Below are 71,685 nucleotides of genomic sequence, written 5' to 3' on the forward strand. Positions count from 1 at the left end.
ACGCTTCATTTATATCTCTAAATAAAAGTTTTATATAATACTGAAAATATTTCCGATTATTTAAAATTCCATAATCTCTTAAATAATATCTGAGTCGGATAATAATTAATTTAAAAATTAAAAATTAAATAATAAAGTTTAAGAGTTAATAACTTTTAACTTAACTAAATCCATTTTAAATGATTTATTTTTTAACTTTAAGTTAACTTTAGTAATTTTTAAAACACATAAACTTTAATTTATTAATTTTTTTGCTAAGTTAAAATTTTATCTATGTAAAAAAATTATAAAAGAAAAAAATATATTTTTACATAAAAAATAATACTTCTTTGTCACTTCATATAAACTTAATTTACAAATAGAATATTAAATTTGTTTGATGATTCACATTATAATTGTTTGAGTAATCTAACATATTATACAAATTTCTAATTTAATATGAATAATGTTTTTAAAATTAACTTTTAATTTAAGTTAATTTAATTCTAGCGTAACTTTTAACTAATTAGTTTTTATTCATGCAACTTTTAACGTAAAAAATAAATTTTATAAACCATTATTTTTAATTTAATATTTTTTTAAATATCTTGGCTTATCCAATTCTAAATAACAGTAATAACGCTCTTGCACTAATAACCGTGATCAACATATTTTATTTAAATTTGCCTAAAAGTAATTTGCTTGTACAGATGTGTGCCCGGCCCACAGAATAAACTCAATTATATCTATCTTATTTCTTACACTTTTATAGATAGAAATATAATATCGTCGTTAGAAACATATGACTTATCACGCAACATACATTAGCCATATGTCAAAACGCCCTTTTGTCCACCCCAAAACAACATCCATTGACATCAATATCTGTCCCTAACTATTGTCCGTATTTTGCAATCGCCGGATAATTTATTAGTATCTTCCGACTCGCTGGAAAGTCCCTCTTGATCGCGACGACGCCGGAAAGGTGCGAGTGGTAATCCACTTCATTCGTCACACCTCGAGAGCTAAGCCGGGCATTGATTTCGCATTAGCACGGCCGACACATCGCGCCCATTCCGTTTCCTCGGTCTTCTTCACATCGCTGTCGATTGCCGTCGATGTGTACACAACGCGCGCGTGTATTGTATGCGCTCACGTGCCCTCGCCGCGACTCCATTCGTTCCGAGGGAGCGAAGCTTGACGCGACCGCGCTGTAGCACGCAACGTCGAGGGCGGCGGCGACCGCAATATTAGATTAATGGCGGATGTACTTCACTTTCGGAGGGCGTCCATCTCTCTGCCCGCTCCCCATAAAACCTCCATGGAAATTAGGCTTCTTAGAATGGCGTTGACTAGTAAACCTTGCGGATTATCCGCTACTCTCAAATTAGATATCTTATTTTAACGATTTCATCGAAAGCTCTCTCAAGCGTTCTGTTTGAGAGAGAACTTTAGCGTTGCACCGTTGAACGTCGGTGATACAGGGAATCGATAGCGCGAGCCCTTGACATGAATTGCAGTTGTGCACACAGCGATGAGAAAAACGATGCACGGTAGAAAAGATGAATTAACCGATTTCCATGGATAGTCAAGATGAACCAGCTTATTTTGTAATAATAAAAATCTATTGAGGAAAATTAACGACGTGTTTATCGGCTATGAGAACGTAACAAAAAATGAAAAATATCATTCATTATCCATTATATCGCCAGTGGAAAGACTGTAATTTCTCCTATCAAATTAAACATAAATCAGCGATGTTCGCAGGTAGTTCGAATCCATAAATATTAACCGATTTATTGCCGCTGCCGAATACAATTAACCGTTCGAAAAATATCGAAAGTCATAAATCAGACTTGCGCCTCTATCCACGCGTATCGTATCCTCGTATGTAAATCTGAACAGCGGGGTTATATCTGAACCAGTTTCCATCTCTGATCGATGCGGGATCGCAACCGCGATACCGCGGCGAGAGGCGATCGGCGGGCCAGATCGCGGCGTGACAACGACGACAAAGTCGCGGCGACGTAAACCAACGTCGTAAAAAACGACGCGGAGAGTTATAACCGTCGATGTAACGGGAGAGAGAGAGAGAGGAAGGAGCCCCGCGTCTCTCCGCTTGAACAAGCTTGGCAGCGACAGCGATGGCCTCGAGGGCCGAGCGTGGCGGAATGGGGAGATCCCCGACTACGATCGCGCGATAAGATGCAGCGGCGTTGTCGGTTGACAAAGGGTCGTAGGAACGCCTACTCAGATCGGACGCACAACCGCTTGCGGGGGCGTCCATATTAAAATCGGCCACCCGCCTCCTCCCTTCAACCCTGTTGCCCTTACCGACGTCGTTGCCCCGCCGTCGGGACCCCCGGTCCCGTGATCTTGTTTATTACTCGTAACGTACACGCCGGTTACCAGAAAACGCGGCGAACCCTTTCTAATGCGTGTTGCAACTACTTTGAAGTATGACGTTTAAACGACTGCTCTCTTTTGGATTCGCGTTCTTTGTTATTAGCTTCCCACACAGCGCAGAATATTACAGCAATATTTTTAACGTTTATTACTGAAATATTGAAATGTTGCTGCAATGTTATGTGTTGTATGGGTTTTAATAACTGTGGTTAATATTTACAATTGTTTTTAATATTACTAAGAAATTACGACTTTTATTGCAGTTTTTACTGCAAATTTAATTTCTTTGTATTCAATAAAATAACTATAGAATTATATGTATTAACGCGAATATATATATATATATATATATATATATATATATATATATATATATTAAATATATTTTGAATACATCTATTTTCCTATTTTCAAAGACTGCGTAAATATTCATGATTACTTAATTGTCATCTTGATATGTAATAAATTCTAGATCTAAAACATAGATCCAAAATACAAAATAATAAAAAGCAAAGTTATGTAAGCTAATATATTTTTCTATCTAAATTAAAGTTATTAAAATTATTTTAGTTATGTTAAAAATTACATAAACAAAAATTTAAGCCAATTAAAAATTAAATTAAGATTAAATTGTCTTAAATTAAAAATTAATTTTGGAAAGCATTATTCATATTAAATTAGAAATTTGTATAATACGTTAGATTACTCAAAACAATTATAATATAAATCATCAAACAACTTTTTAATATTTTATTTGCAAATAAACTTTATGCAAAACAATAAAAAAATATTATTTTTTATTTAGAAATGTATTTTCCTTCTATAATGTTTTTCTTTTACATAGATAAAATTTTAACTTAGAAAAAACGTTAATAAATTAAAATGTGTTTAAAAATAATTAGATAAAAATAACTAGTTTAAATTAAAAATTATATTATTAAAAATTAACTAAGTTAAGTTATTAACTTTTAACTTTTAACTAGTTACTACCCAACCTTCATAAAAAATAAATTGAGATCTATTATGTATTTTTATCTAGTTTTCCATATCTTCTGTAATTTTAATTATAAATAGTTGAATGCGAAATATTGCACACGAGCAATACTTTTCGCTCAAGAATTTTTTTTATCATAAAATGGAAAGATTTATTCTTAGATAACTATATGAATATATCGTTATTTGTTACGTAGTTTTAAATTATATTCTAATTCTTTGTTTGTAGTTCTCCTAAATATCGATCAGAAGCTTGAATACGTGACTCATGCTGCACTCTAGAACAGATCTCTTCAACTCGCTTCCGTTAGAAAGTAATACCCGTTGAGCAAATAATAATGTATACCGAATAATGATTTATTCATAAAACTTTTGTTATATTTAATCGAGATATTATCTCTGTTAATAAAGAATACGCATTAATAAAAAAAATAAGTATATAACTTAAGTATATAACTTAAAGTTATAGTTTTATAAAAAACAGTCATATCAGAGAGAAACCTGAAAGCGGCCATCCTGGCTTTTTTCGTGAAACAAAATCTTCATACATTATTAATATATTCATTTTCGAAATTGATAATACCTATAGCACATCTATTTTGCAACATTGCGATAAAAATGCTTCAAGTCTAGGCTAAACTGCGTTTGCTTCTCCTCGTTGATATTTACCTCGAGGGATATTTATAATATACGATTCAAATATACATTGATTCAGCTAGATATATTATAAGCACATGTTATAAGCTCTGTACATGTTAAAAATACTTTTACTCACTCCAAGGTTGCCTCCTAGGCCTCCTCCTCTTCCTGTCAGATCATCAGAAATCATTGCACTCACACATGAAAATGGGTACGCTCGTGCGATAATGATAGTTTACACGGCACTCCCGAACAAATAGCGCGATGGGGTACTTGGTTTCCCCTTTAAAAAATTGTTGGGTCCACTGAAAAAAAGTTCAGTAATAGCTACCAAATGTTAGGTAAAATAATGATAATTAAACATTTGATTAATATTACCAAAAATATTTCTACTTTTCTAAATATTTAGCAAGTATTATCAAATTAAGCAATGTTTATAAAAATATTTAAGAAAGTAAAATTATTTTTTATTGTATTAATCAAATGTATAATTATTTAAATTTATTTCACCCAACATTTGGCAGTTATTATCAAACTCTTTCTTTCAGTGTCCTTTTCTTCGATCCTCCGCAAGGAGAACGTTTGCACAACAATGATACAAGAAAAAAAAAAAATATGTTCTTTGACTCACCGATCCGATGCGCAACGAGCGGAGTTATTGAGCTACGAAGCTACGTTGATTACTGTAACACACAAATATAAAATTTAAAAATTAAAACTGCGCTCAAAATAAGAAATGTTTTAAAAATCAATTCTTATACACTTAGAAAAATATTTCTTTGAGTCAAAAATTATTTGTTTGATTCAAAGAAATTTGTGTATTGCTATACGGTTAAAAAAAATTTCTAACTTAAAAAAATTTTTTGTTTGACCTTTTTATTAGAACTGAAGAAATGGTTCGATCATATATACAACGCAAATATTTTTTTAAATGAAAAAAATATATTTTTAAAAATCAGAACAATTAAATTATCTCTTACACTTCTACCAGTACATTTTTTAAATTAAACAATTAATTGTTTAAAATAAACGAATAATTTGAACAAATAATTTATTTACTTTAAAAAAGATTGATATTGTGTTATTTCTAGAAATTAAATAATTTTTTTTTCTTCAAAGGTATTTTTACTTCAACTTAAAAAAATCAAGTTGAAGAAACGATTTCATCAACTTAAACATAACTTTTCTTTAGGTGTGTATAAAATTTTATATAAATTTTCTTTCTTTGAGTAGCTTTTTTGTAATTTATTGCGATAAGATCGTATAAAAGGAACAAAGATTATTTTTATATAAATGAGGAATTATATTTACCACAATGTTGCTCCGCTGGGGCCCGATACCTCTCCCAGGCCTCCTCCTCCTCTCAGGTCCAAGTTGTCAGGTCCCTTTCTTCCGTTGCACTCGCGAAACACTCGCGAATAATATATTAAAATCACGCACGTGGACTAGTTAAATCCATTAGTCCAGTTACTTTGAACGACACTCCCGGAACAAACGCGACGCGACGAACCGGTTGCGGTTCGTTTATTTAAATCATCGACGAGTGTATATATGATAGCTTAATACATGGAATAAGTTCACTGAAGCAAATAAAAAAATAAATGAGAGTATGTAATTGAAAATAGATCATCCGGCCAGATTGGTCTTACTTTTCATTAAACCCGATCGAATTAATTCATTTAACCGTATGTCAGAGCCAAATAATTTGAGTAACGACGAATCGATTACGACTGAATTAAAAAAATAAAAAATTTTTCATATGTTTTCTTATCGAAGAGATGTATGTATTCTACAGAAAGAAAGTTGCAAAAAATTATGTTTAATAATATAATTAGAACTTTACATATAATTTTTAAAGACAATTACTTGCTTTCTTAAAATTTCATGTTATATAGTCAATAGAGGAGTCTGCTCTCCTGAATTTTATCTACTTGATCTCGAATAATAACTGAAAATGTAATTAGGACAGCTTATTCGTATTTGTAGCCCACAAAAATAAGATATATTAAAAATATAAATAAGCAAAAAGTATTCACAAAATTTTATATTCTTGCTTACAATGAGAAAAATAATTTAATTATATTAAAAAAAATTGAAGAATTGAGCATTCCTGATAAAACCAGAAGCAGAATTTTTGATAATTATAAGACGACATTGGTTATAATAATCTGACTGTTTGACAGATTTAACTATAATTTGGCAATTCCTACAAGATTTCTGATTTGTTCGTTCTTGAATAGATGTATTCGTTGAATCTAATTAAGATTTCTAATTAATGCAACACGAACCTTTCCCAGTGATAAAGTTTAACTTTAAAAAAATCATTTTATATCTATGCAAGTATCTAAATTCCTGTCACGTGCAAGAGACATTGTTTGTTACGCAATTAAAAAATACCGAAATACCGAATTATCATTTTGGACCCGATAGATACGGGATCGATAGTGAGGTCGTTGCGAATGCGTTCTGCCTTTTGTATCACGTTTAACGCACGTCTAACGTCGACTAAGCTTTTTTAACCACGATTCGTACGACACTTGTATCTTACAAGCCATAGTCGCAGGCAGCAAGTCACTTAAAGGAGACGCACTTTCTGGGGTGCTTTGTCAACCCGCGACATGCTCACAAATCGTGGTTAATCCAGCTGATCGGCCGGTTAGACGCTAAGTTCAATGAGACATGGTCTCATAGAACCGATAACGTAACGAAAAGTCAGAGTGCACATTGCCTCGATCTCCGATACCGAATCGTACCCCATAATTTCAGATGTGTTCAACCAAAAGCGAAAATTATTTTCTGGACGAATTACAATGTCTAGTGCATTTATTACGAAAACTTGAAGTAGAAATAAAAATTGTACATAAAAATAAAAAAATTTCTGTATTAAAAAAATCATTCTATAGCGTTGCAAGTATCTTCTCGTGGCACCTGCAAGAGACATTGCTTATTAGGCGATTAACGAAATACCGAATTATCATTTTGGACCCGATAGATACGGGATCGATAGTGAGGTCATTGCGAATGCATTCTGCCTTTTGTATCACGTTTAACGCACGTCTAACGTCGACTAAGCTTTTTTAACCACGATTCGTACGACACTTGTATCTTACAAGCCATAGTCGCAGGCAGCAAGTCACTTAAAGGAGACGCACTTTCTGGGGTGCTTTGTCAACCCGCGACATGCTCACAAATCGTGGTTAATCCAGCTGATCGGCCGGTTAGACGCCAAGTTCAATGAGACATGGTCTCATAGAACCGATAACGTAACGAGAAGTCAGAGTGCACATTGCCTCGATCTCCGATACCGAATCGTACCCCATAATTTCAGATGTGTTCAACCAAAAGCGAAAATTATTTTCTGGACGAATCACAATGTCTAGTGCATTTATTACGAAAACTTGAAGTAGAAATAAAAATTACACTTAAAGATAAAAATAATTTTTGCATTAAAAAATCATTTTGTAGCGCTGCAAGCATCTTTTCGAAGCATCTGCAAGAGACATTGCTTATTAGGCGATTAACGAAATACCGAATTATCATTTTGGACCCGATAGATACGGGATCGATAGTGAGGTCATTGCGAATGCGTTCTGCCTTTTGTATTACGTTTAACGCACGTCTAACGTCGACTAAGCTTTTTTAACCACGATTCGTACGACACTTGTATCTTACAAGCCATAGTCGCAGGCAGCAAGTCACTTAAAGGAGACGCACTTTCTGGGGTGCTTTGTCAACCCGCGACATGCTCACAAATCGTGGTTAATCCAGCTGATCGGCCGGTTAGACGCCAAGTTCAATGAGACATGGTCTCATAGAACCGATAACGTAACGAGAAGTCAGAGTGCACATTGCCTCGATCTCCGATACCGAATCGTACCCCATAATTTCAGATGTGTTCAACCAAAAGCGAAAATTATTTTCTGGACGAATCACAATGTCTAGTGCATTTATTACGAAAACTTGAAGTAGAAATAAAAATTACACTTAAAGATAAAAATAATTTTTGCATTAAAAAATCATTTTGTAGCGCTGCAAGCATCTTTTCGAAGCATCTGCAAGAGACATTGCTTATTAGGCGATTAACGAAATACCGAATTATCATTTTGGACCCGATAGATACGGGATCGATAGTGAGGTCATTGCGAATGCGTTCTGCCTTTTGTATTACGTTTAACGCACGTCTAACGTCGACTAAGCTTTTTTAACCACGATTCGTACGACACTTGTATCTTACAAGCCATAGTCGCAGGCAGCAAGTCACTTAAAGGAGACGCACTTTCTGGGGTGCTTTGTCAACCCGCGACATGCTCACAAATCGTGGTTAATCCAGCTGATCGGCCGGTTAGACGCCAAGTTCAATGAGACATGGTCTCATAGAACCGATAACGTAACGAGAAGTCAGAGTGCACATTGCCTCGATCTCCGATACCGAATCGTACCCCATAATTTCAGATGTGTTCAACCAAAAGCGAAAATTATTTTCTGGACGAATCACAATGTCTAGTGCATTTATTACGAAAACTTGAAGTAGAAATAAAAATTACACTTAAAGATAAAAATAATTTTTGCATTAAAAAATCATTTTGTAGCGCTGCAAGCATCTTTTCGAAGCATCTGCAAGAGACATTGCTTATTAGGCGATTAACGAAATACCGAATTATCATTTTGGACCCGATAGATACGGGATCGATAGTGAGGTCGTTGCGAATGCGTTCTGCCTTTTGTATCACGTTTAACGCACGTCTAACGTCGACTAAGCTTTTTTAACCACGATTCGTACGACACTTGTATCTTACAAGCCATAGTCGCAGGCAGCAAGTCACTTAAAGGAGACGCACTTTCTGGGGTGCTTTGTCAACCCGCGACATGCTCACAAATCGTGGTTAATCCAGCTGATCGGCCGGTTAGACGCTAAGTTTAATGAGACATGTTCTCATTGAACCGATAACGTAACGATAAATCAGAGTGCACATTGCATCGATCTCCAATACTGAATCGTATCCGTAATTGCACATGTACCCAATTGAACGTGAAAATTATTTTTGTTTGATCGTAGTGCCTTGTACGTATACCACGAAGAAGATTAAATAGAAGTATAAATGCACAAAAAAATAAGGTCTTATTGCGTTGGTTAATATTTTACAAAGTCAACCAGTATGTCTGTTTAAAAACAGATGAATCAGATATTTTGTAGGAATAACAAAATTAAAATAAAGTCTATAGATCTTTCTAAGTATAAGATATCGAGTTCTATTATAATTATCAGAAAATTCTAATTTCATCAAAACGCACTCATACAAAACACAAGTAGTGTCATATCAATAATTTATTATTTCATATATAAGTGAGAATATAAAGTCTTTTTGAAGAATTTACAAACTGACATAATTTGCTTACATGAAAAAAAAACTATCTTCTTAATTAATGCAAATTGTGTCTGTTTACGGTTATAAAATCTTCCAAAAAAATTTTATATTTTGTCTTCCACTAAAAAAATGATCTAATTGTATTAACAAAACTTATAGAATTGAAAGTTCCTAGTGAATCCAAAAGCAGTTTCTGTTTTTATTTTGTTAATTTTGATTATGGGATTATATCTAAATATTAGATTTTTATTTACTACCTGTATCAAATTAATACAATTTACCACTTTGTTTATTAAAGTGAACACAAATATCTTACAATTAGTATGTATATTCAAATTTATTATGTTTCTTTAGAAAATTTAATACTAATTGCTATATCTATTTGAATTCTAATGTGTTCTAATGAGAAATATGAATAACCTCTCTGGTTAGAATTTATATATTTTATAGTATGAATCATTTATGGGCAATTCATTTATTCTCTAACATAAGGTCCGGATGAAACAGGCAAACAAATTTTTAATATTATGGTTATTTAAAATGAGCTTAACAAATTGTATTTTTGCTTTAATTTTTTTATCTCTATTTAAAATACCTATACTGTGTGTACTAAAGTTTTATATTTTTTCAATTCAATATTATTCAATTCGTCATTAATCATTTTGGTATAAACACAATTTTTATTCATTAAATTATTATTATGTATGAAACACAATAAAAATTTGCATTTATTATTATGTCTTGAAATAATTATAATTTACGGAATTATTTTTATGTCACGACATAGTTTTAATAAATGGAATTATTTTTATGTCATAACATAATTTTAATTTATCTATTTAAAATTATGTCTTGACAGAATTATTTTTATGGCCATAATAAAAGTTACAAATGTTTATTGTGTCTGAACATAATAATAATTCCATTCATTAAAATAATAGACGCGACATAATTTTATTTATTGAAACTCAATTTTTTTGAGACAATTTATTTTAAACATTTTTGTTAGAAAACGTTTTTTTTGTATTATTAAAAAGTAAAATGTATTGCTATAGTTCATAGTTTTGTTACCTCTTTTATAAATTTTTTTATCACTCACCAATCAATGCGCAACAGTGGCGTTAACAGACACATCGCTACGATAAATCTGTAATAGATATAAGATCCTTATTAATGTAGCTCTCAAAACAATCAACGATTCAAAAGACAATTTTTACAGACAGAATTTTTTAACTGCTTTGAAATTAATATATTATATTTATGCATTTTCAAAAAAAATAACTTCATAAAAATAAATTTAAAAAATTTTAAATTAAAATATCTTTTAATTATTATTATTTTTAAAAAAATGATACAAACAATTAATTTTACGTATGTAAGCAATAATGCTTACCGCAAAGTTTGTCTTCCGAAACCCGATACCTCCTTTAAGTCTAATTTATTTCCGAGTTATCAGATCTCCTCTTCAGATTATATTCCCACAATGTGCAATAATGAAATTGTAGTACATATGATACTATACAATCTGTAACACAGAAAAGTATTCAAATACAAAAAAATGTTCAAATAGAAATAATATTGAAAATAAATATATGGAAAAATTGTTCTTGCATGCAAGTTTTTTTTTCATAATTTCAATAAATATGTAATAAAAGTATAAAGTTTTAATGAAAATAAATTACTAAAATACCAGAATCGCGCGCTATGTTGTAAACGAATATCAAATTTATGTTTTATGCGATAATTAGGTGTTGTTAAAAATAAATGCATGGTTAATGTAAACTTTGCTTACTAATTAAATGAATCATAACGCCATTCGTCCCTGAGTTGATCCTTTCTGCGTACGCCGCGCGTTCTGCAAATAAAAAGTAAATACAATTAAGAAGACGAAATGATTTCATTTCCCGCGCGGACAACTTCATAGCGACGCCGCACTTGTGACGTAATAATGCTACACATCCCGCTCTCAACTTCACATTTATGCACTGGTCCGCGTCTCAAGCAATAAATGTACGTTGTCTTTTATGACAATTATTATTTTGTATTATATGTTAGAAGCATATTAATACTATAAGCTCGACATCCGCGCGCGTTACTTGCAATCAGATAATATATGTATCGCCGTTGTCAACAGGTAACACGATATACCTTCGATCAACTAATTATTGCAAAATACGCATTTGTACGAATCACCGGTATGAGTAGAATTTGTATATTACGCGACGGCTAAGCTGATAATGTTGACGCGATCGAGATTGAAATTGATTTCGTTCATTTGTTAAACGAGTCGCGACGCCGCTCGCTCCAGTTCCGATCTATCCTGCATCCGCCGCGTACTACAATCACATATGTAAATGTGAATCAAGATGGCGAGCCAGCTTCGTTTTCGCGCAGTGAATTTTACACGCCAAGCTCGACGCTACGCTCGCGCCGCGGCCGCGCAACGTACGACTATTGAATCTACGTTACGTGATGATTAAGTTTTGGCAATAATTATTAACGCGAGGTTTTGCTCACCTGTTAAACGAGCCGCGATGACGCCTCCGTTCTGGAGCACGTCCATCCGCGACCGTTGCGTTCTGTAAAAGAAACGTGAATGCAACTGAAGGTGGCGAGAAGCGGCTTCGTCTCCGCGCGGTTAACTTCACGCGACAAGACTGACGCCGCGTCCGCGTCACCGCAGCGACTCGGCGACGCTATCATGTCTCGCACTCAATTTAGCGATTAGGCATTTTCCGCAACATATTGTCGAGCAGCAAACTTGTCTTTTATGATTATTTCGCATTCGCTAGAGTAAGCGTACTAATATTATGAGGAAGTATCCGCGCGCGTCATTCGCAACATAATATGCTCGTCGTTTTGTCAATCATTTGCGATATATTTTTTCGACACTAATTATTACGGAATGCGCATTATCGATCGACTCATTAATATGCCAGCACCGAATCTTTAGGAGGATTAACTTAATTGGCGGTAAATGTTATCGCGAGATTACGACAGATTTACCTATCAACGAGTTTGCTACGTCACTCGCTCCCGCTTCGATCTGCATCGCGTTCACCGTCTTTTGTAATCAGACGTAAATGCAAATTAAAATGGTGAGCCGGCTTCGTTTTCGCGTGGTCAACTTTACATGCATCGAACTCGAAGCCGCGCTTGCGCCGCGATCGCATAACGTATGAGCATCGAATCTACACGTTACGCGATAATTAAATTGACAATAACTATTGATGCGAGGTTTCATTCACCTATTAAATGAGCTGCAATGACTCCTCCGTTCCGGAGCCCATCCGTCCCGCGGCCCTTGCGTTCTGAGAAAGAAACGTGAACGTAGCTGAAGACGGCGGGAAGCGGCTTCGTCTCCGCGCGATCAACTTACGCGTCAAGATCGATACTGTGTATCTCGATCTTAACTTTGCATTTATTTTTCGCATCACGATATAAATTATCATTACGTTTATGACATGTCTCAGATTATGATTATATCTAAATAACAATTAAAAGATACGAATAAACTAAAATATGAGGCAAATTGTCTCTCTACACATCAATCGATATCGAGTCGATTAATCGTTTTTGGGCTTGCAAACTGTAGTTTGAAGATGGCCGTGTGATGGTGCTACCTGTCCAATTTTTCAGTTTGCATTTGCAATTTCAGTTGAAGTGTGTTGGTCCTCGTTAAGTGACTTTGACAATTGATCACGATTCGGTTTTGTTCTTTCCTTTTTTATCACCTGTCTCGTCAAAATGTTTCCATGTAGCTCGCAAAAGAAATACTGGATATTTAGCGATGAGAACGATTTGACTGTATTGAGAGAAAAAACCAATGCTGATTTTATTGCAAAACATGGTGTCAACATGACTGTGAGTCTACATTTTCATAACTGTTTATTTAGAATTATCGCTTTTTCAAACGACGTATTTATTTCTTTGTGTGCTTGTGATTTCCAAGCTCAAATATTATCGATGGAAACCTTTGTAGGTTATGTATGCACAAACATATATGTATACAAAACATTGGCAATGTGCTATATTTTTCCTGTATTTATTTCCAATAACAAATCAATTAAATTAACAAATAGTATAATTACAAATGTTTTATTGTTTGTAGCCAGAGGAAAGGGAGGAATATTTTCTCTCACATGCAGAGGAGCGAACATTACTCCGTTTCTACGAGTTGCAATTGAGGGACTTCTGTCGTCGCTTCAATCCACCAATGCCTCGTGCTACTGTGGCCACTGCTTTGCATTACTTCAAAAGATTTTACCTTAGAAACAGTGTGATGGACTATCATCCAAAAGAGATTTTGGTCACCTGTGTATACCTAGCGTGCAAGGTAATTATTCTTCTTGATTTTATGATTTTTTATAGAATTTATAAATTGAATCTTTTCATATAAAAAATAATGTTATTTTAGGTTGAAGAATTCAATGTGTCTATATCTCAGTTTGTAGCAAATATTAAGGGAGATAGAGAAAAGGCATCCGACATAATTCTTAATAATGAATTACTTCTCATGCAACAGCTAAATTATAATCTGACTGTTCATAATCCATTTAGGCCTGTGGAAGGATTGATGATTGATATAAAGGTACATAATTTTTGAACATTTAATGTTTTTTTATGTATGACACAAGTAAATATGTTATACATACTTTCACAGACAAGGTATGCATCTTTGGAGAATCCTGAAAAATTACGACCACACATAGATGAGTTCTTAGAAAGGGTTTTCTTGACAGACAGCGTTCTTCTTTATGCTCCAAGCCAAGTTGCATTGGCCGCAACCTTGCATGCAGCATCCAGAGCCTCTGCAAACTTAGATAATTATGTTACTGATATACTCTTCTCGAGAGAACAATTGAATGGGATTATAGAAGCTGTGCGAAGTAATTAAGTTTTATATATTCCATATATTTCCCATATACTCTTCACAGCATAAGCTCTCTCTATTCATATTTACGAATTAATTTTTACAGAAATACGTTCAATGGCTAAATGTGTGGAACCACCCTCACGAGAAATAGTAAAGGCCTTAGAGAAGAAACTAGATAAATGCAGAAATCAGGAAAATAATCCTGATAGTGAAATGTAAGTATATTTTTAGGTAAGTTTGACATGTTTTACAAAGATCGTTCGTATAATTTTAAAGAATTTATAGATACAAACAAAGAATGCAGGAAATGTTGGATGAAGAAGATTTACAGGATAATGAAAAATATGCAAAAATTATTCAAGATCAGGCAGCTCACGACGACAAAGTTTTGGGAGTTAGAAGAATTTTATCTCCTGCTCAGTGATATTAAATATAAATTAATAATAAAAACATTATGTATGGTAACAATTTTGCATATAATTGCACACATTCTAGAAAAACTTTGGAACTCTATTTTTTTCACTTTCATGATTACATAGGATTTTACAGCGACATTTTCTGCATTTATCACTAATTTAAATATATAAATACTTTCATTTTGTTCATTCTTTTTTAAAAAAAGTCAAAATAAATTTATAATTTGTATTTATTTATATATAATATTAAAAAATTATTTACTTTGTACATTATATATTCTTATTATAAATGCATATGTAGATACATAAAATTATTAAAAATTTTTATTTTATTAAAATTTTATCGTATACAAATTTTGTAAAATTTTTCATAGCAAATATATCTGCTATATTAAAAAATATTTTGCGCTGAAAGTCGTTTATTTATATAGGCGTACATTATATTTTCCTGTACAAGTAATATATTTAAATTAAAATAATGTAATATCTTTGATGTTATTCATTTCAAGTATACCGTGAAATGATTCAATTTTTTAAGAATGAATCCATATGTTTTATGTGATAATCATCTTCGCCAATAGAATACGTGTACTGTAATATTATATATCACGTTTAGCAAAGATAACCGACGCGGAGGTGACTAATAGAACTATAACAATGTTGGCAAATATCTTCATTTTTGCTCTTGACACAAGCACCAAATTATTATCAGTTTACAATGTATACATATACATATTTCTTAGAGTTTGCATAGAAACAATAATAAACGACATCATTTATTTCAACAAGTAGCTTGATTACTCAGAACGTTATCTCTTTCATCTATTTCTCAAATATACATTTATTAATTTTAATTTATTTAAGTCATATAAAGTTAAGCCAAAAAAATATTCATAGATAAATGATATGTGTTTTATGAAAATACAAATATTTTGTACTTTAAATAAAAAATTAAATAGTAACAATTATACATAGCGTAGTCGAGTGGTATGATACGCAAAACGTAAAAATGTACACCAATTATAACGATCGTTATCCCTGGCAAATAAGTCCGGATTTATGTAGTTTATAGTCTCGTATTGCCTTGTATCCAAATTATTAATAAATTCTGGTCTAGTACTAGTCACCAATAATTTACCAGAAACTAAGGATCATGATGCCTGAAGTCTAATCTCTGAGTTAGATGATGCGTGAGATGACTGGTTGGTACGTTTTGAAAGATGGATGTTTGTTGTCTCATTGATAGATTACTAGGCAATGGTTGAACAATAGGCAATGCCGGGGGTAACGGCAACGGTGTTAAATGCTGTGGGAGCAATGGTACTCCTGGTTGCGGTTGTCCTGGATAATTAAAAAACCTGCAAAAAGACACACATGTTAATATACCACAAAACATAATCCGTATTTAACAGATTCACAACGAGAAATGATAATAAAATTGAAATTAAAATCATCATTTCAAAATCACATAATAAAATGCACCTACTGTAATTTGCACGATAATTATAAATTCAACTTTTTTCTTTACATACACTTAAACATATCTAAAAATCATTTTATATTGCTCAAAATCTGCAAAATAATCTGTTTTTTTTTAATAAAAGAAAAATTTATATTTTAATATTTTGATCATTTTTAAATGTCTCCAAGAGATGGAATAGGATTTATGTAGAATATTAACAAGAAAGTTTCGCAAGACAGACAGCATATTCTTTACAAAAAAACAAGAAAATTTCGTTGGAAATGATTGTAATTTCTGTAGATCTGTACCATAAGCGATCACCGACAAAAATGGGTCGTGGCGCTGGAATTCCTAAGCTCGAGTAGTATTGCTGGGCTAATAACTCGACGTCATTAGTGTACTTCCTTTTCCATTTAGTCCGTCTATTTTGGAACCATATCTTTATCTGTAAAAGAGATAAAATTATAAAAGAAGTTTAGACGTGATGCATGAAACATAGAAATGTCAGTTAATTAAAGTATTTAAGCTAATTGAGATAATTTATTAATTATGGATTTGTTTTAAAAAAATTGCTACTAGATTGCGATTGTAAAAGTTCTAATTTTTTTTTACAATAAAATACATGTTTTCCAATAATTAAACATGAATCAAAGAAAGTAACATTTATAATGATATATTGTTTGTAAATGAATACAATTATAAATGGATAAATATATATTTTAAATCTGTTTTATATATTAAATCTAAATTTACATAAATAAAGTTTTATATATTACATAATAAAATTGCTAAAACATCGTCATTTATATATCTGAATTTACTAAAGAGTAACATACACTATAAAAAAATAATGTCGTCTTTTATACAGAACGAAATTTTTCAAAGAGTCTCTTAGTAGTCAGTTGCGAACATAAGGGGCCGACGACGTATTCTAATTAAAAAATCGACGCCTCTCCGGTTCGTCGCCTCGACGGCGCGCAGCAGCCGTCGCTCGGTACATTTCATTCCGCGGCGGATGCGAGTCTCGCGACGACGAAACGTACGAGATGGCTTACGAGAAGGGGAAAATAGGGCCTCTCCCGAACTGGCTCGTTAACTCGGAGAAATATTGTGACAGTTATGTCTGCGGCACGACGCGTCTCTTTCTTGCCTCTGATCCGTCGTCCGATCGTTCTTCCTTTCGACCGCGATTGCGGAGATAATTATCCGGCTCGTTCGCAATATTTCGACCGGCGCTGGCAATTATTGCCGGCAAACAACTGGTCGGCGATGACGGCGCAATCTTCGCGATGGCGAATATTCTGGGGGTGCGGGCCGTAAATTAATTAGTTTAAAGCACGAGCGAGTATCAAGCGTGCGCTACAAAGTGCATTGCCGAGACTTACGCAACCATTGCACTCTGCCGGCTTTGTAGCGAAATCGTCATGTCGACAAATTATAGTGTGCTCTCTCGAGGACCGGTTAATATTAGAAAATAAATATCCGCGGAAAGTCCGTAGCGTGATTACGAACGGTGCAGAAATAAGAGAGAGATTTTAGTGTGTAAAGGACGCAGAAAGAAAATTGTCAAATGCGTTTCAGACTAACGTTGTAAAACTATTAGACTATTAATCGTATTTATATAAATATGATGTCTAATGCAATAATATGGAATTTAGTCTCTCTCCATTCTGTGAAATATTTTTCCTTCAAACTTTCTTCATATTTTATTTTAAAAACTGTATTTTAATAACCGAGTTCCGGTTACGTAGGATAAAAAAAACTTCTGAAAAGGTTAAATGCATGGTAAAAAGTTTCCTTCCATAACAGTTCGCGAGAAAGAAGGGTAGAAGTGCTAATTGGTTTTAAAGGACGATCCTCCCTCATGGCGCCACGACCTGGCGCCTGCACATATGGTGCCTCTACAAGCTCATAATTTAGAGCCAGTTGATTTTAAAGAACTCGAAGTACAAGAGGCTTAAACTCCTTCAGGTGCTAAGAAAGATCTACGGAAATCGAAGGCATTATCGCGATTTATTGAGTACAATATCCTGTTTTAGGATATAACCACTCCGCATTCTGTTCCAATTAAATTTGTTTGTTGACACGAACTCAATAGAGAATTATACTAGAATGATTGAATTGTTACTAGTATTTGTAAAGACATTAGGATAATGCGCAAATGGTACTTAGCCTTGAATTTTAAAATTATGATACACATTATGGTATACTAATTAATCCCCGATAAGCAAACGTCGCACAATCGCATCGCGAATTGAAAATTTTGCAATAATTGCACTAAGTTGATACGTCATTACGCAAGAGTTTTATTAAAATAAAATTTCTAAATAATATTTGTTAAATTCAGACAAATCTAAGATCTCTTTGAGGTATAAATATTTTATAATTATTCAAAACTAATTTGATACTTTATTTAAAATGTTACCATGTTGAATGTATATTTTTATGAACATACATATAAATTAATTATATTTTTTAAATATTTTATATCTAATACAGCTAAAATATTTTTTCAGTTATTAAACAGTTCCTTTTTAAATTTAATTTTGCAAATATACCATTAAGACGAATCGGCACAGCGTCATAGTTTTGACAAAATGCCAGCATTTTAAAATTAATTGCGCAAACAGTTATTAATATTTTATAAAAGATTAATGCATCTACATCTATGCTTCTACATCTACTTTTATATAAATATATTTATCATTGGAAATTATAATTTTGATGCAAGATTTCGTCATGTAGATTAATAAATATTTTCTTATCGGGAATTAAGAAGAAATGATCGAAAGTAAGATGTTTACTTGTGTTTCGGTAAGCTTTAAATTTTTGCTCAGCTGCAGCCGTTTTGCCACGCTCAAGTACTTGTTCCTCTCAAATTCCGCTTCCAAGGATTTAATTTGCGTGGCGGTGAACGCCGTGCGTGGTCTCTTCTTCCTTTCATCGTCGCTAATAGCAGCGACGGTCTTCTCCTGGACGTCCTCCCTGTCCGCGCTCGTGGTTGAATTCGCGCCACTACTGCTGGTACATGCTTCTGTAAAAATATTCCGCCCCTTGTACATCGAAAAATAAGTAACACGAATAAAACAGCTGTTGAGATATATCTCTTTATCATTCAAGCTATTATCCGCAAGCAATTATCATGTGTCAACGATACGATGACATTTATGATATGAGAAAGATGCGATCAGGCATTTAATACCCGCATCATGTAAATGCCTCTTTAATGATCGTTCGGAAGTAAGCCATATCTCCAATACGGTGCGATTAAGTAACTGCAAATTACAAAGCGCAAGTTCCTCGATGTGAAAAGGAGAAAGTATCACGGCGAGGTACGAATAAATTGATGTGGGCATCGAAATCGCGTCATTATTCACTCGCAACTCGTTGTAAACATCGTAAACATCGTATCTTTATCCTTTTAATCGCTTTTGAATGAAGCACATAACACGCGTGAATTTCATGCCGTTGAGCGCGAGCGGACTCCAATTACCCTCGTGGAATCCTCTTTCTCATCAATCTCGGGACTTTTTGTACGTCGAAGTTGTTTATATTTATATTTATCCCGAGCTTACAAGACTTGCCGTACACGACGTCGCGCAGCGTGTCGTGAAGAATGTCTTCGGGCTCACTTTTAGGCGGTTGGTAACAAGACCGCGGTCTCTTAAGCGTCGGAGGATCATCTTCTAATTATCTGCCCATTCGTCATCCGACGAAAAAATGTGGCATCGCAACGACTGAGCTTTCACGCTAGCGCTGAGAATGCTATGTTACTCTCTCTTTCTCTCTAATACTGATCTTCATTGAGATAATCTCGATATTTCTTCAACAGCTTTTCAAGTGATTTTTTTCTAAATATTAAACTTTTTCTAATTTCTAAACTTATGAAATATTAATTATGAAAAATGTAATTTATTCAAATTATTTAGTAATTTACGAACATACAGTCACGAAACTAATTATTCAGATATAGAAGAATATAGTAAGAGTTTATTTTATATTCTATTTTATGCTAAAAATTTACCAAATATATTTTTTCAACGAATACGCGATTAGAAATGAAAATTTGCCATTTCTATCAAAATAAATGTGTGTTATTAACAAAATTAGATTAAAAGATATATTTAAATAGAATTGCAACAAAATGCCGATTCTATTTTATCTCCATCTGCTTTTACTGTTGAAAGCGTTTGTATAAAATGGTAAAAAAAAATCATGACGGAATAATATTAAATTAATAATAAATAGACCGCGCGCAATATATTAGGCCTTCTCATCTTTATGTTTGACATTTCCATTGATTCTAATCTTATTATTGTTAATATTAAATAAAGAAAGTAATCTTATATATAGTCATTAAAACTAATTGTCTGGACAAACAAAATATTGCAGGTTTATTTTATACTACAAATTAAGAGTTTGATTTTAATAAAAATATAGAAATGCATCATTGGCAAGGGTTTTTACTTTGAATTTTTTCTACAATATTATAATATTTGGTGAATTTGAAGCATGAAATAAACTTCTATATTTTGATTCTATATTCCGGACAATTAGTTTCATGACTATATAAATGAAACTCATAAGTTGGAAATTGAAAAGTTGTAATTAATTATATCTTAATTTTAAATTAAAATTAGAGAATAAAATTAAGTATAGAACTGACAATAATAAAGAATTTTAAATAAAAACACCAATATCCCATAACCATTTAAACCTATTAGTATCAGATATTTGAATAAAATCGAAAACTATTCGGGAAAGAGAACGAGAAGGAGGTCGTTCAAGCTTACGGTTCAGGTGGTTTCTCGTGTGCTACGACAATAAATATTCCGAAAAAGCTATTCGCGGCGACATTATGCCAAGAAGCGCCGTTTACTGGCTACTAATTGTCAGATGGCGACGTAATTGTCGCGTTTCTCGCGCCTTTTTCGTGCCTTCCTCGCCTTTAGCTGTACTGCAGAATTGTCGGCTAAAACTGTACCGCCTCTAATTCACTACGCGCGAAATGCACTACCGACGTGCACGCTCGATGCAGTTATCCACGTCTCAAAAGAGAATCATGTCAACTGCTGTTGCAGCAGTGGTAATATTTCGTTTCTGGATCACCATATATCTTTCAAGTGCATTTGCAGAATACGATATTGAAACTCCGTAAAAACATTTAAGCTTTTTTGTTCTAACAAATATCAACATTACTTTTTTCTTATTGTACATCAATATACAATAATGTAATAACATTAAAATTAATCATTCTAGATCAGATAATTCGAAAGTATTAGGTTGCGACGCATCTGTAAGTCGCGAGCCGATTTTTGGACTGCGAAAAATTTTTTTAACTATGATACAAATCGAAAACAAATTTCGAAATAAAGTACAATTATTAAACTCTTTGCACATGAAAATAATTCTATGCGACGTCAAATATATTATCAAAATAGAAATAGAAAATAAGCACATTCCTTAAATCTTCATATGTCTTATATTTTGAAAAAAGGGTTTAACATTATAACAATAATTGAAATAATATCGCAATTTGTATAACACTAAAATCGAGTAAAAGCCAACGACAGTCATAACAAGGTCTTAATGCTCAAATAACATTTCTTATATGATTTCATATATATTTTCTTCGAACTGTAACGAACGCTTTTTTGTAATCTCTAAAGCTTAATGGTCGCGGATGTTTGCCATTCTAAAAAATGGTTCGTGATCCACACAAGTTTACAAAAAGGGTTATTCTAGATAATTTTTCTGGTTATTTAAAATATATAAGATCTAATATATAAATATATAAATATTAACGTCAAGTTCAATGAATTATGCCCTTGACAATATGTGATGCACATGGAATTATCACAACCTGCTCGCAACCGGAAATACGTGGAAAGAAGAGCGAAGAAGAAAAGAGATCTGCAAGGAGGCAAGTCTCTCACGGCTCATTTGTCGTCGAGTTTCTGACTTGGTTGCATTGACGAACGAGCTCTGGAAAGCAGTAGGAAAGGATTGATGCAGAGGAAGCGGCTGCAAAAAGGAGTCGACGACACGGGGGGAACGAAGAGGAGCGAAGCTCGAGGAACAGGGACACGTTGGACGTCGCGGAAATAGAATACCACGCCTTCTAGTTTACCTAATTGCTGCGAGGCACAGCGAACTTGTCCCCTAATTATTCGGTGACGAATGGCACGAGAGCACGCAGAGGTCCGCAATAAAGCGCGGCCAGATCTCATTCGTCTGACGTTGCTGGCCGTTTCATGCTCGTAATCAACCCCGAGTATAATTAATTTGCACGCGAGTCGCGACGATTGACAAATCTGTCTCAGAGATGACTTTACGACTGGGTCCTTTGTTGCCATCAAGATCTTAATATCCGAACAGTAAAATTACTTAAATTATTAACGATCTTATTAATAACTTGCTCAAGAAAATATATTTGAAAATTCGGTTTGACATTTAAAGATGTCAGATATTTAATACTCCAATTTCTACGACACGCATTTCTATCATTGATATTTTGATAGACATAACATCCGAGAATAGAAGATTAAAAATTTACTGACAAAGCTGTCATATATAAATGTAAAATTGTCGCTCGATATCATAGTGTTATAATGGACTCGTTCAAGAAGTGTTTCTCCGGTATCATCTCTTGCACTTTATGCTGTTCTTTCATGAAGATTTACGTGTCGCGTTGACGGCTTTGTAGTTAGACCCGACGTCCCACATATCTCAGGCCTAACACACGCAAACGAGAATTGTCCTTTCCTTAGATCTCGAATTTATCGCGTCGACCATTACGGCGTGTAAATCACGACGCGGTTACGTGCCCTCGGATGGAAATTAGTCGTTGAAACCCTTGAAGGCTTGTGAGATGCTGCAAAATTGAATCGCTTAACTCTCGTATTAATTGTCCGTAAAACATAATAAGCTAGTTCTCCATTATGTAGCGTCGGATAAAGATTGAGATATGTTAAATGCGGTGCTACTTCTAGTGACTGTATTATGGCAATAATTATTCTCAGAATTAATTTTATACACGGAAAGAACAATTTTGCTACTATATAAAGTATATCTAAAAATTTAGCTGAGTACAAAGATCTGAAGATAATTTTGTTAAATTATAAAAATAATTATATAGAATACATACTCGAACTGATTACTAGAATATCAAAACTTTTGTAGCATTACTCATTATGCTTCAATGTGCTTAATAATTATTATAATATGGTGCAACAAAATTATTGTAAAATCTGAATCCACATGGAAAAAATAATTTTACTGCAACATCTACAAATTTAGCTAGATAGAGAAAAAAAATAATTTTATGTTGAGCTATTAAAATAATTATGTAAGACGCCCAAATGATAATGTTGCTGCAAACAGTTTTAACATTCTAGCGATCGAGTTAAACATCCGATACAATTTTATAATAATTCAATATAATTATTTTCAGATCAATATTTCAGCAAAATTATTCTTTTTGTGTAGCTAAATTTTCAGATACAAAAAGAACTTCAGCAAAAAAGACCAATTTTTCCGTGTATGAAAAATTTGCTGTGCAAATGTATCATATAACTTCGTAAAATAATAACAAATTAATCATTACGTTTTAAAGGAAGCTTTCGTTTCTCGGGATTTCCAAATTATAAAGTCGCAATTGGAAATTTTTAAAGAAAATTCCAATGATTTACTCACATTTTGTAAATACTCGGAAAAATTTTGGAGAAATCTTACCAGCACCGTTTTTTACATTTTACTGCAAGTAAGAGAGTTGCTGCATTTCCATGGCAGAATTAGCAGGGGAGACAGATAAATAGTGGACGAAGAGCAGAAACATTGAGTAGGCGTGGAGCCTGCAGGAAGTAATGGATCAAACTCACAGGCGACGGTCCTCTCCGCGCGATCTTACAGATTCGTTACCGCAAGAGAAGTCTCATGTGGATTTTATAACAATTAGTTCCACTAGTATCCGTGATAATGTTACCAGCTAACCGACGCAAAATCGTCCCCAGCAGATGACGATATAACTCTCGGCAAGCTCAAAGAGTCACAGTAATCTTTGAAGATTTTACTATATACACGCACTTACGCTATTTAATCATTATTTAAAATAACTACTTTTTATTAACACCATCAAGATTTTTCAAATAATATATTGTGAACGTGAAAATTCAGAAACTTTCTTCACTGAAGATACATTAAGCAATAGTTAATATTAAACAATTAACAAATTTTATTTTTTAAAGACAATCTATTAACTATTTGTATTTTGTTAAAAATGAAATAACACTTTATTGTAACTTTAAAAAAACATTACTCAATTGTATCATTTATACAGTTAACGTAAAAATATTAGGTTTACAAGCTTGATTATCTTTAATAAAATTGCTAAAATATCCAGATTCTTTTCAAGTTGAATTTACGTAATTACGATAATACGCATATAATTAACGTTTAATGAAATGACCTTAACATATTATACGTATTAGTAATATTTAACAGCTAAAAAAATGGTATTGTCATCGGCAAATGTCTTTATTTGATTTGGATTCTGAGAGAACAAACACGTTATTAAGTACTTCTCAACGATTATATATGTGCAGTAACGTCATTATTGGCTATAATAATTTCAATAACTCTTATCGGCGAATTCAAACATTTCTTTAATTTCTTTATTATGTCTGTTTTTGCACAAAATGTCTTTATTAATTAAGTGATTTAACAAAATAAATACAAGTGTTTTACACCTGTGCGAATTTTAACATTGCCACACCACACATACAAGCGAATTTATTTTCGCATATATTATAAAATTGCTGTTAAATATTTAAGAAATTATTTAATATATTTAAAAAATAAAACGTTTTCATTATTTATTTAGAAACCTAAAAAGATAAGTAAAGTATTGTTATAATTAAAGGGTTTTTTTTACAAAACAGTCTACTTTTTATAAAATCTAATTTGTCACCAAATCATTTTTCATCAATATTGTCATATCGTGAACAAATTTTGTTCCGGCAAAAATTTAACAGAAATCTAAATATATAAACATGGTAAATATAAAATTCCCGCAAAAACAAGATAATCGGGAGATTTTTTCTTTTAAAAAAGTTAAATATTGCAGCTTATAACTTTGTTCTTATACTTATACGTCAAGAGAAAATTACCACATTTATACAATAAAGGCTACAAAAGTGAGAAGCTTCATCGTTTCTTTAAAATTTACATTTTGGACTTGTTCTTATAGAAATTTTTCAATTATTTTTCTTATTAATGTTAATTTTTAAGTCTTCTTTTATTTGATTGGAACAGAAGTTCGTAGCGACACATAAATGATTGATTTAATCTACGCACAAATACAAACATTTTTTAATTTCAATCTTAAAAACGCTACAAACTTTTGTTCCAACCTAATATAATATTTATATCTTGGGAAAATATTCTTTCCTGTTGTTTTTTAATAAAAGCAACAAGGGAGAGAATGTTCTTTGAAGTAGAACATTACATTGTAGATATTTATGCGATTGTCTGAAAATGTAATAGAGCGTAATGATACTAATGAAACTCACCATAATACATCTCTGGCTCAGGTGATGTCGAGCATACCATGTCAGTATCGTCGAGCTCAATTTCCTCCGCCATTGACATGGATGAATCGGGTGCAACAAGCATTCTCGTCTCCAATTCATTATCTGACAAATGTGATTATTTCGTTCAATCTTCATTATTGTGTTACATTGAGATTGCTTACAAAATCTATTATAGCTCCATATAAAAAAGTACGTATTGCTAAAAAAATGATCTTCATATTATGTAACAATTAAATATTGTAGCCGAATTTTCTGGAATTAATGGATCTCATCACGCTGACGCTGAGGCAGTTTATAAACAGCTGATATTTATCCTGCTTTCAAACAATTATAGAGGAACGTCGAAGCGTGATTGAGCTGCGCAAGATTACTTGTTACATTCCAGATTTTGGCTACAATATATTATTAATTTCAAAATAATTTTTAAGAAAGTGCTTTATATAATATATAAAGTATAAAGATATCATATTATGTGTATAATTTACAATATTTAATTGAGAGTATCATTAATCACATTATGGAAAAATAGATAATTTTTTTAGAAATAGATAATAAAATAATTGAAGAATTTGTTGACAGTTAAAGAAAAGCGCAGAAAAAAACTATAATCCATTATCTTTCTCCAAACATGATTAACAATAGATTTTAGAAGCGATTAAAATACATTTTCGATTTTCGTTATCACTCACTTTCTTGACAAAGCAAAGATAAATCGGTCTGTTGTGCAAACTTATTTTCTTCCTCCGCTATCTTGCTAGGTGCTAGTAGTCTCTCGATGCTGAAAGAGCATAATCTTGGATTTTCCGCAGAATCGCTCGTTCCTTTTGACGAATCTGATTTCTTCATCTCTTCATCAGACATCTTGAACACGTTTTGTCAAGCTCAAAATATTCTGCTAATAACATCTATAAAATAGTCTTTTTGCGAATGAATATCCTGCGTCTATTGAGATTAATTCTTCAACTGATAAATCAATTCTTGAAGAATTATATTTTTAAATTCTTTTCATCAATCTTCAATATCACTCACTTTTTCTTTAAAAACTTGACTCACACTACTTAATTAAAATCTCAAGAATCAGTTAATTGATTAAAAGTCGCGATAGAACTTCACCAAAACATGATTGAATGATTTTAATATTTCACTACAACACTTTTTAATGAATAACTTTTACATTTTAATTAAAGAAAAATTGAGGAAACGATACTGGCAGTGTAACCAAAAGAATCAATAAGACTCGTTGGTTACAACATTGATACCTCTTGATCTGTCGGAAGATTAGAGTCGAAACCAGTGACTGTTTTGTCGGGGTTACTCACGGTGTCCAACAATATTTTTTTGGCAGTCAAGTTAAATTCTTCGTTCTTCGAGGCGGTATCCTAAAGCCACGTGCTCAAACGTCATCGCGAGATCTACCAATCGCACAAACCTCTGGGCGGGTCTTGGCAAACACTTGCGTTTCTGGAAGGAGCTTTTAATGATCTCGTATCGCGAGACGGTAGCGATCACTAAACGGTGGTAATGAGGTGACTATAAATTTCTGTCACTGCCACGGAACGCCGTTTAATAATCATGATAGGTAGCAGATGCGATGCGAAATTAATTCAGTTATAAAGCCTAATAATTCAATAGAAGAAAAGAGGAAGAGCGAGTTGTTACAGATTTCGTCTGACTACACAAAAATATAGAAATAGTACGTTTAAATAATAACGGCTAGATTAAATTTAAATTTTAAAAATACTTTTATACATGTATCATATCAAAAATATTTAGTTGACTGTTTAGTTGAGACAGAAGTAATGCACACAAAAATAAATTAAGAATTTCAGACAACATATAATATTCATACAATATTTTTAAAATACATACAAAAAGAATTAAATATTTTCATTTAAATTAAAAAAAATATGGAAAATTGCTTTTTAGAACCGATACAAGATTTTGGCTGTGCAAGTGATATACAAGATCCTCTGGTTAGTTTTATTTAATTAAAGAAAGGTATTTTTTAACGCTAAAACGCATGTTACAATTTTCTAAAATCTTCATGAAAAATTTTATAAATTTTTTATTACATATTTCAAACAGCACAAAATTTTACATAAATATTTCTAAATATTTATGTAAAATTTTGTGCTGTTTGAGATATCATATCAAGAATGTGCAACATTTAATTTAATAATATTACATTGTTATTGGATAATTAATTCGATAACGTGACACTGTTTAAGCAAGTTCGATAAATGCATTCATGTCATTAAAATCGCTATTTCGATGACTATTTGATGGCAGCTATTACATCGTTCTTGTGATGCATGTTTTTACAAATTATCATATATATTAATGAAATCATTTTGAGCGCGTTGCCTAAAACACGAAAAACTGGGCCTTTGGTTTATTATTAGACACCGCCAAGAAGCAGCGCCCTGCGAATATCCGCCATTTCGGCGTACTTGCTTCTTCATTTGATATAAATTATAATTGTAATAAGATTATATTACCAATCGTATTTTAATGGTAACGTATACGATAAATTGATATAAAGATAATAAAATATATTATTAGAAGCAAACTTCTTAACAATCTACTTATAATTCTAGTGCAAATAATCGTTTCTTAAATAATTTTTGAACTAATAAAATATGATTTAAAATCTTTAATTATGATAATAAATAATTTTTTTAATGGAATTATTCCTTAAAATATTTGCTTTAATCAGAGAGCCGTTTTAATTGATTTATTGCAAGGATTTTGGGAAGCGCAGACAGTGTTCTCTAGAAACAGTCAGTGGGTGTGACTGGCGAGATCATGTTACCAATGTATAGTGCACCGCTTTGATAGACTTCTGCCCTCTCACATTCAGAAAATTGAAACCTTTGCGATGGCTGGTAAGCCAAAATGTTTGTTAATTTCACGCTTAATTGGCGAGTGGCGAGTGCAACAGTTAAGATATATCTTCGTTTCTCTTAAACACGTTCGCCGCGTGATATGTAACACGGAACAAGTTTCTGACGCGTTTGTTTTCTCTTGCCTTGAACATATTTTTGGAGTCGCATTTCGACATGTGAAAAGGGTTCACATTGTAACTTTATATTCGTACTATAATTATAAATTTTATATAAATATAATATATGCATGTTTCACGTTAAGTATATGGAAAAGGATTGAATTCAATAAAAACGAAATAATATCATGAACCTGTGTATTTATTTAGGCATTAAGACAGGCCTGCAGCATTGATATTCTGTGTTCACTTGCTAACTCCAGAAAATAATCAACCCTAATTACATCATTAATTTTGCCTAAAGATATTTACATATACGAATTCCGATATTTAGTTACATATTTTGACTGTGTAATTATATCTTAATTCATAATTACATTCTCATTATATCACTAAATATAATGAAAAACATAATAAATATTCTTAATATATTTTTAATAAAGTATATTATATAATTTTAATATAACCACTTAGCGTCACCTTTCATTGCGTTAAACGGTAATCTATTGTTATCCAAAATTAAACAAATCTGTTAAAAAAGGAAAGAAATTTACATTATCGTCAAACTTATAAACCTATATAGATGTATTATAATTTCAAGTATCTAAAATCAAGATATTCGCGAAACTTTTGCAGTTTGCATATCAGTTTTTACGAACCTTTCATCTTTTACGAACCTTTTCATCTTTTGGTCCATATATCACTTGTGGCACGTTACTTCCACGATCTTTTTCTCGGAATAAAGCATTTATTATAATGCATTTGTTACATATTTCATAGCATTATAATAAACGTTATATTATAATAACGATCCAGATAATGCATTATTGCTAAATTGTGAAACATCCATTAACAAACACTCATTCTCATAATGCTACTGACGAACATGTGAACATTATGACAACTCGCTCATTAAAAATGCTTGTGCATTAATAAGGAGTATGTTGCAAATAGGTTTTAGCATTGTACAACAAATAGTAAAGTGTCATGTATTAATTATACCATAATAATTTACATAATGGGGATAGTAATTGATTGAATAGAGACTCCTTGCAATGTGAATGGAGCGAGATTTGCATTTATTTTACATTTGCTGTGTAGAGTTACCGTTCCAAGTATTATTCTCATCATTATCATCCCCACCTGAATGTAGTCTGTGTATATTCCCTTGTGCTCTGATTGTTGTCCCTCCTTGATTACCCAAGTATCTTCTAAACAAACTGCATCACGAATAAAAATATTTATTTAATATATTTAATATTATATATTTCACACAATGATGAAATTTAAATTTGTTAAATCTATTAAAATACCATGTGATTATACGTAGGTTTATAATCGCACTTTTTGTGTGTGTATGTGTGTGTGTGTGTGTGTGTGTGTGTATGAGAGAGAAAGAGAGAGAAAAATTGTTTAACATGTTTATTGCGAAACCTACCCCGAAGATTGAACTACATTTCGTCGATTCGGTGAACTAGCTCTGTCGGGGTTATTTGTAGGTTCTACGGGATCACTATTGGAGTTGCCACGTTGTTGATTCGTGTCTCCGTTAGTGCCGGAAAAGTAACCTACTATATAATTGTAAATACGAATAACGGGCGTGAAAAAAGACCATATGAAGCGAGAAAAGAATCCAACGTCTTGTGTCGAAGTTACCACTGTTGTCACATTAGACTGGAAACATATAAGATTATAAAATAAATGTAATTAAAAATACGATATTTTATATAGAAGAAAAACTTACATTTACATTTTTCAAAGGAAGAATTAAAATAACGGCGGTTGGAACCAATTCAAGTTCCAGAAGGGTTTTGTCGTTTTCCTCATTAGTCAATTCTCTTCTGGGAAACGATGTTGACATGGCGAATTGTCGAAAAGGTAATTCAATGTTTTCGGTCACGTAGGTGCGTAAAGTGCGCAAAGTGTTGGATGGTTCAAATTGTCCTGTATGGGAATTGCCGGATGGTAATCTAAATTGAATTCTGGTCGTAGTCGCATTATTCGATGCCGAATTATACTTGGGTTGCTCTTGAATCTGCGATTGCTGCATTTGTTGCTGTTAAAGAAAACGAGACCATCTCACAAGTTAATTTCAATTGAATGTCAAATAAAAATCAATAATTAAAATAATGCTAACCTGCAGAGCGAGCTCCTTCTGTTTTCGTTCTAGTTTATCTTGAGCGATTTGTTGTCTAACTTTTTCGCGGGCTGCAGCTTCTGCAGCCTTTTCTCGCATTCTTTCCTCATGAGCCTGTTTTATCTCTAGCTCTTGCTGCATCTGCCGCATTTTTTGCACATCGCGCCCCATCTTGCGACGTTCAATCTCGCGTTCCCGTTCCTTTTTCTGCTCCTCCTCTAGTCGTTGTTTTCGTTGGAGTTCGATTAACTGTCGCGCTCTTTCAACCTTTTCCTAAAAATGTATGGTAAATGTATTTTTTTTATTCAAATATTATGTTAATGTCTTTATCTACATACATCAGGCGTCAATGTTTTATTTTGATTATCTTGGTTAGTTTCAGCACTTGTTTTCGCTGATGCTTCATTATTGTCTTGAGTCTCTGTTACAGCCTTTGCTGTATCTTCCGTGATATTATTTTCATTATGTGAGACATTTACTGGTGTAACAGACTCTGTTATACCAGAAATTAAATTTGCATTTGGATTGGAGTTATTATCATTTATATTAGATGTAGTAGTATCAGCAGTATTATTATTACTGCTACTACTAGTAGCTGCAGATTTCTGTTCTGCATCAATCAAGTTTGATGAAGATTGTTTGTTACTCTTCCCTGCTTTTATCAGCACATTATCAATTTTGGACGCTAACTCAGCTGCAGTTGTACTGCCAGCAACAATTTCCAATGGTGTACCATTTTCTCCAATAAAAAATAATGATGGTACTGGTACCAATTGATCTAATTGTTAAATTTAAGGAAAAAATTTCTCAAGATAAGAATAAGACAAAGTTATTAAATACAAGACTCTGTGGCACAATGGTAATGCGTCTGATTCCAGACAAAGCTATTAAAAGCAGAAAGAAAAATTATATAAAAGGATACAGATCTGGGCAAAGAATCTGTAAGACTCGGAGCCACTCTCTAATCTTATAGCTACAAAATGTTCTTGCTCCAGGCGAGAAGAGACTTCTGTAGCATCGATTGTCTGAGCAAATTGCACTGATGTATCATCTTTTCCTAAAAGAAAAAGAAAAACACATCTGTATGACTGTCTGAATTTACATAACTAATCTGTTAAAGTATCTACTTTGTATGTTTCACATATTGTGATGCACCCGTACATCGACACATTAGATTAAAAACACATGGTTTGAAGTTAGATGAGTCAGACTAAACTGTAAATGTATCAGAGCTAACCTAAAACTGTGACTACACACCTTCAATGAATACGACAAAAACTGCCTTTCTCGATTTAGACGTCGCAACCGCCTCGTTAATACTTCCCTCAAACCACTTCATTGTACTAGAATATTTGTACACTTCCTTTCCTTATGTTCTTTAGCACAATATTGATGATGTAATAAAGAAGTGAAACACTAGAAATTTTGCGATAGATTTGACGTTTCATGCAGAGTAAGGTTCAGCTAGGTCATATGATGAGTCGTCACTCTCTACCATCAGTACCATCTGATGATAGTGATAATGGAAATAAATCCTACTCATGATTTTCATGATTCATCTCTATCTCCAAACTAAAGCTTGAGTTTTTCATTCATCGTACACATAAATATTATAGAATATCAATTTGCCAATTAGCATTTTAATATTTTAGATTTTAGAGGATTAAAATGTGTCAATATTGAAAACAAAGTGCTTTATTTTGTTCAACCGGATTTGCAATGTTTGCATTGGTGACAAATCTGGACTATTCTCCAGAGGAAGCTCATAAAAACTTTGTTATGAGCAGTTATGAGCCAAATTTAATACAAAGATGTATACAAAAATTTTTATATCGTAATTAAATTTTTTGTTTCCTATTTTTTGTACACAGTTATTGAAAATTATAAATTAAATAAAATTTAAAATGTAAAAAATAAAAGCCATTACCATAAAAAATTTTAGTATTAGTAGCATTTTAAAACGTAAAACCACATTATTGATCGGTATGCTTATGGTCCTAAAAATAATTACAACTAAAATTTTTTTTACACGTGATAACTTTACGTATTTTGAAATTATTTAATACAATTAATATAAAACTTGCAAATCACATTTAAACATTCGGCCGATTGACCAATTCTCTTCGTTTGAGATTTTAATTGTAATTTTTCAAAATTTTTATATGAAATATAATTGAAATAATGTTGAGAAAACCTTTTTTTAAATATTTCAGAATGCATGTATATAATTTTAGAAGTGTTCCTATATTAAAAAATCTGAGAAGTTTCCTAAATTACGGTTATATAAAAAATTAAACAAAAATTTTTAAAAATTCTGAAATTTTTACAAAAATTATGAAAAAATGTCTAAAAAATTCTGAGAAAAATTTTTATCAGAATCGGAAGCAATTTCCATCACGGGACTTGTGATTCATTTGCTGTCGCTACGTAGATACGTCCCTTTATTAATATGGACAAAATCGGAGCACCTGCCGTTGTAAACGCGTCCATGCTTAAACATAACCTGAACAAGAAACGGCGGACTAGAACCATTTCTCCGTAGTCTGTGCTATGTAAATGATGTTGCGATAACTTGCGGGAAACGAATTTCTTATTGTTTTTATTATCACGATACGACTGAGTGAACATATTCCTCAGGAATGGCGCAGTTTCTGAAAAAAGGTATGCATAACTTGTATTAATCCTCAGCATGCACGATCACGTGTCGTTCGAAAATCGAGGTGTCGTTCGGTACGTAGAGGTTTCCGAGGTTGGTGGTGGTAGTGGTGTGGCAGTCTGCTGCGTGCGCCGCCATATTACCCGATTCCGCCGTTTCAGATTCCGCCGTTTCAGACGTGCAACCACGAAAACGGAACGACGGAATAAAATGTCGTAATGGCGAGTGCGTCTATTCCACATATTTGATGTCGCGATAAAGTTAGGGCGTACGCGTCCACCTTATCGGTTATCTTGCCGCGACTCCAACGCTCGCGGGCTTCTCGGCGAGCCGTCGTGTCCCTCCAGGCTCGGCCCTCGAACGCGAAACGCGACCGTATCATTGCCAAAGGTCGCGACGTGCCGACGCGCCGCGTACGTGAATCATATCCCCGAGATATGGAGAGGTGCGACTCCAATAACACGCGATAATCGCGTCGCCCACGTCGATCCCACGACACACGCTACATTCCGAAGCACGTGCGACGGCATATCGCACGCCTCGCCGACGAACGGGCGAACAAGAAAGTTTGGCGTGATCTCGCCATTGACGCGTAAATCCTTGATACATATCCGCGTGTGCTTCGCGCATTTCTTCGCGTGTAATATGAAATCGGAGCAAGTATGAAAGTAACCGTGTGCTTCGACAACGTCAGGGTGGTGGTCCCGTGCGGAGATGGAACCTTGCTGGTCAAGGATCTGATGCACGAGGCCATCCTGAGATACAAAAAGGCCACTGGCAAGAGTGATAACACTCTGACCATCAACAGCCTGTCCTCCCTGACTGGAGGCGGCCTGCTGGACCCGGACGACAGATTGTGCGACGTAGCCGACGACAGAGAGCAGATCGTGGCTCATTTCGCCAGCTCCGATGTCAATCACGTTGGTGGGGATGGCGCAAGCTCGGTTGGCACCAACAGTCCCGACTTTTTCCATAGAGACGGCAAGGAGCAAGCTTATTCTGATATCCATTCCTCAATGTCCACTAGTATTAAGAGAGAAAGCACCAAGCGTTTGTCGATGCACGCATTGTCTACGAGGGAGCCTTCTCTCACAACGTACTCTGCTCAATCCCTACCCAGGGAGTCCCGACGTAGGGAACCTTTAGGTCAAGATTCCAAGGCTTTATATGAATTTGGTAATAACATTGAATCTAGAAATCAAGAGGTGCGAGAGATAGTGATAAAAAATGAGGCAGGGCCACTGGGACTCCACGTGGTGCCATGTTACGACTTACTAGGCAACGATCAAGGACTCAGGGTTGAAGGTATCGAACCGAATGGCCGCATTGCCAGGGACGGGCAAATCGACTTGCATGACAATATTATAAAAATCAATGGTCACAATTTGTTGCACATACCATTTTCCAAGGTCCAAGAGATCTTTAGGACATGCATGAATGATCCTTGTTTAAAAATATCTGTTGTTAAACATAAGAAGAAGGCGAGGAGCGAGAAATCTTTGCATAAAAATCATGGAAACACCAGCGGTGGATCGGAGAAGACAGAAGGCGACGAGAACGTTAAAAGACTCCAATGTAGCAACTACAATCTTCTGCAGACTGCAAACACTAGAAAAATTGGACGGATGATAGAAATAGAATTAGTAAAAGGGAGTAATGGCTTAGGATTCAGTGTCACCACACGTGATAATCCTGCTGGAGGACACTGTCCCATATATATTAAAAATATCTTACCAAAAGGTGCTGCGGTGGAAGATGGCAGATTGAGACCAGGTGATAGGTTGCTAGAGGTAAATAATAAGGAAATGACTGGCAAAAGCCAGTCGGAAGTCGTGGCACTGCTCAGAAGTATTCCTGCTGGTGGTAAAGTAAGGATGATGGTATCGCGTCAAGAGGAGATTTCTTCAAACATTCCAGATTCTCAGGGTATAGCGACATCTGCTCCCCCAGCTGCTGAAGTAATGGATAATTCGAAATACTGGAATGCATTAAATAGATCACCGACGAAAAAGAATGAGATACATGATAAAGTGAACACTCAGAGTTATGAGAAGTGCACGTATAAACCGGTTAAAGCTTCCGAGGAAGTCGTCTTATCTCCACGGAAGAATCGCGTGATAATGAACTTAGATATACCGGTACACGATTCCGAGAAGGCTGGTCTAGGCGTCAGTGTTAAAGGCAAGACCAACAGTTCCGATGATAACACCAATATGGACTTAGGTATTTTTATAAAGAGTGTTATCCACGGGGGTGCAGCATCCAGGGACGGTCGCTTGCGGACCAATGATCAATTGCTCAGAGTTAACGGCGTATCTTTGCTGGGATTGTCTAATGCTGACGCGATGGAGACTTTAAGGAGGGCGATGCTCAACACAGACAGCTCATTAACTGGTGTGATTAATCTTATAATAGCTAGGAGGGTGTCATCATATGACACAAGTGAGAAAAATACTGTAGATAATTTACAATCTCACCATAAGCCGGAATCCATTAGCAGCATATACATATCAGATTCTACGAAAATGAATGAGGGTATAGTCAAAGAGAAAAACACTTTGAATTCTCAAACCGACGTATTGGATAATGGAGGATTATTGTCTTGCGTAACAGCTTCACCATGGAATCCTGTCATTGATAGACTAACGGAGCAATATAGCAAGAATAGCTTGAGGAACGAAAGTTATTGCCTTGCTACCAATAAGACATGGATAGAGCCTATCAATAATGTAAAGAAAATTATAGGATCGCGCGATGATCGAATTGAAGCAGTATTGTTAGAAGAATCTAATAATGACGGTTCTCAAGGAAACGACGTCAAACGAAATACCGAGGATAAGGACAGCCAGTATTCCGGAGATCCTACGTACGACAGTCAGTTATCTTTGGAAGAATTGAATTCTTCGTCAAATAAGTTTTCTCGCGATGCTCTTGGCAGACAGAGCATGTCTGAGAAACGACACGCTGCGCTTGATGCAAAAAACACGGATACTTATAAGAGAAATAAAAAGTTGCGTGAAGGTAGAGAAAATAAGAACGCGGAGCAAACCAACCAGAAATCGATCAACCAGACGAGTAATCACTCAAGCGACTTGGGAGATTATTCGAAGAGGAGCGGCAAATCGAACAACTTTGAGAAACATACAAGTAAAGGAGCCTTAGCTGGAAATACAAGTACCGATAATAATGTGAAACACTATGAAAAGTCTGTTGATGTTGCTCAATCAGAATATATGTACACTATACCCGGATGCAACAATAAGTTTCTTTCGCCGAAGAAGCATTGGCTCGTAGACGATGTGCATAGCGAAGTTACGAGTAGCAATAATATCAAAGACGAACGAGAAGGTTTCTCGAACAGTCGCGGGGATGTAAAACAGGCTTCTCTCAATTCAGCATTAGATGATCGATATAAGCGGAAGAAAAACGGCCTTCGATCGATACTCCGATTGAATAGGAATAGAAAATCACTTAATTTTGGAGACAGTATAGAAGCAAGGCACGAAACTAGTAATTACTGCAGCGGAAGGATCAGTTATATCGCATAAATGCAAAGACAATATAAATGCAAAAATTCTACATAAGTAAATTATATATACATATACACATCACGCATCTGCAAATATATACACATTTTTGCATATATATATAAATATATATTTTATCTATACATATATATACGATCTGTTCCAAAGTGCCTTATATCATTAAAAGAAAGTAATTAATTCTGTATATATGATTTTGTACTTGTCTTTAATTAATACGGATCATGTACTTACTACAATATAAGTATTATACATGTAGTTTATTCAATACTGGAATTTTAATAATTCCAAATTAAATAGTTAATAATTCCAAAGGAGGAATTATCTGCTGCTAAATTAATTCAAAATTCCGAAATATATTTCCGTCGTTGTCGACTTAATATGTACCTATAGAATCTTAAATTTATAAAATCAATTGACATCAAGGATAAATGGTCACAAAAAAATCACAAAAGTCACGGTGGTAGGTATAATCTTTTAACTCTCGATCGACTTCCTTTTCCTCTATTATTAATTTTTCATTATAATTCAATGATATTTTCTATTATATGTTTCAGCATTACAGATTACTCCAAACACAATCCTTTATCAACAGAAGCGTTTTCGAGGCAAAATTAATATACAAAAACCTAGAGCGCCGCATTATCTGAGGGCAATGGTAAACGAATTTCTAACGCCTTTTTATCCGTTTCCAAATAAAGGCAAGAAATTAGAGGAATTATGCAAAAAAGCAGAGAAGAGTGCGGAGAAAAAGAAAGAAAAATGTAATCCTTACCAAAGAATACTAGCACGTGAGGTCCGCAATTGGTTTGACAATTCCAAAATGATTGCCATTTGCCATCAGAATTCTATGACAGCAGAGGACGAGTTTGAACTCAAAGTTCCATTAAAGAGGGCAAATATGTACTATAAACGATATAGCAGAGATATTGTGAAATTAGCATTGAAGGGTTCACCTTATTCTGCAACAATGCCATTATACTCGTCTAAATTTTCCATTGTATTTGGTTCTGATGTAAACGTCGTTGCCTTTGAAAAAATTGTTAAAAAGTTTCCACAAGTTATTTTATTAGGTAAGTAATCTCACATTAAAATGGCAATTAAAAAGTATTAAAATGAAGAAATAAATTATAGTAAATGGTTTTTTTTTTACAGCGGGTATACTAGAAGGACGTGTATTGAATAAGGAGGACTTTTTGAGATACGGCAAAATGGATCTTACATCATCGCGAGTTCATCTTGTTCAATTGCTACAGAACGCAGGCGGTAACAACTTAAATCAGCAGCTCACGCATCATCAGTCCACGTTAGTCGCTCGATTAAAACAGATCGGTACAGATGAAACAACTTCCGGCGAGAACGGAGAATCGGTGCCTGTATAAATTACAAAAATTGCTTGTATCGATAATTTATTATACATCTTAGATTTATCGAAAGCTTTAAGTAAAGTATGATTTATTTCCCTACACTCTTTGTATTTGAGATAAAAATAAGAAGTATTGATACAAAGTTAGGTGTGTTCCTCTTTTTATTAGAATCTCACTTTCAATCCTATCGAGGATGGTGCCGCGATAAGATAATAATCATTGAGCAAGCATACAACTCCTATTGCATACCGATTTATCGAGGTCTAAGCTTATACTAAACGCACGTATAAAAGATCTTCGTACGTCGCATCGGGTCTGTAAATTATTTGTGTCAGTATTAATTAACGATATAAAAGCATTTCTAGGACATCTCATTGTCACCGTAAACTTTGCGTTATCCATTATCATGGCAGTTGTCATGTTCTTTAGTGGCAGTAATTGCAACGGGGATGACACTTGACTCCGTTCTCACCACATCTGCAGCCACCGGATGTGTCCCCTTTACCCTACGACAAGCAACGAGAACACGATCAATAAGGTCGTAGAACATAACGATGTTGTTAATTGTTAACAAGTTTACGCTCGTTAGAGTCCATATAAGCTCTTCTAGAAATCCTAATAAATTGCAGAAAATAAATTAATACTTACTCCCGGCCCCCAACGCGGTCCTCTGGTTACCCAACATATTTCCGTTTTGCACATGGAGCAAACTAGCCAGTCGCAGCCCCATTTCTTCATAAGAACGACGGCACATGTAGGACACGTAAGTGCCTCTCCTTTATCTACCATCTCTTTGAGCATTGCTGCTGTTCTTTTAGATTCCTGATCGGTTTCTTTTGAAAACTGTAATTCTTGCTGATATTGTTTGCAATTCTTCCCAGTGTGAACGACCTTCAAAATCAGAGTTTATGCTTTTTATTATATTGAAAATCTTTGGTTATTTTATAAATCGATCTCATTTGATTCTTATAAGCGTCATTAAATTTATACTGTAATATAAATAAATTGAAAGAAATTAAGCTCAGATGAATTAAATCAGAAATATATAACGAAATAATGACAACAAGCTGACATTGAATGTTCATGTGTATATAATAATTTAATTTTATTATTATAATCTGCAGCCCTCCGTCCTCCCATGCAAACTGTGCGCCACATATCTATTGGTCTTAAAACAGTCCTTACATAAAGATTGAATCCGCAATGTAACACATTAAATTGAGCAATTTAATTTATGCTAAATTTAATGTTATATTACGAATTCCGCCTTCATGTAAGAACTGTATTTTAAAACCGTTTTAAATATGCGGTTCACATGAATTAGAGAGTGTAATAATAAAATTGTCATATATATATATATATATATATATATATATATATATATATATATATATATATATATATGTATGTATATATATATATATACACACACGACATCCAGTATCAATTCGTATTGGCTTATTTCGTTATATATTTTTGTACTGCAATACGAGAAAGAAAAAAGAGAGATGAATAAAATTTTTTAACATTTTCATTCTCAATTAAATATCATGTCAATTTTAATAAACACGTTGCTGATATTTTATGCACTTGCAGTTAAAATTAAAAACTAGCAATTACATTTATGAAAATGAGAAAAGACGACATAAAAGTTTTCTCCGCAGATTTTCGAGTATTTTCATGTATTTCAAATTTATATTTTTAAATGCTGAAACGCTCTTTTAAAGCGTAAAATTTTGTGCACTGTTTTATTAATATCGCACATCGAAAGAGTTCGCATATATATATATTTAATATTTTTATTTCTAAATATATTGTATATTTGTTTTCCTAAATTTATCTCTTTTTTTTATATGAGTAACGCTCACCTGACAGGTAAGACAATTATTAGCTTCGCACACAGGACACAAAAAATTGTTCACATCATCGTCGTAAATGCACCAACCAGGGCAGTCTGGTGTCTTGCAGTGAAAAGCCTTGTTTCCGGCATTGTTCTCCGCTTGTGCGATCGACTTCGCGAGGTGCTGCTGATAAACTTCCGGCTCAACGAGCTAGGCGTAAACAATAAGAGGATCATCTCAAACTTTATTAAAACTTGGGTCGAGTAATCTTTAAGTAAAAGAAACTTAAGCTCACCGCCTTGATCTCGCGTTCTTGAAGAGTCGATTCACACGTATAGTCGGGATCTCTGTATGGGCATTTTACCTCCGCTTCTTCGCAGTACGCGATTGTATTGGCAATACACGGTCTATAGATATTAGACAAAAATTCATCATACGTGAAAATACAATTTACACACGTTTTTCTTGGTTAATAAAACAACAGACAAGTGAAAAACGTAACTGGGTTAGTTATTACGTCTTTTTTTTTCTTTTTTTACAAAGTTCATTGTACAGAATCTATATAGATATTCGTGCTTACAATCGTGTTTCGCGGCAGCGCAATTGTCGCATTAGTAATGTACTAATGTGTATGCATCAGCGTATTATAGAGCAGATAAATATATCTGTGATGCATCGCGGTTTAATACGTAATACATACATATCTAGACATAGCTCGAGCCAGCTAAATGCATTTCACTAGGATAAATTAGAATCGACATAGGCGATTGTAGCGAGCAGCTATGAGCGAAAGCGATCTATTGTAGATTATATCTATACAGGGAAAACATCTATGCAGAAACACGATACGGCTACTGAAATTGGTCCCTGTACTTAATGGATTAAGCAGTAATTAAAGCTGGGATGTGCAGCAGATTAAAGGGTTCTACCTGCAGAACATGTGTAAACAATCCCTCAGAATTACACCTTCGCGTGGACCATATGTAACGAAACATATTGGACACTCGATTGGCTCAGAATTCGGAATGACATCCCAGTTCTCCAACGATATCAGTTCTTCGTATCGTCCTATCTTGATGTCTTCCGACATGTCTGTCTCCGCCGTTTCTTGCTATTGTCGCACAAGCACATCAAAACGTACATTACATATCTTCCTTTGTAGGTCTGTCGCATTGCTTGCACTTTTTACACTCAACAACTTCGCTCTCTCTCTCTCTCTCTCTCTCTCTCTCTCTAACGCCTGAATATGTTTTCATCTTATTTTAAATGCAATTTTTTTTAGAGATTTCGAGCATCGCGAACAAACCTTTTAGTTATGTAACTAGCCAATAAACAAATGAAGATCAACAAGACCACGAGTAGCGTCTATTTAAATCATTCAGGACTGGTATCACTATTTCCGATTAGTTTGATCGATTGATTAAATTTAAGAATAGCCAACTAAATAATTTAAAATTGATCGTATTATTTTCTTTTCTTCGTCCATTTGTCTGTCAATTATAATTTTATGTAAAACCACGTAATAAAATATAATACTTTAAATTAATAATTAATTAAAATTAAGTTGGAGAAAATCAGTAACTTTTGTAGTTGGCGATCCATAAATTTAATCGGTCGATTAAGCTAATCGAAATTGGTGAGACCGGCTCTTTACTACGAATACTTCGAAGTGTTCGATTGATTAATCAGAACAAAGAAATTTACACTTCAAAGCATCTGATTGGTCAATTGAACATTACGAAGCATTCAGAACTGTAGTCTTAATAAGTAAAATTTTATTGAGATGATCGATATATATTTGTTACCTGATTCTCGTTTGCTGCCGGTATTATTTCATCTGTCTCTTTAGTTTCTTGCTTTTCTTCGATTGTTTGCAAGGCTTCCATTGGTGGTTCTTGTGGTAATTCCTCAGAAACTTCCTCTACTGGCTGTGGTTTATTCGTTTGCGCTGCATTGTCGACGTGCAATTCTACAAAATTACAGTACATTATAATTTATAATTAAGAAAAAAGAATAAATATTAAAATTAGATTTCTTATAATAATTAATCATTAATATAAATATATTATATTTAAAATAATTTTCTGCTGACTTAGAATAAAAAAATAGGCTATCAAATAAAAAAAATGTGGAAAATTTTTACTTAATCTAAATAGGATTCATATTCAATCGAACAAATCAAATTACCAGGTGCTACGAGATAAAGAAACACGGGTAAACCATCCACTGCGTGTAACTCGTCGAGAGTAGCTCCGTCGTGATCAGCCAAGTTTTTCCCAATGATCCATCGCTGCACGTTCGTGGGTATCTCAAACTCCGTATGTATCTTTGTCTTCAGCTCGGCTACCGTCATTCTCGTCGGCAGCTGTTATCACAGCCCGGTCCATGAAACGTTTTGTTTGCATATCGAGCAACCGTCAGTATCGGTTACTTACCTGAAGTGGTATGGGTCCTTGGTGAGCGAGTTTGTCTTCGATATACATATTGACTTTAATCGACTGATCCTTCAAACGCGCCGCCGAACGCTGTCGTATCACGGAACAATGGATTTTGAGCCTTGCCAATTCCTTCGCTAATCCCGCCGCTTGCTGATGATGACCCGACGCGATGGCCGCTTCCAGCTTTCTTAGTAATCGATTTATGGCCAGAGTATTCATGTTCCTCGCTGTTGAATTATCGTCTGCAAAAATAATCACGTCGTCAAGTTTTTTCTATAGTTAAAAAAAATATATTAACTTAAGACAAGTTAATTAAAAATAGTTGATTCTTTAAAAATTTTTTTAAGAGAATTATTTATTTATATATTTGATCTCTTTTTTATTTAGAATAAATATATATAAGAAATTCTATTCTCCAAATAGATAGTTTGTCGTCACACTGTAGTTTTAGTGACTGTATCTTGCGATATTACCTTCATTTGTAAGCTCATCATCGTTCAATATGATTTTACTCTCATTTGCAACATTGGGCTGCTCTTCAGGATGACTACTTTGCGAAATATCTTTAGACGTCGTTGGATCCGATCGTTGTTTCGGCGATAGGGGTGGAACGTGAGTATTGGCGTACAGTGACGATTCTATCACATTGGCATAAGTGTTTTCCTTGCACACCTCCTTCGTGGTCTTCATAGCTTCTATCTCGGCGAAATCGCGTGGTCGTATCAGTTGGAAAGTATTCTTTCCAAGGACCGAACCTTTGCCAGAAGTTCTGTATAGCACGTTGTCGTGTTTCCATCCCGATGTAGACGGTTGCTCGGCGGAAGTGGAAGGCTGATTTAATCTACGGATATTTCCACTGGTTTGCGCTGACGAGGACACCTTTTGCTTATCTGTCTCGTAATCGTTCGACGACGTTGTTGCCATTCTTGTCGCCGTGACGGAGGCAATGTAGGACGTCTTGTTTGTAGGTACGGGTGAACGCTTCACAGCCTTTTCGAGAACGTCGCCATCGTTTGACACAGTCTTCTTCGATTTGGGCCGTTTCGGTAACGAATGCTTCATCTCCTTCAACATCTCCTTCAAATCTGCAGTAATTGGGTCCTCGACGGTATTGAGAGGAGTTAATTTTGTCTTGCTGGACTTCGCCTTTCGATCTGAATCAATCAAATGCGACACTCCCTTGTCTTGCATCGATCTTTCCGGTTGTATCGCGGATCTCGTTTTACCATCCTTCTCGGCTTCCACCAAGATATCGAGCACTTTGGCCACTTTACTTGATACGCCTTCATCTTCTGGAACTTTGTCTCTGACACTGTCAGATTCGGCTGCTGGTCTCCGTTCGATGCGTTTGAACTCTCTAGAACGCAGCTGTCGATCAATCTCGTCGAAAATGTCCGAAAATTCTTTCTGCACCCCCTCCGCCTTTTCTCTGAGGGGAAATAACGCGGTTTCTGTATTTTCAGTTAAGTTACGAGCACGGGAAAGTAGAAATTTTTTTCTTGTTTCGTTTAATCTCGGCGAGTCTTTACTTTTTATTTCTTTAGCAATTTCCTGTCGCGATCTAATCTTTTCTTCCGGAAATATGACATCCTTCTGAGTAGTTAAAGATTCATTCGCGCGATTCGCAGCGAGCTGACTTTGTAATATTGATATTCTATTAGATGCGTCCTTCATCAGCTGATCATTCTGCTCTTTGCTAGAGGTAATTTTGATATCTACTGATTTTACGTCCGCATGCGTTGATTCAATTCTATTTCTCGATGATCTTTGCTGCGGCAAAAAGTACTTGGAGATATCTTTATCAACGCGGACGCTTTGACCGAGATCTTGTTGGACCGAGAATCTCTGATTCCTCCAATCTCCGATCTGTTCGAACCTGCTGTTTCTCATTGCATCACGATCAAGCTTATAATCTGGCTGATCCTTTTTAGCAAAAAAATTAGAGTTGACCGTGACTTTAGTGATATTGCTGATGGCATTGAACTTTGAGATTAACGCGCGCGTGCCTCGTCTAGGTGATGAGTTCTCGATCGCCGACGTGACCATGTCTTGAACGAGTTCCTCGTTGACGTCATTCCTCCTTTCGAACTCATCAGCAAATTTTGAAGTCTTTAGCAACATCGACGCCCGTGCTCGCGCCTGCTCTTCCTGCACGATCGCCGCCGCTTCTTTATCCAGCTCGCTGATGTTCGTCAGGATGGATAAGCCGGATTTCCGTTTAGCTTCCTGTCGTTTTCTACTATCGCTCTGCCGTTCACCGCGATGGAAAAACCTTGATAGTGAAGCATCAATGGAATAGCTCGGAGAAAAATTTATATTTGTTCCAACGCATTCGTCCTTCATTTCGGCAGACGTCGTAGGACCTCGGAAGACGGTGCCTCTTTTGGATGTTCCAGAGTCGCGAGAATCGAAGACGCTGCGTTTGTACCAAGGTCGAGGCATGGCGTTTAGGGTACCAATGGGACTCTGGGCTCTTTCCTGAAGAACACTGGACGTTCCCGCGTCGCTAGTCTTCTTTTTCGCGGCCTTTGGACTGCCGCAAACTTCCTTCTTTGACAGCAACATACCGCCCTGAAGAATTAGCGTATCGTTACTGATTGACTGCCCTTCGTCGCCATCCTTCCGCTCTTCTATCTCCATGCTGCCGCCATCGGTGACAAGTTTCGACTGCTCCACGGTCGCTTTTTCAGGAGGTCGCGGCGCCCGTCGCTTGCGTCTATTGCTGTTTCTCGATGGCGTTTCGCGTACATCGACCTTCACGATCGCGTCGGGAGGATTGGGTGCTCTCCGTTTTCCCTTCACGTGAACCCGTCGTCGTACAGACCCATTATAACTGGCTCTCGCGCTCTCATCGAATCTTCTCGACGAACTCGGCAAGTTCTTCTCAGTCGTTAGAAAATTCCCGCACGAGCTAAAGGTCGTCGCCGGTTGCAGCGAGTATCTGGTGGTGATGTCTCGTCTCCTGGAGTGTACGTTAATCGGCAACGTGCAGGCGACGGCCGGCAAGGCGTTGTTCTCTTTGTTACCTAGATACGCCTTTGATGCTCCGGCGGCGAACGGACCAACCTCGGCCGCTTGCTTAAGTATATCCAGAGATAGCACGTTGCAACGGTCCAAAGTTCCCGTGTGAAACGCGAAGCTGCGAACCGTGGTGGTGCTGTAAAAGGTGTCTACGCTTTCCACGCTGGAGTAGATGCTGCTACGTCGTCGGACGACGCCATCGTCGTCCGGCCTCGCGCTCGTTCGCCGTCGTTTCTCCACGGTTGAATCGCGATTTCGCTTGAACCACCTGAACAAGGAGAACCTGCCACTGCTACCTCCGCCACTGCCACCGCCACTGCCACTGCTACTGCCGCGTGTCAGGGAAGTCGTATCACCATCGACAGCACCACGCGCTACCACCGCGTCTGTTGCGACGATGGTACCGGACGTTCCTCCTTTCCGGTCGCCGTTCTGTACGCCATTGAGGGATGCGTTCGTCTCGTTGCTGTATGCGGCTTGCTGTACCATTCTTACTCACTCTCTCACGTATCCCGAGGCACCGCGCCCCGCCTCAGCCGTCGCGCTGCATAGTTCTTTATTTAGATTCACTCGAAACGCGGTTTTAAGTTCCTTCCAGTTTCTGCTATACGCGAACGCCAAAAATCTCGACGGCCCAATCGGGGAGTCTCGCGACGACGGTCATGTCCGTCGGATAGACGGACGTTTGCCGTAGGCGCCCCCTCTTTCCTCTTCTTCACTCCCGAGCTTCGTTCTCTCGCACTTAACTGGCAGCTCCTAATTCATTTGCGTCGAGATTCCGTCTACTGCTGAGACTTCACCAGCGGACGGAGGTGTCAGCTGGCATCGCGACGACGACGTCTTCGGACGACGACACACGTGCACGCGCGTGGACTGTATCGGCGGATTTTGCGGCCGAATCGCGCGTAGTCGATGCCGAACCGGCGACAAAGATACTCACGTCGGTTAACTATTAATAGATCGGGTGATCTCTCCTCACGGGGTTATTTTCAAGTCCACTTTGCACACCGCGCGCCACCGGCCCAAAATCAAAACAGAGAAATACGGGCTAACATGCTGCGCGATTTTTTTAATGCACAGCTTCGTGAAAAAAAATACCATTGTGCGGCTGCCTGAGGGCTATAGTCGACGTTGAAATGTTTTTGATTGAAAGTGATATGCGATTCCGTGCGCAGCATAGCTTTCGTTTCTGTATTTTAACAACGCCTGCATCTGAAATATTTGAACTAATGGAAAAGTATGGGTAAGAACGATGAATATTTCTCAGAGAATGTACGGTTGATTTAGTTCGTCTTGGAAGCACAATAATACGTTAACAATTATATTGAGCAAAATAATTATTATGAGCTATTGTAGGTGACTTGTTCGTCGTCTCGTTCATTACTTGTCGATTTAACAACCTATCAAATCGCTGTTATGAAAGATGCTGACGCGACATTATTTTTATATCTCAAATCACAAGTCTCACAGCTTGCTATATATATTGCATATATATAAACTGTCAGCATCTTTATTTTCACGATGAAGCATATTAATAGTTGGTCGATTGGAAATCTTCAAGGCATTGAATAAATATAGTTCTCTCGAAGAGATTGCTGTGCTCGTACGGTATTTCTCAATTGTATTTATTTCCCTAATAATTCTATAGGCATTATCTGTGCTCGATAGCACAATGCTGTTACACCAGACACTGGATCTTAAATTCGGGAGAACTTAAAAGGTCTAATTTACATTGCCGTGTTCATTTGCATCGCGATGCGTTGCGCGGTATTATTTTTGGATTTGACTAATCTCACAAGAGGGCATGGACTAGTGAAGCAGTGACCAGGCAGGCGCTGCCTCTGTGGCGGCGCGTGACTCTTCATCGTCGGGTGAATCAGCGAGCGTGAGTCTGAGTTTTGACAAAATTCCGAAAACGCGACACGATACAATGGCCCCGGAAAGCTTTCTCTGCGGCCTTGAAAAATCCACACGCAACACAGGCACACGCTTTTTTTAAGCTGATCGGCTGCTGTCCCGCACCATGTAGGATTTTCACCGAAAATAAACTCGCGGTTTGCACATCACGACCGCGCATTTCGGACTGCGTTCTCTAAAAATACGCGGAACTCCTTGTAGAAATAGCAGGCAAAGCGATACTGTAGTCAAGCATAAAGAAATCTAATAAATTTCCATATATTTGATATGTTAAATTTTTTAATTGTAAATTTCAATAATTTGAAAATATGCTCTATATATCTACGTATGATATATACTATTTAGCAAGACTAATTAACTTTCTTTAGAATTTAATAAACCTGCAAACAAAATACAATTCAGTGAGTATCATGTTTTAAATACAGACATATAATATGCGATCGTAGATTTCAAAGCTTTTCTGTGAACTAAAAATAAATAATAATTAAATTTATACATGATAATATACCTTTATAAAATTATGAATGATTATCTCTAATAATTAAAATAAATTTGTATACAAATAGTATGTTTAAAAGTTTACTTCATATACTTTTTAGCTCTCTCGTAAGTGTGTGAAGTTAGTATCTCAAGTGTAAGCATCTCACGATTAAACTGCGTATTAATTAGCATCCAGCATAGTTGCATAGTTCTTGATAAGTTTTAACAACAGTTTAGTCAAATTTACTATAAAAATCGCGGTTTTAAGAAATGAGATGCTAACTTCCGACAATGTCAAATAGCATCTTAACGTATCTTGAATCTTTAACGGTGGGAGAGTAAAAATCCGTGAAGTTTTGAAGTCTAGATAGGTTCAGTGAATAGTTCTGATAATTAAAATCCAATAATTATAAGTAATTATTATAAGAAATGTACAATAGCAAGATGCTACAGTTCTGGCACGAGTTTTGGGCTGTACAAAATTTTAAATGGCGAATTACGTCCCTACACACAAGCTCGTGAAGAGTTGTGACAGATAGCGCACATCTAATAATTATAATGAATTATTATGAATAAAAAATCCACATGATAGGGAGATGCTGTGACACTGTCGCAAGTTTTGGGCCCTAAAAATATTTTTTCTACAGCTCTCGACATATTAAAGCGCCTTCCGAAGAGTTCCGGTATTAGTTAATCAACAAAGAATTAATAACTTCCGCAAAAGTTTAGATACGTTCAAAACTAAACAAAAAATATTTTTTCGTAAACAGAACACTTTGAAAAAGATCAGCATTTCACTCATATATGCGGAAAATCGGCTTCTTAGGAAGTTATTAATTTTTTGTTGATTAACTAATATTGGAATCGACTGCAACTCTTCCGAAGGCGCTTTAATATGTTGAGAACTGTAAGAAAAATATTTTTTCATACACAGAACTCTTTGAAAAAGATCAGCATCTCACCCATATATGCGGAAAATCGGATTTTTCAAAAATTATTAATTTTTTGTTGATTAACTATTATCGAAATCAACCGCAACTCTTCGGAAAAGGCTTTAATATGTTGAGAACTGTAGGAAAAATATTTTTTCGTACACAGAACTCTTTGAAAAAGATCAGCATCTCACCCATATATGCGGAAAATCGACTTTTTCGAAAGTTATTAATTTTTTGTTGATTAACTATTATCGAAATCAAACGCAACTCTTCGGAAAAGGCTTTAATATGTTGAGAACTGTAAGAAAAATATTTTTTCATACACAGAACTCTTTGAAAAAGATCAGCATCTCACCCATATATGCGGAAAATCGGATTTTTCAAAAATTATTAATTTTTTGTTGATTAACTATTATCGAAATCAACCGCAACTCTTCGGAAAAGGCTTTAATATGTTGAGAACTGTAAGAAAAATATTTTTTCATTCACAGAACTCTTTGAAAAAGATCAGCATCTCACCCATATATGCGGAAAATCGGATTTTTCAAAAATTATTAATTTTTTGTTGATTAACTATTATCGAAATTAACCGCAACTCTTCGGAAAAGGCTTTAATATGTTGAGAACTGTAGGAAAAATATTTTTTCGTACACAGAACTCTTTGAAAAAGATCAGCATCTCACCCATATATGCGGAAAATCGACTTTTTCGAAAGTTATTAATTTTTTGTTGATTAACTATTATCGAAATCAAACGCAACTCTTTGGAAAAGGCTTTAATATGTTGAGAACTGTAAGAAAAATATTTTTTCATACACAGAACTCTTTGAAAAAGATCAGCATCTCACCCATATATGCGGAAAATCGACTTTTTCGAAAGTTATTAATTTTTTGTTGATTAACTAATATAAGAATCGACCGCAACTCTTCGGAAGGCGCTTTAATATGTTGAGAACTGTAGGAAAAATATTTTTTCGTACACAGAACTCTTTGAAAAAGATCAGCATCTCACCCATATATGCGGAAAATCGACTTTTTCGAAAGTTATTAATTTTTTGTTGATTAACTATTATCGAAATCAAACGCAACTCTTCGGAAAAGGCTTTAATATGTTGAGAACTGTAAGAAAAATATTTTTTCATACACAGAACTCTTTGAAAAAGATCAGCATCTCACCCATATATGCGGAAAATCGGATTTTTCAAAAATTATTAAATTTTTGTTGATGAACTATTATCGAAATCAACCGCAACTCTTCGGAAAAGGCTTTAATATGTTGAGAACTGTAAGAAAAATATTTTTTCATACACAGAACTCTTTGAAAAAGATCAGCATCTCACCCATATATGCGGAAAATCGACTTTTTCAGAAGTTATTAATTTTTTGTTGATTAACTAATATTGGAATCGACCGCAACTCTTCCGAAGGCGCTTTAATATGTTAAGAACTGTAGAAAAAATATTTTTTCGTACACAGAACTCTTTGAAAAAGATCAGCATCTCACCCACATATGCGAAAAATCGGATTTTTCGAAAATTATTAATTTTTTGATTAACTAATATTGGAATCGATCGCAACTCTTCAGAAAGGGCTTTAATATGTTGAGAACTGTAGGAAAAATATTTATGGGGCCTAAAACTCGCGACAGTGTCACAGCATCTCACTATCATGTTGATTTTTTATTCATAATAATTATTTATAATTATTAGAATTGCGCTAGCTGTCAACTCTTCACGAGCTTGTGTATAGAAACGTAATTTGCCATTTAAAATTTTGTACAGCCCAAAACTCGTGCGAGAACTGTAGCATCTCGCTATTGTACATTTCTTATAATAATTACTTATAATTATTGGATTTTAATTATCAGAACTATTCACTGAACCTATCTAAACTTCAAAACCCCACGAATTTGTACTCTGCCACCGTTAAAGATTCAAGATACGGTAAGATGCTATTTGACATTGTCGAAAGTTAACCTCTGTGAAGTTGGCCCCATTTTTTCAAAATTTAAAAAAAAAGCACAGTTCTGGTTGCACTCAAAGTGTTATGGAGTTCTCGATTGATTAAAAAAAGAGTTCTGCCGATTAAAGTGATAAAACGTCATCTGTCAATTTGGGGGGGGGGGGGCAACTTCAGAAGTCTCCAACTTCAAAGGACTGTAACTTTTTTGTTATCAACTTTAGGACATGTTTTCTAAACATATTCGATAGAACTCTTTAGGGGGCTATCAGAACTCCCGAGAAATTGGCGAAATTCGTTTCAATTTCTCGGGAGTTCTGGTAGCTCCCCTAAGAAATATAACTTTGATCATAATGGATCGAATCGCTAAAGTCAAAAACAAAAGAGTTCTGGCTTTGAATTTTGAAAATCGGAATTTTTCTAAGTCCCGTTGGTCGAAAAATTTTTTCGTGAATTTCGCTAGTTTCTTTGGAGTTCTGGTAGCCCCCCAAAGAGTTCTAACTTTTATCATTAAAGATCAAGTTGCTAAAGTCGAAAATAAAGTAGTTCTGGCGTTTTGAATTTTGAATGTCGGAATTTTTCTAAGTCCCATTGGTCAAAAATATTTTTGCAAATTTTGATTCTTTAGAACACTCCCAAATCTCAATACTCGTGGCAAAACGATTTAAAAAAAAAAAAAAAAAATTAAAACTTTTTATTTTTCGAAAAAATTTTTTGAGAGTTTCTGCAATTTTCTTAGAGTTTTGACAGGCCTCCAAAAAGTTTTATCAATTATGTTTAGTAAAAAAATGTCCGAAAGTTGAAGCAAAAGTTGAAACAAAAAAGTTACAGCCTTTTGAAGTTGGAGATTTGTGAAGTTGCCCCCCCCCCGAGGGAAAATTCACAGCCGGCATTGGTGTACAAAATTTCGGCAGTGGACTGCCGAAAAAAGTAAGCAGTGACCTATAATATTGACGGCATTGTCGTCAGTGGTTGGGGAGTGGTGAGCTCACTTCAGAGTCGGTTTTTCGATCATGGGGTTGAGCACAAAAATTTTTGAATACTTCGGGAAAGCTTTAGAATTCTTGTGCAGGCATTGGCGTATGATAATGGGCACGCGGTAGTGTTCATAATTGCATGGCATTGCCTTAATTTTAATATAGGATTGACGGCATTGTAGGCATTGACTAACAATAAGCATTGTCGGCAGTGTACAAAAATGTCGGCAGTGTTTTGCAGCAATGCCAAAAATCGGCATTGGTGTACAAAATTTTGGGTTGTGAATTCCCCCTCGCCCCCCCCCCCAAATTGTCAGATAATGTTTTATCGCTTTAATCGGCAGAACTCTTTTTTTAATCAATCGAGAACTCTAGAACTCTTCGGGGAGCAACCAGAACTGTGCTCTTTTTTCAAATTTTGAAAAAGTAGGGCCAACTTCACAGAGGTCGGAAGTTAGCATTGTCGGAAGTTAGTCTCATTTCTTAATATCGTAATTTTTATAGTAAATTTGACAAAACTGTTGTTAAAACTTATCAAGAACTATGCAAGTATGCTGGATGCTAATTAATACGCAGTTTTAGCATGAGATGCTCTCACTTGAAATGCTAACTTCACACACTCTTCTCTCGTATTTTTTTCGAGAGCAATGTTAAAAGATTTTTACGGATAAACTTCAGATGTTGGTGTCGATTAATCTATTCTTTAATCCACATCGAATTGTTGAACAGGCTGTCGATAAAATACGTATATTTTATAGTCGCCAAGTTCAGTGAGCAATAATTCTCTTGATAAGACAGTAGCAGTAGCAATAAAACAAAAATAATTTTTCTCTGAAAAATTTAAACGGTATTAATTTTTAACGGTTATACGTCTCTTATTTATTACATCCATTATTTAACCATTGTATCGTATTATTTAAACAATAACTTAAGTGGCTGTCAATTGCATTTTTTTCTCTTTTGATTCAGATTTATAAACAGATATCAATCATAAATTCATTTTATAAATAAAGAATCCCCTTAAAAACATCAAATGTTGATAAAATAACTTTCAAGTATTATATACATTTTTGTTATGTTTATCACCAAAGAGTTTGTGTTTCATTTTTATATTTTTAAGATTTATTTTTACCTTTGCATATCACTAATAAAAAATTCAGCTTTGAAAATTTACTTGAGAAATAATTAAGGTATATTTTTAATTGTGGATTTCGAAGAAAGAAGTAATATAAAAAAAGATTACTTCCATTATTATATATTATGCAAAATGTGTACTCGAGCGATTCTCATAAAAATGAAAACGATTTTGTAAATACAAACAAGCACACACATTTTCGTGTAAATGCAGGCGACTAGCTCTCGCAATAACTCGAAAACATGATCCACTGAGAGAGCATGCATAAGCAATTAGCGTGACAAAAGAAAGAAGCGTGTTATTTGAGCAATTTTCAATAGCGTAACAGACGATCATGCCATTAAAATTAATTAAATTCTGTTATTGAACGAATGATTCGCTCGGATTACATAGCTTTATCCACGTTTCGCAAATAACAAGAAGATACTATCTAGCGGTTTGTTCTGCTTGCTAAAATACAGTGTTGTAGAAATAATCCTTTCCCGATCTCTCTTGATTACACGAAGCAACGGAACAGATCGACTTTCTCGGACGACTCATTGGGAATTCAGGGTTCGGGACGTAGAACAGAGACACAAACTGAATCCGGTTGGTGAATTAGCGAAAGATTTATTCTATCTAAATTACAATAATAATTATTTGTGCGGAAAACCACAATTACCGCAACTCAAGTGTTTTCGCAGGTACCTGCGCGGAATCGAATGACACGGCCGTATCTTTTCATAACGAACATGATGAATAGCCGTCCTTAATGCTTGGCGAAAGTAACCTGAAGTTATAGATTGCACCTTGTTACGAACGTGTTTAGTGCGATGATTGATGCGAAGATTTCGTAATGATGTAATAACGAAATGCGCGGTCCTAGTTTTTCACTAATAAATTAAGTATGCCAAAGTAATTGGTGTATCGATTATTTATACAGCGTGGCGAATATAATTTCTTCAATCATACAAATTTTATTTTCGTTTTTCAAGAATTCGCTTTTTGCAGATTTTATATAGAAAAAAGTTATGTATGGACAAACTATGGGTTTTTATCTTTTTATTTAAGTAGAGAAAAGAGTGAGCCAGGCGACTTTTCTCTAAATGTAACAATTTATTTATGCGCAACAGTGGCAAGACTCAGAATGCGGTTTTCGCAATTGCAACACTTCGATTCCCGCGTGAACAGTAACACTGTTACTGTTTGATTGTTTTGATTGGTGTTTTGATGCGTTGACCAGGTAAACGTGTATGTTTGGCCGAAAACACTTAGTGGAGACAGCAAACGTTCTATCCCACTGATTCCACTAATTCTTGTGTGATCTGTTCAGGTGCTGAACTACTACAACAGCACTTGAATTTATTCAATGTATCGGCTTGCGATGTCTTAACTCTCTTTTATTGTCGGAAGTTGAACTGGAGGCGGGAGGCTGTGCACAACCACCCCTTTCCTCTCGCGTCATGCAGCACCGACATCGCGTCCCTATTCTCGCATCACGAGGGGGTTTATTTCATGATTTCATCGGTCTGTCTCTCCCCCCCCCCCCTTCATCCCGCCCTGATTCTTGGCTCTCGTCGTATCCCGCGTTCTGGATACAAATCGCGACGTTCTCTTTTGCAAGCTCTCTCGCGCGGACCGTCAGAACCGCGCGATCATTACCATTAATGAAGAAACCGGTAGAGATGCTTCATTGATTATGCCCCCGCCCACCCCCGGCTGCATCCTCCTAGACGCATAACTCATGATGACCGAGACGGAAGTTCCGAGGCCGACAGTAATGCGGGATTATTCCCGCCGGATACACAAGTCCGTCCATATTCAGCGATTTACAATTTTTATATTCGTGCGTCCTTCGGGGACGTCGGTGTCATTGAACCCGGCGGGAAAGGTCGTCGGCGGAAAAGAACGCCGGAGTTTCGAAGGATATTTTATTTAGGCAACCTCTGTCCCCTCCTCTACCGTAGCTACGCGAAATCGGATGTAAATTAGTTATCGAGCAACGAATTCTTATGCAGCGAAGGATGGTCTGATTGGTGAGAGGTTCAAATGAGAACACGAGGGATTTTGGACCCCGAATGCCGGAGAACGAGCTGAATTATGAATCGTTCGTTCCTCAAGATTTTTTAGTTATGAATGGGTCATGTAAATACGCGCGAATGCATAATAAAACAGCTGCGCGAAGGTCCGCCGCAAGTACGACGGTCGTGTTATTTATTTTATAGAAACGTTTGCCTCGTGTAATCAAACCGCGAGATTAAAACGTCGTACCTCAAGTCAAGTCGAAGCACCGCCTTTAATTACGTTCAAATTAAAATTAAAATAGTTTAGCGACAGCAAAAATTGCGAAATGTCTTTCATATGCAGAATTATTTTTACTATCTCACTGATTTCTCTTGCATACGATATACATAGTATCGGGCGAGTTTATCCTCATAAAAACTTTTTCTATAGCACGTAACTCTGTTTTGCGAAATTAAATAATGCAGGTATGTCAATAACTCAACTGCGATACGAGTTTTATTTACAGGCTATAGATGAATAGGAAGGGCAGATTATAAAAGGAAGTTTAATTTAGCCTCTCTCTCGGACGATGAACAAATATAAATAACAAATAACTCATATCACATTAATCATATTAGATGATATTAACAGACTGATATCCAGTTGCTCGCCTTTTCGTTTTAACCAACAACAAAGGTCAAACTTCATTATTCAAACGATGAGACATTTTAGAAACATGCGTCCCTAGTAAATATCTCCGTGTTACTTACAAATGTATAGCATTACTGCTACGCGCGCCCTTTGCACCAAGAGAAATGCAAACGAATGCGGTCGACGATGATCCTGGATTCTCGGCAGTCTGATAAGGAATTGCGATGCCTTCAATATGCAAATTTTACGATGTTCCACGTCTCTATCGGCCCTGTTCCTCACAGACACCAAAGAAGAAAGACAATAGCCATTTGATTCAACACTCGCCAAAACGAACAGCTAGAAATACATTGACCATCTGTGCTTTCCTATAAAGGGATATATTTGCTCTAATCAAGGTTGGAAAATATGTTACTGGTAAATGTCTCATCGCTTAAATAATGAAGTTTGATCTTTGTTATTGATTAAAACAAGCAGACGAACAACTGGATATCAATTTATTAATATCAGCTAGTCTAATATAATTAGTCTGAAATATCTGTTATTTATATTTGTTCAATCATCAGAGAGAGAGAGAGAAAGAGAGAGAGAGAGAGAGAGAGAGAAAGAGAGAGAGAGATTGAGTTAAATTTCCTTTTCAATAACAAATGGACAACGTTACATTTTCTTATTTATAATGTTAACAATAACGCAGTTATATTTTGCCAATAACGACAGCGATTTAAATAATTTTACTTTGTATGTGTGTATGATTTTTTACACGGAAAAAATACTTTTTTGCTGAAATATCTAAAAATTTAGTTAGATGCAGACCTAAAAATAATTTTGTTAGGTTAGTAAATTAATTATTAAATTAATTATGTTGGACTCAAACTGATTGGTAAAATGTCACAATCTTTTGCAGCATTGCTCAACATGCTTGGAAATCTGTTATATTTATCAATTATTTTAATGGTCCAATAAAATTATTTTCAGATCTGTATCCAGCTAAAGCTTTAAATATTCTAGCGATGTAGTATTGAGACCATAATTGAGGCCAATGTAACCAGCAATATGTTGACTCCAGCATTCTTTTAATACTTATTATAAATTAAATATACCATGTGTCAAATGTTTCTTTCATGCATGCGATAAATTTCAAATTGTATTTCACTTGACAACTTATTTTATTTAGATTACCAATATTTTTATAAGCGCACTGAAGATGATCTGATTTAAAGTCAAAACGTTTGTCATTATTTAATTTATAATGTAAAATCAGCAGTCCACTTAGCGATCTAATTTGACTCATTAGTCTATGTATATTTCTATTTCTATTAATAATTGCTATTATATAATTTATAACATGAAATCAGTGATCTAATCAACGATCCAATTTGATTGATTAGCCTATTTCTATTTCCTTTTTACTAATATTTGTTTTATTTATGAAATACAAATATCAGAAATCAACTAAAATTTTTATATTATCTTGTAACCATATAAAAGTCTTTAACTGACATGTACGACGAAGTTTATTTTTTTCATCGGTTTATTGTCAAGTCAAGTGTTAAATATGTGTTATTTAATATATATATAGGCCCGTATTCAGAACGCGCTTATAAAGATGTTAGCGCATTTTTTTATCATTTTATCTTTATCGTTCATTAGACGTAAAACGAGGATAAAATGACAAAAAAAAAGCTTGCTAATATCTTTATAAGCGCGCTCTGAATACGGACCTCATAATATTATATAATAATATATAAAAAGTTAATACTTATCAAATTTTGAATCTTATTTCTTTATTAGAAAATAGAATTGTATAATACTTTCGATTTATTACAGAATTTCGTGTATAATATTCTATTAATTTCAAAAAGTAACCTGTTAATTTTTAAGTAACGATAACAGTAAGAGGTTACTTTCCAGAAAGAAACACAGTAACGATAACGAGTTACTTTTATAAAGTAACTTTATTAACCCTAATTTTAATATATACATTCGTATTCACAGCATTATCCTATTATTATTTAGACGAGATGATTCATAAAATGCTTATAAATGTGTAAGACAATTCTTTATACAAATTTGAAATTAATACAACAATTATTCGAATAAATATTCAATATATTTAGTGACAAATAATTCGATGTATTTAATAAATTCGCTAAAAAATTTACTTTAATTTATGTACACTACGAAAGCAGTTATTAAACAGCTTTTAATTTGTCAGATTAATATTAAAACAAATATAGATCGCACAAATACTTTATGGCGATGAGGAGAGACAAATATCTCGGTTACACAGTGAGGAAAGTATTTCTCAAGCAGACTTCAGTACATGTTGGAAACGCTAACTACGTACTTCAGTTACATCGCCGTACGTGCGCGAGATAGTTAGATTGCCTTCCCTAAGTTATCCTTCTACATGATGTTAAACTTCTCTCTAGTTTCCATTGACCATACGTATGTTACCGTACTTCCACAATATCCGCGGTGTTCGCTGATGAATATGAGACCGTGGACGGAGATTAGATTACGTGAATTTGTGAACCTGTCAACAGTACTGAAAGTAAGTATCTCTAGTGAATTGAAAGCATGTAAATCTCTCTGGAAGTAAACAAGATGCTTTTATATTAATTATAGTAAAGACTCCGTAGTTGCAAACAGAAACGTCAGCATATACGCCAATATCAATATAGCAGTGATTATACAGGATTTTTTTGAAATAGGTGACTAAACTCTTTAAGAGCATATTTTATTGTAAGAATAAAACAATTTTATAAATTTAAGCCTAGAAATGCTTTCTTTCTAAGCTATAAACACTGTTTACGAAAAAGTTTCTTAATAATTACTATATCGATCAATAAAGTGGTAAATAGGAACAAATTCCTGATATAAATCTCTTGAATTTTTTATTTATGGGAACATCTTGAGACTCTTGTTTATGATACTATAACAGGAAATAACAATTTTACTGCAGCATCTAAAAATTTAACTAGATACAGATCAGAAAATAATTTTATAGAGGGCCATCAACAAAATAGTTATGTAGGACACCCAAGTATGATAATGCTATTGCAAATAGTTTTGACATTTTAGCAATCAAGTTAAATATCTGTTTCAATTTTTAAAATAGTTTGATATAATTTTTTTCAAACCTGTTTCTCAATTTGTTTTATTCGTGCTCTCCTATTTCTACTATAAAAGTACTTCGAAGTCGCTTTATGACAAAATACGAAATATTCCAGAAATGTTTTGACGTCTTCGATCAATTTTTTAAATAAAATGTTTTCTTTACCAAAGTTTGTTATAAATAAAAAATGTTCATAAAGGATTCAAAAAGGAAACGTTTTCAGATTCAAATTTATTGCCTCTTTTTTATCCTTACAGTGAGTAGAATATGCTCTTAAAATTTGGCCTCTTATTTCTGAAACACCCTACACATAAAGTGAATGATCTTAATTTTTCAGTAGCATAAATGAAAGAGAACTTTTTAACAACAACTGGATACATTAAACGAATTATATCCAAATATTTGCGAAAAATTATCTTGACACAATACTTCACATTGCCTATCCATAGGCAATTCTAATATTGCCTATCGAGAAGGATGTTATACGAAATTCTCTCGAGATGCGAAATAAATTATGAGATACGCGCTTGTGCTTCCTTCGCATCTCCTTCCCTACGTAAATTCGATTTCCTATGTGTTGTCATCGTGAGTTTCCAACGTAGAGCGTACTCGTTTAATAATCGTATTACGTGAGGCTTAGCAATATCCGCGGCGTCAATCAGTATGGACCCATCGACGTAATCTGAAATATCAAATCCGATCGGACGTTTCATTAAACTGAAAGCTGAAGAACTTAATCTGTGCCCGCCAATCAACTCTTCAACGATTTGCGAGGTGCCGATTCTCCTCGGGCAGGAATCTTTCGTACGTATTTTGCCTCAATACGATGTACCTCTTTTTCATACATATATATTACATCCGAGGGGAAATTCACAGCCGGCATTGGTGTACAAAATTTCGGCAGTGGACTGCCGAAAAAAGTAGGCAGTGACCTATAATATTGACGGCATTGTCGTCAGTGGTTGGGGAGTGGTGAGCTCACTTCAGAGTCGGTTTTTCGATCATGGAGTTGAGCACAAAAATTTTTGAATACTTCGGGAAAGCTTTAGAATTCTTGTGCAGGCATTGGCGTATGATAATGGGCACGCGGTAGTGTTCATAATTGCATGGCATTGCCTTAATTATAATATAGGATTGACGGCATTGTAGGCATTGACTAACAATAAGCATTGTCGGCAGTGTACAAAAATGTCGGCAGTGTTTTACAGCAATGCCAAAAATCGGCATTGGTGTACAAAATTTTGGGTTGTGAATTCCCCCTCGATTACATCCGTCTGTTTTTCTCTCGTGCATTAAATAAAGTATATACGCGGCAAAGACATTTGAGGCAACGCAGTCACGGAAAGTAGACATAACTATTCGTCAGAAAAAGAAAAGACAGATCGATCTCGCGATAACGGTAAGTAGTTCTTCGTTCGCGAAAAGCGAATTCACAACAAGTCTCCTACATCTCCCCCCCCCCGTATAACTAAAAGAATATCCTTAATCCTACAAAAAGGCAGACAATTTATTCTTCTAAATATAAACATTTGGTTCAATATCACTTTATTTTTCTTACGATATTAACAATTTTTAAATATCTTCTTGAAATACTTTCTCTGCATTGAACATATGTTTCTTCTATTTTATATCCGTGTACCTCTATACAGAATGTTTAACTTTAATAGCAATTTTCTGTGCCTCTTCGTTTCGTGCAAATATATGTAAATGAGCAGAGCTGATAACTTTAGAGGGAGATGAAAATCAAAAATATTTCTTGATCGAAGCTGCGAAATTTAATTAGCGGTAGCTATTTTAATAATGCTCGTAGAGTTATCAATGTTTTAATATCACAGAGATTTTAAAAAATCTTGCAGCTATGCTATATGCTATGTGCGCTCTAAAAAGATTTATCTCAAGACACTACTTCCCTCAAAATCCATAAGAATAAATACTTTATAAGCACATTTGTAAGAACAGATGGATACCAGCTGGTATTTTACATTCTCTGCCATTTGTGCGACATTCTTTAATGTCCCATGGCAATATATATTTCAAGTAGAATTATAGGATAGCAAAAATTAATTTCGCCGAAATTGCAATGATATCTTCTTTATTGATTGTAATTTTATTGATGCTAAATCGTAATTTACGTTTTTGTCCGTTTTAATTTACAGTTTCTTTAGTTTCAGCTTTGAAGAGGAAAGTTCGGAAAAATTGAAAATTCAAAAATGCATATCGCTGTTTCGCCTGGCATATTTTATCGCCGTCCGGGAAATTCGTCACGAGGCGACGCGTCATTTGAACACCACACGCGGCGCCGCGACGCCTAACGACCTAGATTTTTCTCGAGACTATTTTACCGCGACCAATCCTCTTCTCCTTGCGTAAGCTTCAGCCGCAATTTATCGTCTGTACATGTGCAAGAATGACGTCGACGTTATTTCGGCGATTCATGAGTGAAAATACGAAATACGCGAGGGGGAATTCACAACCCAAAATTTTGTACACCAATGCCGATTTTTGGCATTGCTGTAAAACACTGCCGACATTTTTGTACACTGCCGACAATGCTTATTGTTAGTCAATGCCTACAATGCCGTCAATCCTATATTAAAATTAAGGCAATGCCATGCAATTATGAACACTACCGCGTGCCTATTATCATACGCCAATGCCTGCACAAGAATTCTAAAGCTTTCCCGAAGTATTCAAAAATTTTTGTGCTCAACCCCATGATCGAAAAACCGACTCTGAAGTGAGCTCACCACTCCCCAACCACTGACGACAATGCCGTCAATATTATAGGTCACTGCTTACTTTTTTCGGCAGTCCACTGCCGAAATTTTGTACACCAATGCCGGCTGTGAATTTCCCCTCGGAAATACGTCAATGTTGATAACTCTGCAATTTTTTATTTGAGCAAACGTGCGCGCATTATGCAGGCGAAGCATTGTTTATAGTAATTTACATCTTTATATATACATTAGATTTATATAAACATTAATATTTATATTTATATATTTTTTCTTGCGGTTTTTCCTGTCAGACAACATCGACGATATCTTTTAAATTTATCGCGAATAAAAACATAAGGGGACGTTCCTCGAAAACGAATAAAAATATTGTTCGTGATTACAATATATTTTTTGCATATATACGAAGTCCCAATCAGTGAGAATGCGGATTTTAGGAAAAGATTAATTATCCAGTCAGAGCTAGAAGATAACAATTGCGTTTCTGTCATTTTGAGATCGGTGATCACATGAGCGTACAGCTCATTAGCCTCAACGCTAATTTCTATTTCCTGTCGATGTTTCAATCATCGTCAATATCTGCTATAAATTACCGTTCATTAAGCCTAGACGCAATACGGAAACTCACGCATTTAGAGATGTAATCACATATGCGTATCCTATGCGTTAAATATTCAACGAGACTTGTGCAAACAATTTTTTTTTTTATTCGATACAAATTCCTCGTCGAGTAAACAGCAAGATATTGATGCGGCAGCTGTATTTGAAAGAAAATCAGCGGCAAAAGGTACGGATGCTCAGATGTGCAACAATATACCGTCGTACGATATTGCTGCACAGTATTGTTTGCGTCGCGTTTCCCTTTTTTTTTCTTTTATGCTTCCTGGATATGATAAATTAAATACTAGACGCAGCAAAAATGAAAGTTGCGTTCTTCCTATTGTACCTTTATTTTCTATGGACGGTCTATATATCGTAAAAGTAGCTAATAAATGACAAAGGCCAGGCACCTGGAAATTTATCAGGGGAGTGGAAAGCTTTAACAGAGAAAAAAAAAAAAATATTAGAATGCATCTGCGTGGGCGCTCGTGTGTATAAAGCTATTTTGTTATTTAACTTGCTAGCCGTGGGATAATGCGTGTATTTATGCGTGCATGCGTTCACACGCAGTGCGTGCATGCGTACGCGCGTGCATATTCATCCCGCGTTAAACGCCATTCGGTGCTTCGCGGGGCGGGAAAATCGCGCGGCAGACTGTACGTGAATTTTTATACGACGGATTTTACGTCTCGCGGAGCGCTTGTTTGCCCCTCCGTCTCTCTCCCCGTCAACCCCCGGTGGCATTTTATGGTCTGCATATCCGCACAATCCCGGTATTATGCAGGTATACTATTCGCTTAGGCGTCGGAATCCGGCAGCCGCGTCGGCTGACGCTTTTCTAGGTCTGGAGGTACACCAGCGCATATGGTGCTCGCAATACGATATGCCCAGCCCGCGCTTCTTACGCTTGTGAACGTTTTACGACATCGTCGTGGCTATATCTGCTTTTTGCCGCTTTTGATTACAAAACTCATAATTTCGCCGTTAATTAAAACACGTTCGCTGATGATATAGAGAAAGACGACGACAATTTATCTTTTGTCGAGATTTTCTAATAAAAGAAATCGACTAACGAGTAAATGATTTTATTAAAAAAAACACATAATCAATGTTATCTCTTTTTTGCTCTTACTTTGCAATTATTCATTTTTTCAATAAATTTCTGCAATTACTTGCTAATCAATTTTAGGTGAGTTGCTAAGTAATCTTTGGTGACGAATAGATCGATTATTATCAGAAATAAACGTCTGATACATAAAATGTTGAGAATCTTTTCAACACTATGATGGAAAAGCATGAAAAATGATTAGCAAAAGTTATCTCGAAAGAGATTGAAAACAGGATCGAAGAGGATTCGATAACGGCTTAAGGGTTTAAATTGTTGCTCCTATGGCGAGAGATTCACGTATCGAGAGAGGGATAAGAGAGGAAGGACAAGCAGACGATAAGAAGTATCATCCTGTCTCTCTGCGAGATGCCCGGTTGTCGGCTCCAATAACGCAATCGCGAGGGATCGATTTTCAATCCAATTGTCAGAGAATGCAACGTGTAAACCACGATGGAAAGTGCAATATATTTTCATGAGTGCCCACCATCGAGCCGGGGCGGGAAAAGGTACGGATAGCGTAGTACAGTTATGCTAGCGAAGGAGGGATGGTTTAAAATCGAATACTCGAACCCGAACAAACTCTTGTACCGGCCCAGGAAATCCTAGGTATAAACTCGTAATATCGCATTTTCCCTTCTTCCTTTTCCTTTTTCGCGTACCCTCTTGATACCGACCGGATTTTTCCCCTTTCTCCTTATTCTCCCTCCCTTTACCGCATTCGCGATTGGCATTATGGAAAACTGCGATTTGACTCTCGCGCGTGTGAAATTATTTGAGTCTTTGATAGTATAGTGGCTGTATATAATCACAAAATTAATTGTCCAGAGGTAAGATATGAAAATTTATTATCCATATTAGGCTAGCTCCCCCGCCAGAGTAAAATTAATTTTAAAATATTTAAAAATTAAGTGCTAATTTGGTGCTAAATTAGGTCCGAAATTAGGTGCTCGAACCGTTTGACAGAAAATTAAACAAAAATTTCTTGGAGCTAGATTAATGTTAAGCCAGTTTCAAACTGTAAAGAAATTTTGTAACTCACCGGACCGATGCGCAGCAGCGGAGTTGTAACACAGCTACATTAATCTGCAAAATTCATATAAATCCAAATTATAATAGTGTCCAAAATAATTAATAGTTAATTCAAAAAAACATTTATGTTAACTTAAAGAAAATCGTAATTTTTTAAAGATAAATTATTCAAAATCATTACAACATCAATTATCAACTAGATTTAATCTCAGATAGGTAGAAAACAGTAAAAGAAATAAGTCATAAATATCTCACCCAAGAGTTGCTCCGCCGACGCTCGATGCCACCCTGGCCGCCTCCTCCTCTCCTCTCTTCTCATCTCTACGCCGTTGTACATCCGTGGCACTCAAACAACACTGATCACTCGCGAGAATGAGATTAACTCGACACTCGCGCGTATATTTATCATCGCAACGCGACGGTCACTCGGCATTTTACACAACGTTTCACGCAACAGCTATCGCAATGATCCTTACGAGCTAAGACGAGAGGCGTCGGCTCGTCGGGATGCGATTATCCTTCTGAAATTGCGCCATAACCTTATCGAATGCTCGCACGTATACTAATTAACCGCAACGCGACGATCATCGGCATTTCGCACGACACCGACGTCACTGGCACCCGACGCGATGAAACAATAATGCGGAATGTGAGGATTGCGTGTTACAACTCTTCTTTCGGCCGCGACATCGGCCTGAATGACGCGGCCGACGGGCTCCAAGCAACAGAACTCTTCGAAGATCACGCAGGTAAATACACGCGCCATTTGTCGCGCGACACCCCTACGTAAGACAGCTGTATATTTATCATCGCGGCGCGACGATCGCCCGGCACTTCGCAGAACACCGATATCACTGGCACGCGACGCGACAAAACAATAACGTGGAATGTGTAGTCACAACTCTTTCGCGAAATCGACGTGAACGACGTGAAGGCCGACGGACGACGGAAGCTTCAGAGCGACGGGAACTTTCCGAAGGTCGCACAGATAACTTATTTACGCTCCGACTATCGCAACGACCCTTACGAGCTGAGACGAGAGGCGTCCGCCCATCAAAACACGATTCCTTCTGAGGTTGCGCCGTAATCTCGGCCATAACCTTGCCGACTGCTCGTGCGTAATTACCGCAACGCGACGATCGCCCGGCATCTCGCACAACACCGATATCACTGGCACGCAACGCGACGAACAATGACATGGAACGTGCGATCGTGCATAACCACAACTCTTTCAGCAGCCGCGAAATCAGCCTGACGACGCGACGGCCGCCGGACTGGACTCCAGAACGACGTAAACTTCTCGAAGGCCACGCAGATAATTACACGCGTCACCTATCGCGGAACACCCCTACATAAAACAACTGCGAACGCTCGCGTCTTAGGATCATCGATAATCGTAATCGATAATCGATTACCGATGGTGAGGGTGTCTCGCGACAGGTGGCAGGTGGTGTATAAAATTATCTGCGTGATCCTTGAAAAGATTCCGTTGCTCCAGAGCTCGTCGTCCGCGGGCCGTCGCTCGTTTCGGCTGATTTCGCGGCATTTCGCAGCTGGCAAAAGAGTATAGCTACGCACATTCCGTGTTATTGTTTCGTCGCGTCGCGTGCCAGTGATATCGGAGTCGTGCGAAGCGCCGGTCGGGTGATCGTCGCGTTGCGGTAATTGGTGTACGCGCGAGAAGTAAACAAGGTTATGGCCGCAACCTGAAATCGCGTCGCGACGGGCAGACGCCTCTCGTCTTTGCGAGAGTGCAAGTGCCGAAGGAGCTGTGGCTACGCACAAGACGCGAGCGTACGCAGTTGTTTTTATAGAGGGGGGAAGGACAAGCACAGGTCCCGCGATAGGTGGCGCGTGTAATTATCTGCGCGGCCTTCGAAAAGTTTCCATTGTTCTGGAATCCGTCGACCATCTCGTCGACAGGCTGATTTCGCGGCTGTCGAAAGTGAAGTGGTTACGCATGATCGCACGTTCCATGTCATTGTTTCGTCGCGTCGCGTGCCAGTGATGTCGGTGTCGTGCGAAATGCCGATGATCGTCGCGTTGCGGTTGATTAGTATACGTGCGAGCATTCGATAAGGTTATGGCGCAATTTCAGAAGGATAATCGCATTCTGACGAGCGGACGCCTCTCGTCTTAGCTCGTAAGGATCATTGCGATAGTTGTCGCGTGAAACGTTGTGTAAAATGCCGAGTGACCGTCGCGTTGCGATGATAAATATACGCGCGAGTGTCGAGTTAATCTCATTCTCGCGAGTGATCAGTGTTGTTTGAGTGCCACGGCGTAGAGATGAGAGGAGAGGAGAGGAGAGGAGGAGACGGCCAGGGTGGCATCGAGCGTCGGCGGAGCAACCCTTGGGTGAGATATTTATGACTTATTTCATTTACTGTTTCCTACCTATCTGAGATTAAGTCTAATTGATAATCGATATTATAATTATTTTTATATAATAATTTATCTTTCAAAAATTACATCTTTAAGTTAATATAATGTTTTTTAAATTAACTATTCATTATTTTGGACGGTATTATAATTTGGATTTATATGCACTTTACAGATTAATGTAGCTGTGTTATAACTCCGCTGCTGCGCATCGGTCCGGTGAGTTATAAAATTTCTTTACAGTTTGAAACTGGCTTAGCATTAAGCTAGCCTTACCTAATTTTTTTTAATTTTTTGTCAAACGGTTTGATCTAATTTTGGACTTTAATAACAAATTAGCACCTAATCAACGATTTTAAAATATTTTAAAATTAATTTATCCCGCTGGTGGGGAGGGATAAAATTGGCTAATGAGGATAAGTTTATGCTACAAATTTACCAAATATATTAATTTTTTAGAAAAAAACGATTGGAAGTTAAACTCTTATCAATGATGCATCTCAATCAAAAGTGTGCTTTCGATTTGTAGCATAAAATAAACTCCTAATATCTTATATGTTCGAACAATTAATTTCATGATATTTATATAAAATATCTTGTTTATTTTGCCGTAATTTTTTATATATATTTTCAAACTTAAAAACAGCTAAAAATAAATAAATGAATTTATGCTTTGTTGCAATTTTATTCAAATACAATTTTCAATCTTTATTGTTAATAACAGACTACTGAATTTTTCAGTTTGTTTTGAACACAAGTTTAGATATGAGTTTTCACTTCTAATTTTTTCTGTAATATTATAATAATTGGTGAATTTCAGCATAAAACAATTTTGTGTTTAATATCTTGTTTCTGGACAAATAATTAATTTCGTCACTGTATACACATTTGTCTTTCTCTTTTGCTGAATTTTTGACACGCTCAGTTTCGATAACGTGGCTTACACCTCCGAATGCTTTGAACTTCAGTACCTTAGGTACTTGCGTATCTTCTACCTTGCATCGCGGCCTATTTTCACTTCTATTCATGTTCAGCGATTTAAAAGCGACCGCTCTTTTCGTTGCACCCGCTTTGCCCGTGCTCGTCTTCAATATCACGTGTTCAGTGTATTTGGTGTATGTCGAAATTTCTCAATGACCTCTCTGTTGGTTTGGGAACGTATTTTTCTTTTTGCTTTTGGCCAGAGCTTACTACTATACCACGTATCTCTATTTCATACCTTTCTATGGTACGAGAACGTAACTGCAGTTCTTTTCATTCAAATTTAATCTATACTACAAAAATTTATCTTCATCAACTTATTTCGATCAAATACTCCAAACGAGTTAATAAATTTATCTCGACACGACAGATCTCTCTGAAAATTACACACTATTATATCCGTTATCGTTGCGCCAAACACAAATTTTTTCGCTCGTGAACGTCGCATTTTTCTCTTTCGAGAGTGCGCGTGCAATGTGCAATGCAATCCTCTTCTTTTGCATTTTTGCTCGCAACGGCTGGCATGCGTACAGCTTCATGGATCCTCCAGATTCACTCTTTTCCACCTCAATGCAGGACGTGTACGGAAAGAACGATTGAGGGGTCGATACTCATCCCACCTCTTTCGCATGCGGTTTAACGACGCTAGGAAATTGAATGTTCATCGTGATCCGCGACTTTGGCTTTCAACCAGCTCGGAGAAACAGCCAGAAGGGGAACAACTTCGAATCCCATCGTTGTAGTTGAACTTTCGATTTGCGCGAGCGATGACGCGTGGACGAGGGAAACCGCGGAGAAATCTAAACTTTAAAGTGCGTTCTTTTCTTCCGCCTGCTCCGCGAAATATAAGACGCGAACGTGACATCCTCGTTGAAAAAGTCCAGCGAGATTGCTCGAAGATTGGGAATCACTTTCACAATCCGGAACGAAAATGAGTGCGAAAGAGTAAGGTGAAAATTATACTCGCAGGCGTCAAGAAACCGATGACGTTTCCGTAAGATTCTGCTGCGATATTTGAAATATGCTCGGAAATAGAGATGGATAACGATAGTTACTGCTTGCATTTCATATCGTGGCATTTCTCTCGCGACGGAAATAATAAAGTGTTGGAGAATATTTTAATATTTACTTCATCAACGAGACAGTCGAAGAGCTTCGGCCATCCTCCCGGCATTCGTGGGAAAATGGAAATAAATGTAAACAAAGATTTATTCTTCAATTTCCAACGCCCTTCACTTTAACAAGAGTTTAATAGAAAACTTGATTGCCAAGATGCAGTTGCGATAAACTTTCGCTCACAGAACAAATTGACTACAAATTTGTCAGTCTGCGGATGATAGATGTCACGGCTCTAGGACATTCTATTACGTTATACGATCGATGCACGAACCGTTTGTGTGAAAGAAGGCGAACAAAGAGAGAAACAATTCTGCCGGCTACAATTACGATAAAACATTCACTTCCCGAATGTGCTACGCTATAAAAATTTCATCCACCATTATGCCGCGCAATCTACGGCTCGGTATCGGTTATTGCTACCGTCAGTTATAGCGCCGGCAGATTTACGTACAGATACTTATAATGCGGATGCTGCGATGTACCATTTAAGCAGTCAGATTCATGCCAAGTCGGGGATAACGTATCTGGAGCATTTTTGTTCCGCGTCTCTCTCAAACTAATTTCTGAGCGCTTGAATTTGTTGTATTTCTTGTATTATTGTATTTCTTCGCTCCCTATTTCTCCATGCCACGCGTCCCAGAGCGCACGGTTAATCCTTAATTTAAGAGCTTAAGCCGCAGAAAACTGTTTAGTTTGTGTTTTGTTTGCGAAAGAAAGCGCGCGTCACGAGGATTACTGAAAATTATCGCCCGAATTACGAATGGTCGGCCGTGAGCCTTCCCGGCAAAATCTCAGCATCCCTTTCGTCGTTCACATCTCTCACGTCGCGTACGTGTGTATGTGTGAGTGTGCGTGCGTTATACAGACGACCGCGATTTTTCTCGTGGGAAATAAAAAACTGTGAGTGGTCTCGCTGGCGATTATGCGCCAGGACATTGCGAGGTGACGATGGAAAAGCAAGAGAGTTGCGGGGCGTTTCACACGAAAACCGCGGGGGATGTCTGTGATGTTGTCGCTGAGCGACGACGACGACGACGACGACGACAACGTTGACGACAACGTCGGTCAGCCGTACGTTTTTCCGTGGCGTCGGGCGCGCGTCGGGTTATGATTTTCCGCGAGGTCGACCGGAAAAATGAAAATTCCAGCAGATGCCTCGGTCCATTATGTCGCGGCTACGCGGAAGCGCGATACGAGCCATTGCTGCAGCGGGTAACTGAAGAGAGCGTTAAAGTCCTGCACGCTCGAGGTACCCGGCATATTCTCGCAGCAGCGCTTTTATGAACTTTTTATGGGGTCATTCTTCCCGGCGACGAAGTATGCCGCAGAATCCCTGATCTCTGCGACAAGGCGATTCCCGCGAGATACGTCACGCGTGTGCGAACGTCATCGCGACAAATCTCTTCTGCTTTAAGGGAGGCAGCCAAATATGAATTATCACGTAATCAATATCCAAGAACATATACAGTAATTTGTTATGCAATATAATCGCTTATTAACGCGACGCGTAATATGTTGTAATAATTAATGCTTTATTATTATCCTAGTTTCTTTATTAGTGGAATTTATGAATCTATTTATATTCAATTGTTTCGCAAATTAACTTAATTTAATAACGCAACATGTTTTGTAAAATTTATGTAAACAGTAATTATAAATTAATTAACTTGTTTTCGAATTTAATAGTTGGCTATTAATGATCCCTTCTGCAACGCTATGATCTACCTTTTATATTTTATAATTTTGTTAGAGACTTTATTGACTGATTTGTTTTTAGGCAAAAAAATTACTGAAATAATATATGACATATATATTAAAAATAGAAAGCAGATCAGAATAAATCTGTCAATAGAGCATTCAAAACGAAGCAGTGCTATAACCTATTAATTCTTATATTTCTTATAAAATATAAGAAATATAAGAAATAGATTATCGCACTGCTCAAGGGATCATTAAGAGCCAAGTGCCAAATTCAAAAACAAGTTAAATTAATTTATAATTATTACTTCAGTAATTATAAATTTCTTTGGCTAGCGTAGAGACGTATGCCCGTGCTATGTACATATAAAGTGAAGCATATCTGTTATATGGTTAAAAGATTATGTACAACTTCCTTTGAGTCTCTCGGGAAAGCAAAACGGGGACGTCGAGTTCCATCAATTCTCTCTTGAGGCCTCAATTATCGTCCCTGCTTACGGAGAACTTTGTATTTCGAGAGTGACACTTGACTTCTTCATGGACTTTTCGAGGAAGAAGATTCACCCGCGCGACCCTTATAACATCGCGAGAAACAATATTTTCCATCCGACGCTCGCTCGCGAGCATATGGCTGATACGTTTACTCGCTCGGGCGTAAAAGACGCCATCGGGGAGAATGGAATTAAGGGGTGTCGGGCCCGACGGAGCGGAATGATGTAGGTGATAGTTGCCAGCAAGTTGTATTTCGCCCCGAGGTCGGTATATTTTCGCGTCACTTCGCATGAAGTAGAAGTGCCTCGCGCGTTTATTCTGCCTTCGCGGTTAATCTCATCTTGCGAATCCCACGCTGAAACTTTGTAAAATTTTGATCCCGTAAAAGCATGGTAGTAGCTAAACAGATTTGGAAACCACTAATATAGTAGAGTGCAATAAATTTATATCTTATGATATAATATTGCCCTCCTACTTCGCCATCTATTTTTCGCGTCCTTAACCGACAGCATTATGAAAGTTTTAAATATTTCATTTTATTTTAAAGCTTCCTTTTTTATTCAAACCTAATATTGTCTGAAAGTGCTCGACGTAAACTTTGTCAGTCAGTTCGAAGAAATTTTTATTTGAATTTATTTCGAGAACGTACATATA

The 71,685-nt window shown here is 35.8% G+C and overlaps 6 protein-coding genes and 1 long non-coding RNA gene across 11 annotated transcripts; 3 read left to right on the forward strand and 4 right to left on the reverse strand.

Annotated features, from left to right (window-relative positions):
• Nucleotides 1-4,498: 4,498 nt before the first annotated feature.
• LOC105194691 lies at nt 4,499-12,691 on the reverse strand. Of its 2 annotated transcripts, XR_850663.3 has the most exons (7): nt 12,632-12,691; nt 11,901-11,962; nt 11,176-11,238; nt 10,777-10,908; nt 10,483-10,530; nt 5,329-5,597; nt 4,499-4,700 (listed from the first exon to the last, which is right to left on the reverse strand). It is a non-coding gene; the product is annotated as an uncharacterized LOC105194691 (long non-coding RNA). The 2 variants fall into 2 exon arrangements; XR_005575906.1 differs by lacking the exons at nt 4,499-4,700; nt 5,329-5,597 and having other exon boundaries at nt 10,336-10,530.
• A 312-nt stretch (nt 12,692-13,003) lies between these two features.
• Nucleotides 13,004-14,811, forward strand: LOC105194692 (cyclin-H). The gene is made up of 6 exons (XM_011159750.3): nt 13,004-13,247; nt 13,495-13,719; nt 13,801-13,974; nt 14,047-14,272; nt 14,363-14,474; nt 14,545-14,811. Exons 1-6 carry the CDS (start codon nt 13,131-13,133, stop codon nt 14,681-14,683), a joined length of 993 nt encoding a protein of 330 aa, XP_011158052.1. The 5' UTR covers nt 13,004-13,130; the 3' UTR covers nt 14,684-14,811.
• A 272-nt stretch (nt 14,812-15,083) lies between these two features.
• LOC105194693 (homeobox protein ceh-19) lies at nt 15,084-27,787 on the reverse strand. The gene is made up of 5 exons (XM_011159752.3): nt 26,417-27,787; nt 25,707-25,829; nt 18,942-19,171; nt 16,446-16,582; nt 15,084-16,033 (listed from the first exon to the last, which is right to left on the reverse strand). Exons 1-5 carry the CDS (start codon nt 26,586-26,588, stop codon nt 15,820-15,822), a joined length of 876 nt encoding a protein of 291 aa, XP_011158054.1. The 5' UTR covers nt 26,589-27,787; the 3' UTR covers nt 15,084-15,819.
• A 1,125-nt stretch (nt 27,788-28,912) lies between these two features.
• Nucleotides 28,913-32,339, reverse strand: LOC105194694 (UBX domain-containing protein 4). 2 transcript variants are annotated; one of them, XM_011159754.3, is made up of 7 exons: nt 32,123-32,339; nt 31,788-31,922; nt 31,204-31,643; nt 30,866-31,138; nt 30,479-30,784; nt 30,167-30,402; nt 28,913-29,948 (listed from the first exon to the last, which is right to left on the reverse strand). In XM_011159754.3, exons 1-7 carry the CDS (start codon nt 32,202-32,204, stop codon nt 29,813-29,815), a joined length of 1,608 nt encoding a protein of 535 aa, XP_011158056.1. In that variant the 5' UTR covers nt 32,205-32,339; the 3' UTR covers nt 28,913-29,812. The 2 variants fall into 2 exon arrangements, with proteins under 2 accessions (XP_011158056.1, XP_011158055.1); XM_011159753.3 differs by having other exon boundaries at nt 30,473-30,784.
• A 1,027-nt stretch (nt 32,340-33,366) lies between these two features.
• Nucleotides 33,367-38,579, forward strand: LOC105196728 (39S ribosomal protein L10, mitochondrial). 2 transcript variants are annotated; one of them, XM_026130780.2, is made up of 3 exons: nt 33,367-33,526; nt 37,624-38,139; nt 38,222-38,579. In XM_026130780.2, exons 1-3 carry the CDS (start codon nt 33,505-33,507, stop codon nt 38,446-38,448), a joined length of 765 nt encoding a protein of 254 aa, XP_025986565.1. In that variant the 5' UTR covers nt 33,367-33,504; the 3' UTR covers nt 38,449-38,579. The 2 variants fall into 2 exon arrangements, with proteins under 2 accessions (XP_025986565.1, XP_011161104.2); XM_011162802.3 differs by lacking the exon at nt 33,367-33,526 and adding an exon at nt 37,272-37,529.
• LOC105194695 (partitioning defective 3 homolog) lies at nt 33,732-37,169 on the forward strand. Its single transcript, XM_011159755.3, has one exon. The coding sequence runs from the start codon at nt 34,184-34,186 to the stop codon at nt 37,067-37,069; it is 2,886 nt and encodes a 961-aa protein (XP_011158057.1). The 5' UTR covers nt 33,732-34,183; the 3' UTR covers nt 37,070-37,169.
• LOC105194710 lies at nt 38,220-47,819 on the reverse strand. Of its 2 annotated transcripts, XM_026130779.2 has the most exons (10): nt 43,186-47,819; nt 42,710-42,954; nt 42,462-42,639; nt 42,080-42,243; nt 41,204-41,385; nt 40,570-40,681; nt 40,302-40,484; nt 39,082-39,324; nt 38,815-38,939; nt 38,220-38,748 (listed from the first exon to the last, which is right to left on the reverse strand). In XM_026130779.2, the coding sequence occupies exons 1-9, from the start codon at nt 46,220-46,222 to the stop codon at nt 38,859-38,861; spliced, it is 4,425 nt and encodes a 1,474-aa protein (XP_025986564.1). In that variant the 5' UTR covers nt 46,223-47,819; the 3' UTR covers nt 38,220-38,748; nt 38,815-38,858. The 2 variants fall into 2 exon arrangements, with proteins under 2 accessions (XP_025986564.1, XP_025986563.1); XM_026130778.2 differs by having other exon boundaries at nt 38,220-38,939.
• Nucleotides 47,820-71,685: the final 23,866 nt, after the last annotated feature.

Source organism: Solenopsis invicta, chromosome 11 (genome assembly GCF_016802725.1).
Source record: "Solenopsis invicta isolate M01_SB chromosome 11, UNIL_Sinv_3.0, whole genome shotgun sequence".
Lineage (NCBI taxonomy): Eukaryota > Metazoa > Arthropoda > Insecta > Hymenoptera > Formicidae > Solenopsis > Solenopsis invicta.

What these genes read in the sequence shown, in the direction of transcription:
- LOC105194692 (XM_011159750.3), top strand. Translation starts at nt 13,131, where the DNA reads ATGTTTCCATGTAGCTCGCAAAAGAAATACTGGATATTTAGCGATGAG. An exon ending in GATTGATGATTGATATAAAG is followed by an intron (nt 13,975 to 14,046) that starts GTACATAATTTT and finishes ATACTTTCACAG; the next exon opens with ACAAGGTATGCATCTTTGGA. An exon ending in GATTATAGAAGCTGTGCGAA is followed by an intron (nt 14,273 to 14,362) that starts GTAATTAAGTTT and finishes TAATTTTTACAG; the next exon opens with AAATACGTTCAATGGCTAAA.
- LOC105194693 (XM_011159752.3), bottom strand. Translation starts at nt 26,588, where the DNA reads ATGTCTGATGAAGAGATGAAGAAATCAGATTCGTCAAAAGGAACGAGC. An exon ending in ATCTTTGCTTTGTCAAGAAA is followed by an intron (nt 25,830 to 26,416) that starts GTGAGTGATAAC and finishes CACATTTGTCAG; the next exon opens with ATAATGAATTGGAGACGAGA. An exon ending in TGAGCCAGAGATGTATTATG is followed by an intron (nt 19,172 to 25,706) that starts GTGAGTTTCATT and finishes ATATTTTTACAG; the next exon opens with AAGCATGTACCAGCAGTAGT.
- LOC105194694 (XM_011159753.3), bottom strand. Translation starts at nt 32,204, where the DNA reads ATGAAGTGGTTTGAGGGAAGTATTAACGAGGCGGTTGCGACGTCTAAA. An exon ending in CAGATTCTTTGCCCAGATCT is followed by an intron (nt 31,644 to 31,787) that starts GTATCCTTTTAT and finishes TTTAACAATTAG; the next exon opens with ATCAATTGGTACCAGTACCA. An exon ending in AATGTAGTTCAATCTTCGGG is followed by an intron (nt 29,949 to 30,166) that starts GTAGGTTTCGCA and finishes TTCGTGATGCAG; the next exon opens with TTTGTTTAGAAGATACTTGG.
- LOC105196728 (XM_026130780.2), top strand. Translation starts at nt 33,505, where the DNA reads ATGGCGCAGTTTCTGAAAAAAG. An exon ending in GGCGCAGTTTCTGAAAAAAG is followed by an intron (nt 33,527 to 37,623) that starts GTATGCATAACT and finishes TATATGTTTCAG; the next exon opens with CATTACAGATTACTCCAAAC. An exon ending in TCCACAAGTTATTTTATTAG is followed by an intron (nt 38,140 to 38,221) that starts GTAAGTAATCTC and finishes TTTTTTTTACAG; the next exon opens with CGGGTATACTAGAAGGACGT.
- LOC105194695 (XM_011159755.3), top strand. Translation starts at nt 34,184, where the DNA reads ATGAAAGTAACCGTGTGCTTCGACAACGTCAGGGTGGTGGTCCCGTGC.
- LOC105194710 (XM_026130779.2), bottom strand. Translation starts at nt 46,222, where the DNA reads ATGGTACAGCAAGCCGCATACAGCAACGAGACGAACGCATCCCTCAAT. An exon ending in ATAATTGTCTTACCTGTCAG is followed by an intron (nt 39,325 to 40,301) that starts GTGAGCGTTACT and finishes CTGATTTTGAAG; the next exon opens with GTCGTTCACACTGGGAAGAA. An exon ending in GACCGCGTTGGGGGCCGGGA is followed by an intron (nt 38,940 to 39,081) that starts GTAAGTATTAAT and finishes TGCTTGTCGTAG; the next exon opens with GGTAAAGGGGACACATCCGG.